The following is a 72089-nucleotide window of genomic DNA, read 5'->3' on the forward strand; positions in this document are numbered from 1 at the left end:
ATTCAAATGCATTAGACTTGAAAATTTGATCTGTAATGTCGGTGTGTTTCATGTTTGTTTGATTCCGTGTAGCTCTGGTACATTCTCTGCTAGCACCGCACTGTTATCGTTTCCTATTTTTCTCCAACGATGTGTAATCACCTGAAAAAAACTTTTTAGAGCAACCTTGTTTCTTGTGTCTGTGAGTATACCATTTTAGTTTTTTCAGCTTTTAACATGAGAGCCATGTTTAACACATGCAATCTGGTTAAAGTGGAGAATGCTGATGGATTAAGTATTATGAGCCTCCTAGTATGACTTTAAATAATCATAGTTTTATTAAATCTACGAGAAGTTTTTCACAACGAGACGTGTTTTTTACTGAATAATTTAGAGAGCAGATTAAATGGCTTCATCTCTGTTGATGAATTTGTTATTCTACAAAGTGTAACGCATGAAAACAACTTCCGCCTTCAGCAGTGGAGGAAAGAGAAATTCTGTAATTTTCAAGAGTTGTTTCATTGAACATCTAATAAATATAGGTGACCTTTGACCTTATTGTCCCAGTACTTGTAAGTGTCACTTCCTGTGTTGAACCAGTTTGCAGCTACAATCATTACACTCTCACAGATGTACAAAACATAGTTTGTCTTATCATAGCCATTAAAAATACTTTACAAACATTTCACTGTTCACTCCTGTGGAGCGTCCAGTAAACTGTTTTGTATGAACGTGTGTGTGTGTGTGTGTGTGTGTGTGTGTGTGTGTGTTATTTACATGGAGTATTCAGTTAGGTATAACAGTAAGGGGAGCATATGAGTTTATGTGTGTCTCGACTGTTCCCTGCATGCCATATACAGAGTGTGTATTGCTGTGCCTTTATGTGATGTGTGTATGTCCCTTTTGTGTGTAAATTCCATGTGTGGTTCTTCTGTGTGTCACTGTCGTGTTGTGTGTTACCATTTCATTTCATGTGTTACCTTTTCAAGAGTCTTGGCAGTTCAGTGTGTGCATGTGACTGCATGCATGTTTCATTCTTTATTTCTTTGTGACACACGAGTCACTCCTATTAATGGGAGTGTGTGTGTGTGTGTGTGTGTTTATGAGGACATGCCGTTGACCAGGCTCCTCAGCTGTTTGACCACAGTCTCTATCAGCTTCTGTTTGTCTCTGTCGTTCTTCCGGAACTGAGAGAAGATGTTGTTTTTCTTACTGGTGTCCTTCATCCTGGAAAACAAGGAGACACAAAAGTTACACAAACACTCAAAATTTCTTTAGATTATTAGTGTCCAGGTTTAGTTTGTCGCTAAATGCTTTTCAGTCATATCAGACACTGAAACATCAGGATTAAGCTTGAGCTGGCAGAATAAATAAATAAACGTTTTATCAACTACAAGGGGCAAATTTTCACCTTCAGTTACTTCAGTTACACCAGTTCAAAAGCAAGATCATTTGTGTTTATTTTTGGCCCTTCCAAATATCACAGACTTGGGTAAAAACATACTTTAGCCTGTATACAAAATCTAAACAACGTCAACAATCTGTTGATCTTGAACTTCTAAGAAAGCCATTGTCCAATGTAAGAGAGAGCTTGGGCGAGAAGTTTAAAATGTGTTTCAATCGCCTGTTATTTAATATGTCTTAGTTTACACTATACTGCTGGTTCTACACATGTCAGAGTGTGCATGTAAAAGACCAAAGAAAAGCAGTGAGAAAGCTGCACCTACCCTCTGTAGACTCTGAGCAGCAGCAGAAAAGATAGAGGAGATTTAGAGGAGCGAAAGAATTGAAACCAAAACAGACACAGCAGCAACATTCACATCTGCGGTTGTCATAAGATCTATGCAATAACTAAAGTACAAACATGTTATTACGATGATAAAATGTCAAATTGGGAAATAAACTAAAATATTTTTCTTACATTAAACATTAAAATTACTTTCTCTTTTTAATGCACATTTCAATCAGGGCAATTTGGCACATGACAATTTGTGCTACATTTGAAAGAAATCCCTGCTGTCTCAGTATGGAGAGATCTTTATTCAACAGAGAAGTTTTTCAGTTTAAGAGCATAACTTATTGATTTTATTCAAGTTTTTGTAATGCTTTCTGCCCTTGCGCTTAAAGTGTTAATCTTGAATATTTCAGTTTCGTTCTCTTTGGCGGCACCTATGGCGATAAACGGTTATTATGGGAGCACACTTCCCAGCTATCCAGACAGTGTTGCATGTGTGACGTCCAGTTGGCTCCGGTTGTAACTCTTGATTTTCCTGGCTGACGGTCGCTTTCCTTTTCAGACTGTTTGCTTCATCTGAGCGTCGAGTTTGTTTCTTTTTCTTTGGATTTTCACTTATTTTTGAAGTTGTATCTGTAGTCATCCATCTTTTCTTTGTTTGTTCAGCCATAGTAGATTACTGTTTACTCGCAACACTTGCAGAGACCGGAAAAGCAGCTGCTTAGCTCCGCCTACTCTCTCTGGCAGACCAACCACTGCTGGATGATGAAAAACGCGTCACTAACTGGGCGCCGCTTGTGATTTTTTCTGTGAAAGTTGCACCAGACACCCAGTCTGTAATACTGCAAATGCAAAGGCTTTTAGGCTCAATCACCATTGTGTTACCTCATTCGGTCATAGACAGTGACTTAACAGAGATTTACCTAAATGAAAATCTTTGAGATTATTATTTTAAATAGTCCCTTAGAATTGCACTCACTTATACTGTAGAGATATTCTGCGTAGAATTCTGAATTCTGTGCTGACTCTGTCAGCTGGAAGCACATGATGTCGGATTTTGTCTAATCCTAAACTCATAGAAATCCAGGTGTAATGTTGATCGATTAAATGATCTCTGCTTTGATGCAGGTGGGGATTCATTTACAGAGCTCATCCACTACCGCCCTCCATATCCTTAGAATATGTACTTTCCTTTTGCCTTGCTTTCTTTAGATATCTTTGCAAGAAAGAATACATCTACTCACATGAATACAATTTAAGAAAAAGCTGAGCAAATTTAAGCGCAACTATCTGAGTGCAGGGGTGGGGGGAAAGCATTACAATCTGAATGTAAAATCAATGTCATGCTCTTAATAGGAAAGGCCAACCTGAATATAGAAAGGAGAGTCTACACGTATTGAAGTAAAATACCCTTGCATTAGTACTTAGTATTAGTACCTCTGAAAAATGTGAGCTGTCAATGCTACCTGGCCTTTAAAAAGTGTTGAAGTACAGTATTATACACAGCCGTGTGAACCTTGCAGATGCACTTACTTCTCCAGAAGAGCCAGGGCCGTGGCTGGATTCACTCTCAGGTATTTGGAGGTTGGCTGGCCGTAGTCTGCCAGGTAGGTCGACCAATCCCACACCATGAACAGGTCAAGGAGCTACAAAACACAGAGATACCAAATTCATAAAGACTTGGTGGCTGAGAGGACAGAGGTCACCCTCATTATCTCCAAGGTTACAGTAATCTTCAAAACTATGCAGCAGATACACTGAGCCAGTGAGTGAGAGCCGTGTTAAAGCCAGGTCAGAGTCAGGGTCAGGTCATGAGATGATTGTAAACACGTGTGTATCTTGGGTCACTGTGTTACTCTGAGATGCAGAGGGAAGACAGAAGAGTGAGGGAGGAAGAGAGAAGAAGGGAGAGAGGGAGGGGGTTTTGCTGCTACGTGACGAGTGTTGAGTGTGAACAGGAACATTAAAATGACCCCCCCACGACCCCTGCTTAACCTGATGGAGATGACCCCCCTACCCCACCACACACACAGTGTATGCTAATGTCATAGGGTGAAACAGCTGGGTGTTTGGGTCATGTTGAGGAGCAGTGAAAGAACAGCTTAGTGATAATAGCATTATTCAGCTAACTGAGACTCCGACACACAGAGAGGCTTAGCAACAATGCCATTATTCTCACCTGGAGCTAAGTGATGAGCCACATCTTACTCTGACACCCACTGAACTCTCCACAACTCACAACATCAACAGCATTTTATTCCTTAAAGGAAAAGTGTATTTCAAGTTAAATCTTGTTTTCATATATTTGACTGTTGTTTTTATAGATTGTGATAATGTTGCTATGTTTATTTGGATAGGTGGGACTTTGGACCACTCAAAGGAAGTTACCTTAGTTATATCTTTAGATTGTCAAGTTTGCAGATCTAAAAAACTATGGCTAAAGTTCTACGGCCTGCTGTGGTCTGCCATATTAAATAAAACTACACAGGTGCAAAGACTAAACTACTAAGCTAAACTAAACAACTTCTTCAATATCCCAACCCAACCAGGGGAATATTAAGTCCTTTTTACATTACGATTCCGCCACAGCGCCGTAATGAAGCTCTGTTGTTACGCCGCCTTTGCCATTTTACATTGGACCAAGCAGCGCCGCAGTGTGTGTTTTTACGTTGCAGTCCAGCGTTGCAGAAGCAAAAGGCATGAAACATGTAAACAAACAGTGCGAGCTTCACATACACACACAGCGCTGTTCCGCCCCGCCAACTCCCTTGTTTACACTCATACCGTTTTGCTACTGTTACGCCTCTGTTACTACCTCTGATGCCAGCTCAGAGCAGAATGACTTCCGCCCACCATTTTGTTTCTGTGCGTTTTACACTAAGGACGAGGTGTTTTCTGGGGTTTACCAAAGGACTCTCCTGACAGAGACTTGGCTCGGAAGACTCCTCAATTCTCCCTTCACACATTCAAACAGCTCTTTTGATAGCATGGTATTAGCAAAAAAACATTATTCTCAAAGACTGGAAGACACCAACTCTACCATGCTTCAGAAACTGGTTGCACAAACTGGTTTAGGTTATTCATAAGTAGAAATAGCAAAGTAATAATTTAAAATAACTTAACTTAAATGGGAACAATCTTGGGGCCCCTTTAACACTTGGATTCTTTCTGACAGCATTTATATATTGACTGTCCCTTTTCTCTGTTGTGTTTTTGCACATTCCCACTTTGGACAGCTTGCAATGATATGTATGCTTTTGTGTCCTTGACACATTGTTTAGACAAATCTCTGTTGTTTATTTGTACCCCTCTTGGTGAAGTGTGTGTGTGAGTGTGCGAGTGTAGGTGTGTGTATTTTTAGGTTGCGTTATGGGTTTTGATTTTTGTTTGGAGGTGTAACAGTCCCGGCTTGAATGTAAAAGGGGCTTTGGTCACACAACCATCACATGAACCTGACAGATGACCCTAAATGCAGTGAAGACAACAATCAGGACAACAATCAGTGTAATCTTGGAGCATTCTGCTGGACAAGCTGAGTCCTGTCATCATAAGAGTGAAATAGTAAACACTTATGGTAAGTATTCAGCTTTTGGCATCAAGAAGAAAAGTTGACTTGTCCTGGAAAAGATCTAATGGGAGTCATAATGTTGAATGTTTGCTCCAAATTCTAACAGCTCTTCTCTTTGGAAATATCTGCAATGAGATTTGGATAGTTGTTGGGAGAATAGGATTGCTGATACAATTGGGCTTACTTGTTTAAAAGAGGGCTAGGCTCAGGGTGAGAAGTGTGCTGCCACTGCAACCTGGAAGTGGAAAACCAGCAGAGAAGCACACATAGCACAAAGTCTAATTTAAAAGTCTATTCTAAATCTAAAAAAAACTTGAGCCAAAGTTTTACAGCCTGCTCTGGTCTGCCGTATTAATAATCATCATTTATATAAAGTAGCATAAACAAGTGTATGTAGTTCTTATTAGTTAGTATGTAGTTAGCCAGTAACCAGTTTTTTTGGTTTCAGATTAAATCCACATTAATGTTAGAAAATCTGTTTATGTTTAAAATGCAATCCTTGCAAATCGGATTTCATGAACGTTTGGAGTTGGATTTGAATTGTGAATTGTGGACCTCAGTGCGACACAACGACTTCATGATGCTTCAGAGCTGGAAAGCATCTTCACCAGCGTATGCAGTAACTGACACCTACGTCATTAGCACAGAAAACTATGAAGATAGATCGGTGATGTGTGGACAAACAAATCACATCTGATCTATTGCAAACAACAGCGCAGACAGTCTATCTTAAAGATCTGGTGAGAGAAACTAATCTGATTGGCCTCCAGTCTTAACGAAGTCCGAGACACAGGCTGTCTCTTGCCTCTAAGGAGCCTGAAGGGTTTTTTGGTGATTACAATATTTATATGCTCAAGTGACAGAGCGAGAAGTTCCCCATCAGACTATGTTGGCACATGAGAAAGTTGTTCCTGAGTTATGCCATTTTTAAAGCATGATTCTTCTTTTCAAGTTCTGGTTACTTTTAAAGTTATATCTTAGAAAAGACGGCAGCTGTGGCATGTCAGGGGATGCTGAAGTTCATCTTCACCAGGCATTGGCATGAACTTTACACTTGTAGCTATATTTTGTCCATTTACAAAAACTTTTCATATGGTGAATTTAATTACTTATGAAAAAATGTACTTATTAGGGAATTGTGGAACCTTCTTAAATCAAGATTGGTTTTAAGTCAGTACTTTAACATAAACAGAACAACAAACATTGTGCACAAATATCTCTAAGTTGACAAAAGAACCTTAAAAATGTGTATTTGCAATCATTTCTCTCTCCTAATGCGTCATTGAAATGGTCCTAAATATTGACTTTTAATCTCTCCAAATGGTTACAGGATAAAGATCCAAAAGCACATATAGCTACGAAATTAGCAGCCATAAGATAAAGGAGAAGTAATAGTAAAAGGATGACCTCTGTGTAACCTCGGCCTGTAGTTGACTCCCAAACCCTTTACCTAAGGCTAGGATTAACATGTCGTCCTTGCAGCCTGTATAAAAAGGGAGTATGGTCACATCTTGTGTGTAATGAGCTGCATTGCAGGAAACTAAGCTCTCCTGAAAAAAAAGGGTTCAACAACAAATACTTAGAATGAAAAATTCCAGAGAACTTTTTAAGAAATTAGTTTTCAAATTTGGCAACTTTTAGGAAAGAAAATAAATAGATCAATTAATATTTAGCATTTCTCAACCTTCAATTCACATTATTTTTAATTTCTGTTGTGGGTTCTGAAAAGATTTTTGTATTCCTTGTAAAAAAGAAAGTATTAAAGACCAGCTCCAGTCATGTTTTAGAACATATAAAATGCTCTGCTTGAAATAATAAATTGTGTCTGATAGGGTTTTTTTTCTGCGAAATACGTTTAATTACCGTGTAAAAATCGTCCCAAGGCATCTCCTCCTTCTCCCTCATTAAAAATTCAAAAATCTGCATAGTCCCCGCCCACTATGCAAATGTTCAACCGCCCCCTCTACTGGAAAACAGAACTCGTCTCTGCCATCGCTAAGAGGCAACTTGTTGAAACTTAGATAGCTTGAAATGTAGTAATTAGTAGTAGCAACGTTAACGTTACTCGTAGTCAGTTGTGAGTTTGTTAAAATTACGATGACGGTTACAGCTGGCTCGCGCATCACCGAAGTGGTTGTCATAAGTTGCACATAATGATATGCATAGCGTCACCCCGTCCATTAACGGGGTTGGCTCCTTAGCTTTGTGACGTCTCAAACCTGCCAATCTGAAAACGTGTTGTTCAGCCTGTCCTTGGTACACTGCAGTTTAAAAGCAGACAGGCCCAGCTATGGAGATGACTGCTGATGTTGTCCCTGATATGTCTTGTAGCACATGGAGATGTTTACACGGTTAAACACTTGATTTTCACTGGAAATCAGAATCAGAATCAACCCATTTAGGTTTGTTTTAGATAGATTTGTTCAGTAAAAAAATCCATATAATTAAAACATTTCAGAGTAGGCTTTTTTTTGATGGGGTACACAACCTCAGTACTTCTTCTTTTTTCAAGATTATTTTCCTGGCCATTTTTGAGAGAGGGAGAAGGGGGGAGAAGAGAGTGGGACTGACATGCAGTGAGGGATCGAGGGCAGGAGTGGAGTCTGTGGCCGCTGTGTTGAGGACTGTAGCCTCTGTATATAAGGCGCCTGCTCTACCGACTGAGCTAAACCATCGCCCCTAACCTCAGTACTTCTTAACTACTGGCTTAATGCCTGGGGCCACAACAGAATCCTACTAATAGCACTTCATTATGTGAATGCAAACTATGCATCTGTCCATACCCAGGAATTCTTGGGTATTGAAAACATTTCATCATCAAAATAAAATGACATTACACATATGGCCTGTTAGAAGTCCATGTAAGGGAGGAATGTCATATAGAGCTGGATTTAGTCTCATCCTTGTGTGCTTGATATCTGTTTCTGTGCCTCTGCTGTCTCGTCTGTTGAGGCACCAGTTTGAGCTTCACTTTGGCTGATGCACGGAGACTGAGTCGTCTTTCTATATTCACATGCCTGTCCTCTAACTCTGCATTTCCATGTTGTGAGTTAGATTAAAAACTGATAAAAGGAGCAGGAAAATATATCACCTAGTGTTGACTGGGGGAGGTTAGTTTAGCTCCTTAGCTACTGTAAAATATGTTTTCAGTTTCTGGTCTTTTTTCAACCAACTCTCTAAGTGTAGTGCTGTGACCTGGACTGGGGGCAGAGCCAAGCCTCCCTCAGGCTCAGATTAACCGGTCAACACAGAAACAAGTTAATGAGACCCAGCAACACTTTACATACCACTGGTGTTTACAACAGAAAGGGAGGCAGACGGTTTGTGCTTGTGTGTGTTGAAATAGGAATGTTCTTGAGCAGGTGAACTACAGGACAAATGAAAGTTGAAAAGGTCACACACAACATGCCAGTGAAGCATAATACTGCTGGATGTGATGGTAGTGGTACAGTTTTGGGTGCTCTTTATTTGACATCAGGATTGTCTCAATATTCAATAAAAAACACCTGGCATAAGAATAAATAAATTGAACCTAGTTATTCAGTACATTCAGTGAATCTAACTAAGCTCTCCTACACTGTGCTGGCGAGTCTGCGCACACAGGTAAGGTCATTTCTTCTGAGCAGCTTAGTGAGACAGTTTACCTGTCGAAGGTCGATGAAAGCCAGCTGGAGTGTGTCTCCTTGAAAGCCAGGGACCGGCTCTGAACTGGCAAACACTGAATAGAAGTAAAAACACCAGCAGACAACAATCACTTCACAGACTTCTGAACACATAGGTACATTTTTCTTATATATACAGAGACAGTGGGGAGTTTGGAGGCGTACAGTTGTTCATAGAGCATTAAAACACAACTTAATACAAAATAACAATCAGACTTTCACTTTCATTTGATCTACTAAAAAAAGACTATGGCATGGCGTCATGATTTCTAAGGCATATTTTTGAAGTTTAGGTACAGCTGGTTATTGGCCAACATACATGCCAATACGGATACAGATATATCTGCAATAAGAAAATATTGGTGGATAAATTGGGCTGGCCATCGTATTCATAAGGCCCCGTGTCCACATAGCGCCTTTTTCTGAGCGCCAGCATCTTTTTCCAATTGTTTCCAGTGAGGACCACACAAGCGCTTCAAACCAGGGCTCCACAGCGCCCAGCAAGTGCTTTTCTGCCAGAAAAGGGCGCGATGGACACGGGGCCTTAGGCTCAACTAGCCACTCAACAAAGTTATTGAGAGTTAAGTTTCTAGTTTCTTTTATTTTTTTTGTTTTATGAATCTGATACTAAATATACCAACATTCCTAAACTTGACGCGGAAGTTATCAACATGTAAGTTAGTAATCATGGAGAGTTTTATTTTGTTTTGGAAACTCTCATCAAGACCTTATGACAACAGAAAACAACAGTTCTGTCTGTGATCAAATTAAACAGACTTTGCAGTCCTGCTGACTACACTTAGTTATAAAATCCTTGAAAAAAGACTTCACATTTATTTGTACTTACATTCACACTGAATGACATCTAAGTTGAACTGCTGAATGGCCCCCATGCTGATCTGTTTGAGTTCTGTGTCCAGCAGCATCTGCATCAGTGATGTGGACAGATGCTTGCAGGCTGACATACAAGCTGTCTGGGCCACTTTACCCTGCAGAGAGAAGGACAGTGAGAAGGAGAAGGGGGAACAAGGGAGGATGCAAAAGAGGAAGGAAAGATGGAAGGGTGTGGGAAAGATTAAGATGGGAAAGTGAAAGGCAACAAAAGAGTACGAGAAGGCAGGGAGAAAGGTGGTAGGAGGTCATTGGATGGGTAAACATAAAAAGGTGGATTGGGGTATAAGAAAGTGTGTAGAAGGGTTAGGTGATGAAAAGGAGGAGCATAAAGAGGTATGAAAGAGGTTTTGCAAAACAAACAGGAAGAGAGGAATGATTTTGGGGATGTGGATATAGAAGCAAAAACAGATTTGGGGGATAAAAAGCAAGAAGGCCAAAAGATAAACTGTTAGCTCCACCTTGAAGTTTGGATAAACAGAGATACACGTGTAAAGTTACAGTAACAGGCACTTGCCACAATCCGCCATCTATCCAAGGAGTCAGGAAACTATGTTTTGTGAGCAATAAAGCTTCTGACCTTTAAAGGGAAAAGGACAGAGATGGAACCCAAAACAGAGGGAGCTAAAACACTTTCACTTTCAGATTGTGTTTGTACTAAACACATGGCGCGTTTTATGTCCTGCATGTAACTGCTGTAATCGATGCTTTTGCCTGTTGATGAAGACCATACAAAGGGAAAGAGAAAAGATGATTACCAACAATGTATGTCTACAACCAGAGCGAACCAAATGTGAGTCTCTGCTGTAATAAACTACGAGACCCATCAGCCTCAGCAGGACAAGACTGAAGACGGGCAAGGCATCTCTCACTGCTTACACAGTCTACTTTCTCTGCACCCGGTTAGAGTTGCACAGATCCAATACAGACTCAAAAAGCTGAATAGGGTATCGAAACAATCAGGCCAATCCTATCTATTAAATTTTGGAAGTGTATGTTTATTAATTAAATTGGCAGATGGCTACGTGGTCGCTGACTGTCAGCTTTCAGCGATGGAACATGGCAGTCGTCAGTGGGCCCAACCCTACTCTCTTTCAGGAATCCTAATGTTTACATCAGTGCAGACAGAGGGGTGCATGAAGCTTTCACAGCAGTGGTTTGTATCAATGCAGAGTGTTGATACTAACTGCCATGGTAACAATCAATCACAGTGATGATGAACTGAACATTGATGGTGCTTTAAATTTGCCATCATGTGCAAAACATCACACTCAAATCAAAAACCACAGATAGCCCAATGCATGCAGGTAAGGCACAACATGGCTCAGTCAATAATGAACACATGGAACACTCCAAAAATGTTTACAATAATGAGAATTAGTGAATGTTTCTACTACTAAAGGTTGCTTTTGTGAGGAGGTATGTTTTAACTTATAATCCACATTGAAACAGGTGGAATTGCTTTAAGTTAAATGTTCAGAATGCTTACAGTAATTTGAATGGATGTGAAAATCATAGTTCATGTTTTTGGTTAACAGGAACTGAAGAGAAGATCAACACAATCCATTCTCACAGATACTCATGCAAGACACCTCTCAAACCCAGGGATGATGTGGCGACCCCCCAAGAATAACTCAGTCATATTGATTTACATAAGGAGATACCCCAATTTAAAACACTAAAAAAAAATCAGTGATGGCAACTTGCAAAAAAACATTTGTAACCATGGAAAGCCACAGAGGTTTGGTACAAGAAAGTCTATCCAGCAGGGAAAAACGTATATATATACAAATATGTTTGTATGTATATATCTATGTTTGAGGTCCACAACATCCCTTTAAACACCCATCATGCTGACATTTGACCGGCACACGGCAGTGATACATGATGTTGCAGGATTAAGTGCTGTCCATTCAGTGAGCTGGTATTACATCTCAGCCTGATGGCTGCAAATGTTTCATCACACAAACTGTTGGTCCTGCACAGACTGGTAGCCAACATGGGGACTTTTCACACACAAATACGCATGCCACAAAGTAAAGGGCTTCTGTCTGTTGATGCCCACACTGAGAAGTGCCTTCTCACACTCAAAGTGCGTCGACACAAAGATGGCTGAATTAAAAATGTTTAAAGAAACTGTTATTTTAAATTGCCACTTTGACGCTTGAAAATGAACTTTTAGAAAATGGTAAAAAAAGTTGAAGATGAAGCTTTAAAATAAACAACGATCTCTGGTTGGGGGCTGTAAACTAGATTGAATGAATTGTCGTCTGATCTGAAAAGGCAAAAGCAGGGTTTAGCATAAACCATGACCCGCCAAACAGGATAATAACTTGTTCCCACAAGATAATTACTTCCTCCCACAAGATAATTAACTTGTGCGCACGAGATAATAACTTGTTACCACAAGATAATTAACTTGTGCGCACAAGATAATAACTTTTTTTATTTTCTAACTTTTGGGACTTCAGGGGCTCCGTACTTTCTAGTTTTTAGTAGTAAAAAAAAATATTAAGATACAATAAATTGTACATCTTTTGTCTTAAGGCATTCATGGTGTTGCACGTGGTTGAACACATGAGGAGTTACAGAAGCAGCTGTATGACAAAGACAGCCGTATGAAGAATAAAATCACTGTGTAAAATGTGCATTTCTTTCACAGAGCATGAGAATAATTTGGACCCAGCCACTCTTACCGCCATCAGAACAGGGAGCTTCAGCCGACCGCATTTCTGATTCTGACGGACAAACACTTCTCGAAGCGATTCAATTAAGAGATCTTTGCTTTCACGTTAAATTGAAAAGAAGTGACGCTCTCACATCAAACATTAAAGCAGGGCGACTGGATGATCTTTGAAAATGTGACCGGTTATATAAAGCTTCTCTAGAATACCGAGGCTCATTCAGATTTCCCATCATGCAGCTGGAGAAACTTACAGGCTTGTTTTTAAATGGTAAACATGTTATTCCAACTTGTGCAAAAACAAAAAGTGTGTACAGTGTTTAAGAGAGCGGTTGATGTGAACAAGCTTTCTTGGCCACCATCTAGTGGCTCTTTTAAGTCGCCCTGGATGAAAAACCCCATCCTGCTCAATCCTCAGTAAGTATTAAAACAGGTGCCAGAAGAACCAACAGGCCTGCAGAAGTAGAGCTTCCACAGTCAAACATCAGCATGCTTTTCATCTCCACTCTGCCTGTAGAATGGCAGTATAGTATTATAACAGCCAGGCAGGTATACTCACCGACATCGATGCATGGTCATTGTTGTTATTCTGAGCAGAGACACCCCCAAACCAACCAAAAATGGAAGACGGGGAGGGAAAGAGGGAAAGGAAAGGAAAAGAAATGTGCCAACAATAAATGGACAGGAGGAGGTAAATTCAACTAGAGATATCTTGCATGCTAGACAAGTCAAATTAATGAAGGAGTTAAACTGCTAGTAAAAGAAATTAGTTACAGCGCTGTTAATTACAGGGGGTGTGGATGGGGAGACCAGACATTCTTAAAAACAAAATACAAAATAAACTGGTAGTCATTCAAGGCACGATAAGAGATTTTAAAAGGAAGAGCAGGCAGGTGGCCCACTGAGGGAGGATGAGAACGGGCTGAAGCTGTCTGCTATGAGGGCCGAAACACCCTGACCACGTCCTTCACACTGTGATATCACCAAGTGTGTCATGTTGAAGATTATTTCCGTATGTGCAAACGCTGTCTACTGCTGAGTAACAGCACGGTTACCATGCATATGGACGGACCACCAATGCATCACACATTCAGTTCAACATTAAAACTGTAACTAGACTTTCAGATAGTACGCACACTTTAATAGGGATGTGATGAAGAGGTAGCACAACAACAGAAAAAATCGGGAGGAGTTAGGGATAAAGGAAAGAAAATATAATAAAATGGATTCATCACATCCCCATTACCAACAAAAAACAATCAGCACAACCACATACAATTTAAAACAAGCACAAAGGAGTCTAAAAACAAGGAAGACGGTGTTCCACAGGAGGAAGGCGGCTGGTTCGATGGGTAAGAGGTTGGAAGGTAAGACTTACCGGGAGGTGTGTGAAGACCTGGAAAGTGGAACGCAGGAAGTTGATCAGGTCCATGAGGTATCCAGAGGCACGACCGTCTGACTCAGACATGCCCCATTCATAGTCTGCAAGCTGGATAAACTCATCAATCTTCTGGTTGAGTTTGGTGTATATCTCTCCCTCTGCAGCGTGACGAGCATCCTGAAAAATATGGTTGAGAAGCTGCTTTGACAAGTCGTAATAGGATTAACACAATCTACAGCCAACCTACAATCATGTAGGGATAGACACTCCAATTTATAATACGCAAGTCTGGGAACTCTAACGCTAGCCAATATGCTAGCATGGTCAGATCATCGCCCCATTCACCATATTCACAAGACATTTTTATCTGATGTCACACTCAATATTTATATAATGCTGTACTGCTGTTTCCCAGCTTTGCAAAATGTATAAACGCAAGCGACCTGCTAAACGGTCATCATTTCAAATACAAACCGTATAATTTACCTTGAATGTGGATAAGCCGTAGAGCCTCGTGGTGTGTACTGTTTCGGGGGAGACATTGGTGATGTTTGTTATAAACTCCTCCAGATACCTGCAGGCCTGCTCCAGGTGCGTGGTGTTTATGATGATCTGCACCAGCTACATAAAGAAAGTAACAAGTTTAGACCTATTGTTGGTTTACATGATGTGTGTGATTGGTAACGGCTGTGTTTTTCATACCTCAGTCAGTCCTATGTGAGGTTTCTTGATGAGGTTCTGCAGACAGCTGCTGAGCGTTCTTGTCAGCAGAAGGTTGGTTGATTTTCGCAACATGTCGTCGATCTCTGTTGAACTGGACAGACAAGGGTACAATAAGGAGTCTAGATATTTCAGCTGCACAACAAAGAGACAAAAATTCAGGGAAAAGGCCAAAGGCCCACCTATGGTACAGATAGTAACATTCAGTGTGACCAACCTGCGGTGTAGTGACTCAGAGAACTTGAGGCTGGCGTAAATGAACTCTTTGACCTGTGTGTAGATTTGAGGGACGGACTGAGACATCGGTAGCTTCTTTGGAAAGTCCTGCTGCTTGCACATGTGCACAGATACAAAACAAAGAGAACAATCAATTCACATGACCAACTTGTCCAATAGCCCACAGGTTACTAAGGGAAGGGGCTTCGCCTATCACTAAGCATGCATAATAAAGTACTCAATACTAGAATGACAATGTGGAGTTATACTGTATGTTTTAACTCTCTGGTATTAGAACTTGTTACCTTCTCTATCTCAGCATCGTGGAACGGAAAGCGACTGACCACCACTTTGTACTCCTCCTCCGTCTCCACTGGGATGGGACTGTAGTTGTCCAACTCAAAGATCTCCCTGTGAAAAAAAAAAAAGTGTGATTCGAGCAAACTCGTGGTCCAAGTGTGTGTCTTTTTCTTTTACACAAATGTTTTTCAAGTTAAGCTTCTTCAGTTAACTTCATTTGATTAAATCCAAAAATGAGAACATGCTGCAGTTGTATTTGTACTTATCACAAAGCACATTCACTCTAAAATTCAGAATAATGGTCACAATCGCCTAAGACAGTAATATATGTTGTAAGACGACAATTGTACATGAAAAGTAAACATATAGAAAAGACATTAAAGCTACAGAAGCAACATTATTTTAGAATTTGGCTCAAATAACACATTTTGTTCATTGCGTCACTAACATTATTAAATTGCAATGACGTTGATGTCTGACCTGTGACTGTGAGCGTATTTTTGTATTTAGTTTGTTAAAAAATGTGTCCGGTGTGAATCAAACAACAATCAGAATTAGCTTTTCACGTAACTAGCCAATCACAGCGACTGTACAAACTAGCGTCATCTGGCTTCTTCGTGACTTGTGTCAGCAGCGCGCATGCAGAAGTTGTGTCAGGAGCTAAGGCAACTTGCGGTCAATTTTCTGTACCTCCTTTGCCGACAACAGCATATACTGTTAAAGAAGCAAAAAGAAGGAAGACTATGGAGGAGAAAAAAGTTACAAAGAGAGCCTTAAATAAAAAGAGGGATCAGACGAGTGGGAGTGTAAGGGGCTGAAGAGCGAAGCATTGCAGAGGTTGCCCTGTTCCTTCTTGACAGGAAACGGTAGCTCTTACGGTAACAGCTAACGGTAGCACTAAGCTCCAACACCTAGAGGTAAAAAGGTAGTCTACACCAAGAGTTATAACTATAATGATATCTTTAGTAGAATTTGAACATTTTGACAGCAATAAAGTGTACTTATTGGAATAAACAGCATCTCTCCTCTCTCTCTCCTTGCCTCGGTGCTGCAGAGAGACAACGGCTACGCGGCACACACCAGTTACAAAATGCGCATGTATATTTGGTGTAGCGGAGTAATACAAAGAGTTGGAATGTTTTTTACATTCAAATGTTCATGTTGCTTACTGCCACTTTAATGTATTTTCAAGCTACAATGTTGATTTTTAGTTTACAAATGAAAATAAGACTATTTCCTGTTGCTTTTATTCACCTTTCTCTTGTGATAAGGAGTGTAACATTATTCTCTTACACGTCAAAAAGGTTGAGAAATGTCGAAACGTTAAACAGGAATATATTTCATTGGCCAAATGTTCATTTCTCTGAGGGTAAAAACTCAACCATCGGTCTCACAATAGAGTTGTTCATAACTGAAGATGTGTTGTTGGAGTTTTGGATTTGTGCGAATATCTCACAAATAAATGCAATTACAGTCAAAGAGCTACACGTCAGCAGAGCTCACCTGAAAACAAGTGCCCACTTCTTCAACAGAGTTTCATTGTACTGGTCTCTGACCTCAAACAGCAGGTCAAACAGCCGGTTCACTGGGAAACCATAACCCTGTAGACACACAGGAAACAGGTGTCAGAATATCAGCAGTTCTTTAATCTTCTGAGTCACATAAAGCACAGCTCTGAACCCACCTGTAGTGTGTCAGCGAAGATGACTATGAGGTTCTTCAGTTCCAGGACCAGGTCTGGGTCATCACAGTATGACTAGGACAATAAACATCATAATCAGCAAGATACTAGGCAGCAACACCAACAAAAACATTTAAGAAATGGTCATGATGGTCAATGGTTGTGTCCTCTAAAATAATTATTTCCAAGTAAATGAAAAAAAGATCTCCATGGCATCTACATGACTTGATGCATCACGTTTGATGTTAAAAATAAAGCTGTAAGATTGTACACCTATGAGTGATGGCGCAGAAGCTACTGATTCAATGTCCTACTCACTGTAAAGATTCAATGTCCAAATTAAAGAGAAAATCTTACACAGATGTGTTTGTAAACTATGTAAATGAAGAGCTAGGATAGAAAGCCTGACAGGCGGAGCTATAGTGACTATGGGACTTGGGTTGTGGGGGGGGGGTCTTAGCCAAGGGTCAATCAACACCAAGAAGGTCCCTCCATTTTTCTGAGTGCAGAGTGATTTATGACCCTGAAAGCAACACAGTTGAGTCCTTAACACTGACACAAGGAGCCTGCCAAACAGGAGTGTGTAAATCAACAGAGTAAATGAACACAGCCAGAGATTTGACGTAAAGCAGCGGCTGCCTGCCTCTCTGTTTACTCAGACACACACATACACACACCAACAAGCAGCTGGAGACTGAACTAAACAATGTCCCTCACGTTAAGACAGTTTTATTAGCCTGTTCCTGACATGCTCTAATCGTTGTTGTATGTGACATGTTTATGTCATGCAGCGTGTACTGTCACAAATGTATTCATTGATTTGTTGTTTTTAACAATGAGATGTTAATTGAGGAATTTGTGTGTTTAAATACATGAGGTTGTAACAGTAGCCTTTTTTACACTGCAATTCCGCCTCAGCAGCGTAATGAAGCTCCGTCCTCATGCCACCTTTGTCATTCTACATTGGACCAAGCAACGCCGGTCTAAAGCAGCACCAGTGTGTATTTTTAAATAGCGTTCAGGCTAAATTGTTGCCTTTTTTAAAAACTGAATTAGAAGTGGAGCTGCTCATGGACAGGTCTGTGAAAAAGATTTCTCCCTGTGGGCTGCCCATGCAGTGGTTGTAAGAGCAGGACCCCTGGCAGTGTGGAGCTGCCTGTGTCATGGCCCAGCAGAGGGGCTGGAGGCCAGGGGGGGACACCAGGGCCTTTGTTAATGTTCTCACCCCAAGCTGTGCGGCCCATTCTCTGGCCTGTTAGCATAATCCTCTGGGTCATTTACAACTGAGTGCAGCCCAGCGGTCAGGAATATGCCTCCTTAATCTGCTGTTATTGTTGCAATCTGTCTCTCATTAAGGCCCCAATGACCTCCTCTTTGGCCGCATGCGTATGTGTGTTTTGACCTCTTCTCTTGAGAGTGACATCATTAGTGTGTTTGTGGGTGCGCTGACCTCTGCAGTGTTGTGTGTGTGTGTGTTTGTGTGTATCAACCAGTGAATGAAGCTTCTTCCAGGATAAATAGATCCACAGCAGGCTCTATTATCTCTATTAACTTTCAACAGTCACCTTCTCATTCACAGTGCCCTCCCTGCTGGCTGTGTGTGTGTGTTCATGCATGTGTGTCTTTCAGTGTGTGTGTGTGTGTTAGTGTTTGTGAGCCTACAGAGTGTGTGCGAAGCACAGCGATGATCTTGGACAGTGCCATGTTCCACAGTTCATCCGTGTAAGCTCTGGTCACAAGGCCCCGCGTTGCATGAAGGATGTGGTCCTCAACAACAAAGAAACTGAAAACACACACACAGATAACTCACATCTCAATACTTGTATTTATGGTCACAGAGAAGGAGCACATTGTGTGCCCGAAAGTGAAGCCAAGGGTTTAAAATGCTTTTTTTTTTTGCCTTAATCCACCTTTGTTTTCATAAAGCCTCAGTTTTTCTGTTTGAATGCTTGTAAAAACTTAGTTATTGTTTTTTTAATCTGTTGGTAGAGCGTCCCATCACACACCAGCTTTTAGACGTTTATCTGTCAAAATCCAGACTGTGACAATGAAGTTAAAATGGGGGAAACATCTTACCCTACAATCTGATTGAAGTATCTTCTGTACCCCTCGACTGTCTCATGCTGGAATTACAAAGACAAATGTTTAGACACACAAGAACGCATAATATAAACTAACTACTAAGTGATGAGGTCCTTAAATTTCATCATTTTGTTTTTCTTATAGTGCTTCTAAATCAACTATTGGCTGTACTGCTATCAGAGCCTATTTGTGTGTTGCTCACCATGTTAGCCTGTGGCTGCAGGACTAGCCGGGCCTGTTTCTTCCTCTGCTTTCTGTAGTAGTTCTCAAATGTTTCCCGGTCACCCTGCAGACACAGAGAAATACAACAGACTTCATTTACTTCTCCAAAAGTTACTGTCAATGACATGAAAACATGACACAAAGATTTTTGAAATGAGTTAACGCATGGCCCAGCATAGGAGAGCAACTCCTCAGGTCAGGACTCAGCTGTCCACCTACATCTAAAGAACAAAGGACACTCCTTTGATGACAGCAAGGTTCACATCCTGGCCAGAGAAGACCGTAGGTTTGAAAGAGGTGTAAAGGAAGCCATCTATGTTAACCATCCCTCAACAGAGGTGGTGGCCTAAAACACCACCTATCAGCCCCTTACAATGCAGTGTTGAATTCTCTGCCCAAAGAGCTGAGATCACACTCAGGATCATGTGAGCTTAACGACCCATCAACACCAGTGGGTACTAACGACTCTTAGTGATACTGGGTTCACAGCTCCGGCTAACGACTCACCCCTGATTACACATCTATTAGCATACTAATGACCTACAGAGGCTGATATTTGTAGCTCTGTCCACCAGTCAGTTAGAACTGAAGAAGCCGAGTGGGAGGTGAAACGTCTTCAAGATCTTCAACCAAAGTCCAGTTCCCTTTTGGATTAAGCTTAGAATTACCATCACCTGGATGACTGTGAACCTTCACAGACATCAGTAAAGAGCAAAGGTCATAAAAAGGGTCAGTAAAAGGGTTATTTATTCATATTGTATAATGAATGCTTCTCCACCACATTGTTGCTATGATCCCTTGTATGGACAAGTGTGTGTGTGTGAGACAGAGACACCTACCAGCACTGTGTAAATGTGTAAACACCTGTAGACAGGCGAGAAGTCCACCAGGTCCTGAGCTGTAAGTACCTGAAAGACAAGGATGATTACACTCATTCAGCAGCAATGGAAAAAACAACCAATGAAAACATATTATACTTATAATATAGTCCTTCTGGGTGTATGTTTGCAAGGGAGCTCTCAGTTATTAATTATGCAGCTGACTTTTTCATCAGGACTCAAACAATTCAGCAGCAACCACGTAAGACCTAAACGCTCTGTAGGCTCAGGACACAAATAAACCTAGTTTAGAAAAAACAAATTATTTCATTAAGACCACTTCCTGTCACAGTGAACTTCACACAGTGCTTCCTCACTTCTTCATCACCCTCCTCCTCTTCTCCTGAGTCGTCCTCCATCATGAGGCCGTTGTGATGGTGAGTGTGTGTTCGTCCGTTGAGGGAGTACACAGGCTTGGTGTAGTGGCCCGTACTGGCCTGCTTGGCTACTGCACTATTAAAGGTCCTGTGCTGCTGTGCCTAAAGGGACAAACAACACATACGCACTGATCAATGAGCTGATCAACACCTTCTCACATCTGATTTGATAAAAAATGGAACCCTCATACCTGTCTCATGGCCGTCTCTCCAACCTTGTCGGAGTGTTTTCTGATGCTTTCCAGGAAGTCCTTGAGGTCTGACATAGAGATCTCCTTGATCTCCTCTCTGAGTCGGGGCAGGTTTTCAGCCATGATTTGACAGAACCTGTACTGACTTACCCTGCAGGAGACACAGCAGCAACAGTCAAGATATGACCAAAAATCCAACCAGCAATTCAATCCATTCAGCATAAGTGAAATGTATGTATGAAATAAGAATGCAGTGCAACAGCTGACAAATGAACTAAAACCAATATTGATGCTATCTACTATCTGTTTCATGCTACCCACACCCCAGAAAACATAACTTTCCAGTAAACAATTTTCGTAATATTTCCAGCATGACTTAAAGATATAATCTCAAAGATTGTCATTTAAATAAATGTCTTTTAAGTCACTATCTATCACCGATGAGGTAACACAATGGTGATTGAGCCTATGGTCCACTGATGAAAGCCTTTGCATTTGCAGTATTACAGACTGGGTGTCTGTGGCGACTTTCGCAGAAAAAATCTCAAGTGGCGCCCAGTTAGTGACGCGTTTTCCGTCACCCAGCAGTGGTTGGTCTGCCAGAGAGGGTAGGTGGAGCTAAGCGGCTCTGCAGGTCTCTACAAGTGTTGCGAGTACAGTAATCTACTATGGCTGAACAAACAAAGAAAAGATGGATGACTACAGATACAACTTCAAAAATAAGTGAAAATCCTAAGAAAAAGAAACAAACTCGACACTCAGATGAAGGCAAACAGTCTGAAAAGGAAAGCGACCGTCAGCGAGGAAAATCAAGAGTTACAACCGGAGCCAACCGTGGACGTCACACATGCAACACTGTCTGGATATCTGGGAAGTGTGCTCCAATTAACGTTTATCACTATAGGGGCCGCCAAAGAGAATGAAACTGAAATCTTCGAGATTACCACTTTAAGTTCAAACCAATGTTACATAGAGACTGGAGATTTGATTTTAGGGGTCAAGTAATACTGCATTGTTAAAAAATCTAGGTGATTCAGACTTTTTGGTTGTGTCTTGTAGTGTGCATGAAGTCATCCTCAACATTTAAGAAAAATCCCAACAATAAAATCTGATTTTGGAATTTAGAATGAAGTTTCATATTGATTAACAACAAGCAACACCACAAGAGTTAAATAAACCTTTGGTGGGAATCAAACTTGCACAGAAAATAAATCTCGATTTTGAAAACTTGTGTCTGGTGGTCAAATTTTTAAAATAAACATTATTTCTGATTTATTGGTTGCAGTGACTGTTTAACAAACCGAGCATCGACAGTACATAAATGCATTAAGCAACAGGTATCGTTCAGTAGTTTTTGTGAACATTTTTTCCATTTCAATGAGTCCCTGCTGAAATATATTAAAACTACTGTGAGTCTAAGCTGTCTGGTGCCATGCTACAAACTCATCTCGTCTTTGGAAAATTCTTTAATGAACCTAGATGGTAAATCATACCTGGGAATGTAGACCTTTTCCAGCTGCTCCATGGTTTTTAGCGCAGCATAATATCTGCAGAGAAAATATAGCTCTTGTTAGGATGCAGTCACAATTATGCTTATTTAATAACAACCAATAAAGGATACTTTAACAATTTTTTCAGCCTTAATTGATCAGAAAAAATCTGTAAATCTTCGAAGACAGGAAAAAAGAGCTGGTGTAGAACAGACTTTATAAGGGAGCATTGTTAGACATCAATATAACAGTCCAACACACTCTGATGGCAGTGGATCATCAGAAAAGTAACAGCTGGCAATGTGCATAACTAAAGCGTCCGGGGCTGATGCCCATATTTAATTTGAATCCTTTTTCATCCAAGATGGATGACATGCCAATATCATTGTGCATCTCCAGATGAGTGTGACAGCGTGAAAAATCAATGGATGACTCTTTTAAAGGACAGTTTAACGGTTTCAAAGTACATTCGAGGTACCTGGCAATAATTGTCTCTAACTTTTCTTCTGTATATGAGTGACTGAGCAGTATGCTGCCTGGTTAAATATGAACCAGGGCTTGTTCAAAATATAGGAGACAAAATAACAGTGTCAAAATCAAGTATAAAAAAAAATTAGACCAAGATGATGTTTTGTAGGAACTTAACAGATTAAGAAAAATAATTTATTAAATTGTAAGAAGTGTGTTCCAAAAATTGTGGGCAGTGCTGTCTCCTTCAAATCCCTACTGATTGACCAATTGCTTACGTTTTAAGGCTTAACAGGGCAATTAAAGAGCAACACATATGTCTAATGCATTGCATGCAGTACAGTCAGATATCATATTCTCAGTGCCCATTCAGCCACCTGAGTTAGAAAGACTTGAGGCCTTTCATAGTGTGCTCACGTCACCAGGGTTCAGCCTGGGGTCAGTGTGCTGAGCTCCCATCATTAGGCTAATAGGCAGGCTGTGAAGGGATCTAATTGGTCGGTCAGTGAGTGTAAAATGTGTTGTATACACATGAACAGAAGACAGCCTCATGAACTGTACAGTGAAAAGGTTTGTCAGAGTGCAGAGCAACAGGATGGACGACACAAAGGCTGCAAGTGGCAGGACACTGAAGAGAATGTGACCTGGGCACCAGCACGTACAGTACAGATAAAAATGTGCATATGTGCCACACAAATCCATCCTAATTTATAGAAAGTGTATGGGCTATGTCATTAGTCAGCATGGTCTAATTGCCTTGGATTGGCTGTGGGCTGTGAAGAGCTGCAGAGAGGCGGCCTTGTTGTGAACAAGGGCACACTGAGGGTCAATTGTCCTGCCAGTGAATGGCCGCTTCCTTTGGTACACAGTAATGAACAAGAAAGGGTCATTATTTTCCTGTTCAAAGTGAACCCCCCTCTCCACTTCATACAGACAGGCATGTCATTTACTGCCAAACATGAAGTTCATGGGGTAAAAATGAAGTTCAATCTAACCCGCAAAGCAGAGGATGAGCTGAAGAGGGACAAACACAGCATCATGAATATTGGCTGATTTTGCAGATGGGTTTTGTTAGGACATATAAATGTAAAAGTCCCATGTCCAATGTTTTAGTAACTTACATTTACAAAAGAGTAACTGGATTACAACTGACTGCAAAGGAGCCTTTCACTGACTACTGTAGTCCAAAATGTCACATCTGGCTGCAGCCAAGATCATGTGTTTTTACTGACATGAACTGATACATGTAGGTTTGGTTTTTCGTGGTCATGTTTATACTTCTAAGGATCAGTGCATAATACTTCCATCATTTTCAGTTGTAAAACCTTTCTGCAAATCTGTGCACATACTGTAAATGTACAGTAGTTCTTCAGCACCACACTACATCAAAGCTGGATGTTGTCTGGTGTATTTAGATATAGAATGGCAAATACAACAGGGTAGGGGGAAAGTACATAGCGGGCAAGCAAGATTACAAGATTGAATGAGTGACTTAAAAAATCCGGGAACCTTCTTTAATATTTTTAATATGAGTCATACATTAGGCTTATTACTATGAAACTAATACCTTTTGGATTCCAGTTGCTCCTTTAGTTTGCTGTACATTTCTAGCACTGCAAAGGAATAGAAGACAGGAAACATGATCAGTACCAGGGTTTGTTACTTTAAGCATTTACACTCAGATTTCACTTTATCAGATCAACTGTACTGTGTTCTGTACAAAGATACATGGGTATGTAAAATAAACTTTCAGGAATATAACCCCCACATATTTTGGGTTACCAGTCAACTTGGGTAGGTTGCAGACCTCTACTCTGTGACTCAGTATCTGTAGCATTATTGCTGCAATATATAGGCGCTTGTCGACCAAAAGTACCAGGGACTTTCAGTTCCAGGAACTTCTCTTCAAGGAACTAAATGGTTCCTGTGGCCCATTGTTGTCTGCTTTTCCACAGCAGCCTAACTCCTTGGGAGGATTATGCAAATCAGGCCAATGACGTATGGAGAAGCAGAATCTTAGCGTACACTTTCTCGTTGCGGGTCGTCGTTTCCAATTCCAGCCATATGACAATAAACTTCTTGAATCTTGAATCTTGAATACAGTGAGCTTCAGCTGCACTCTTTTAAACATGGTGGGTGAAATAAAACGCTGCAAGTACTCAACCAATCAGAAACGATCAGCACTGAAAGTTCCTGGAACTATGGAAAGTACTACTCCCCAAGCAGGGACTTTTCAGGGGGTAAATTGATTACCCCGGAACTAAATTCAGACCCTGGTTCCTGCTATCAAAACGTACAGTTCCTCAAAAGGTTCCTAGTTCCTGGGGAGAGTTCCTGCTGTCGAAAAGCACCTTATGGTGCCTTAAGTAACACTAACTAACACTAACACAGCTTTCCTTAACATCGTTTCAATGTTCAACATCAACGTTTTATGGCCACTACCTAAATACTTCTCAGTCATACCCCATGATTTTCTCCAAGGTGTTGGACATAATGGTCAGAATATAGATAAACATACATGTTTATTGTCTCCAAAACACTACAATTAAGGTGCCTATCGCAGCAGTGGTACCTGGTATACAGAGCTGGAGCTTCTCCACAGTGGTGGCCATGTTCCTCTGCTGGATGCGACAGCGGATCACCTCCTCTGTCTGAGCTGTCACCTGAGGGAACAAACATACAATAGAATGAGACAATGAGAGACCAGTTAGGTCTATTGCAATTGATGAGAATGCACATGTCCTGACCTGGTCTTCTGCACATTGCATGCATGCATACATGACTTACCTCCCGTCCAGCCTCTTGTAGTCTTCGATTAGTGTCTGTCACCTGACCCTACAAAAGAAACAGAGACATCAGTTAAACTACACAGCCTCAGTATCTCTCCTTTTATTATCTTCAACCAATGTTTTCATCGCATGTGTTTTCTTTCTCTGTGCCACAGACCTATTCAAGAACTCTTAAAGACCTATTAATGAACCACACTGTTGCACGGGGTAACATGTTATAGTGCTAAATATAGTGCACAAAATATGGATTAACCCACCATCTAAGACTGTCGCTAAAGAATCAAACAAATTGTTGGATTTGCTGACAAACTTAGAAAAATATAATAAAAACCTAAGTGCCCAATCTCTAAAGCTGCGCTGGGAACTGCTGTATGTCAAAGACACAAACTAGAAGCAAGGCCCGGGTTTGAAATTTGAGGCCTTAAATAATGCACATTTTTGACATCTATAAATGAAGGTCTTTCTCTTAGTGTGGTGAAAATCTTTACCTATAATGTTACTGACACGTTTAAGTTTCTGTCCCAAATGTGGTTTTATTCCCTTACTTTCTCTAAAGACGTTATTGAAGTTATGGATGTTTTGGAATACCTTGGTCTTGATTAAGCAAACATGCTGTCACATGTCTATCCGTCCCTCTCCTCTCTGACTGCTCCCCCTCTTCTTGCCCTCTCTTTTCCCTCTCTACCTCCCTTGCTGCAGCTGCTCAGCCTTGAAATCAGCTCATTGTCCATGAGGGGGCAAGGACAAAGGCAGGCAAATTCAGATTAACCAGGCAGCAGGGACCTGAACCCGTCATTGGTGCCGTGGGCCTTTCATAGGGTTTAATGGCTTGTGACAGGCTCTTTCTCACAGATTCAGTGACAAACTTCTCGATTCTGGATGAGGATTTTTGAACTCTCGGCTCTTGTCACACAGCTGAGAGCCATGACCCAAATGACCAGTCGGCTTTTAGATGACAATCCTTTCAACAGGGAAGCTTCTAAACAAGCCGGACCGACTACATAATCACTGTCTCTTTTTTCATTAAGCACGGGTGCAGCCCCACAGCGTGACTGCTTGAAAGCAAAGACAGTGACGTTGATGGGCCCAGTGCCTGTGAGGGTGTTCAGACCTGGTATCAACATGTGGTTTTTGTGATCGGATCACAAGTGGGCAGCCTTAATAACAGGTTTGAACTCACCCAGAACGTAATGAAGACACATTCAGATCAGATCACTCAGGCCACATACGAAGGTGGTCTGGACGCATTTATCCACATATGTCTGGTAGTGTGAACGCACATGCGTCCTTGGCCACATTAAGTACCGCATCCACGGCAACATTCACATGGATACGGGAGATCACTCACCTCTCTTTCCTGTCCGATATCATTTCTCCGCTGTGTCTACTGAAAATCCTATTTTTATTCATTTCTTGTGTCACTCCAGCACGTGTAAACGTAGTTTATGCATTAAAGCATAAAATGTGTGCACGGAAGTACAGACAGATCGTGTCTGTATTCATTCATTGAGAGAATTTAATTTTTTAATACGGGACGATCCCGTATGACGAGGGGGGGAGGCGGCATGGGTCAGAGATGTGATCCAGAAGCAGTTTATCACAACTTAAAAATCAAGTGATCCACATGAGGTTGATCAGAGTTTTTAATCATGCAGCGCGGTGAAGAGGACACAGTGTGTGTGTTTCTCATGTTCTGCTCCAGGCTTAATAGCAGTCGCTATCGGTGTATTTTCACGCACAGTTACCATAAAGTATAAACTAAATCTTCTCATCACATGCAGTGAATGACACGAGCAGGAGCTATAACCCGCATGCAGCTCATCATAGTTTATAATATCGCAGCACGGGGAGGAGACCAATGCTTGAAAACGTGACGTCTGTCTGTCACTGTTTATAGAGACTCCAGTCTGCTGTATATCATGTATATGATAAACACAGAGATGTAGAGAAAAATCAGGCTTCATGATCAAACAAAGTTTGATATCACGTTGTCACTCTAGTCTGCGATCACCCACTCTCTTCCCTCTGTGCTCATACGCAGCAGCTCTCCCCCTCTCTGTGCTGCAAGTCTGCATCACACTGTCTTTCATTACATGATGTTTTATATCATTATAAGTCTAATGAAGGAGACTGAGCCTCCGGGTTTATTTGCATACAGAGCGGGAAAGTGAGATCCGATCACAAGTGGTTACTGAAGACGCATTCAAGGGGCTTGTTAATGCTAGATGTGAACTGCAGGGCTTAGAGCTGACCACTTGTGATCGCATCACCCAGGACAGATGCGTAATGCCAAATGTGAACAGGGCCTGTTTCTGACTAAAACCACAAGGATGCAGTACACTCACAAGAGATGCATCAAAGGGATGTATGGCATTTTTTCCTTGATAATGAAATAATGAAATGATAATGGTTCTGTTGCTTCGTTTTACCATCAGTTTCTCTGCATCAGCACGGACTTTGAGGAGCTCTGTGATGGCGTCCACAAAGCCTTGGTGGTGAAAATTGCACATCTTCTCGATCTCTCGGTCATGGTTCCTTATCCTGGCGTCCAACTTTTCCATGAAGCGCTTGTGGGCATTGGGCTGGTCATCGTAAATAGACCTGAGACAAACAAACATAGTGAAGAAACAGAAGAAGAGGGTAAGCTGTCAAAAACAGAATGAAAATGATTTGCCCATAAGTCACTTTGCATTAGTTCATGTGAAACCTGTTGGAGGTTCCACCACATCTGCACCAACAGCTTTGGGAAGCTAATGCAGCAGTTCTGCAGGGGTTACTGCTGTGTCCGAGGTAATGGTTGACTGTTGGTCCTAAACAATTGACCAGGATAGAAAATGTACACATAAAATCTTTGACCTGTATATTCTACAAACAGCTCTGCAAAAATACTGAAAACCAACATGACTGTGCTAGTGGTGAGGCAGCAGGGGCCAGCTGTTTGCACATCACTGCAAAGAGTCCTGCCATCAATCACTATCCCCTCTATGTCCTATCCTGACTGTCCTGGCCTAACTTCAACAAGCACAGATGGCTGTGTATATATACTGTATGTATTTGAGTTTGCGAGTGTGTGTGCGAGAGAGTGAGTGAGTGAGTTACTGAGAGTGAGTAGCCCTTTTTACAGAGATTCCAAAACGAGCTCCGCCGTTCCACGTCTTTGTACTTTTACACTGAACCACACAACAGCATAATATTAGAGTCACAGTGTGTGTTTTTACATTGCGTTGCTGAAGCAAAAGGCGTGCAACGTTTAAACAAACAGCACAAGCTTCACATACATGCACAGCGCTGTTCCGGCCGGCTAAGCCCTTTACACAGACCCAATTTTGGTTCTGTTTCTACCTCTGATGCCGGCTCAGCACTGGAATAACTTCGCCCTACCATTCCCCCTCCATGACTTTTACACCGACCGCAATGCGTAACAGAGGCTTAACAGTTCTGTTTTGAACAGGTCGTGTAAAAGGGGCAAGTAAGTGAGTTAGTGACTGAGAGAGAGTGTGTGAGAGAGAGAGACGGACATACAGATAGACAGACAGACATAGAAAGAGACTGAAAGAAATAATTGTGATTCCTGGTGTATTTTATGAGGAAATGTGAGAGTCTGTATAAAATGTGTGCACTTATTTTTAGACAGCTGGCATTACCATGACCATACCGTTACCATAACATAACCACAACCTCTACACCTATCAAGGGGGCCCAAGGTTTCAACCTGAAACACCTGAAAAAAATCCTTCCCACATCATCTCAAGTTCTAATCCAATCCAAATGTTCCTTCCTCCAGTAAAAAAAATGGTCTTAGCTACAAGTTGGCAAGAGAGGGAGGCTCTAGTACGTGGTGCAGCTCATTGAGTGCTCCGGCTCAGCTATTAGCAGGAAAGCTAACAGTATGCAAGGTTAAAAGTCAATAACATTGTGCATGGTTGATGTAAAATGAATATAATTTGACAGCATGTTTAACAACAAGACTAGCTCACTGCCTAGCCGTGTCATTGTCCCCAAAACAAGATTTTCACAAACATATGTCATGAGTACTGTTTAAAACAGCCTTAAGGAGCAAGTTGAAAAGCTAATGGCAGATGAGATGATCCCTTATGTGATCCACAGTATCTGTTAGTTCAGAGGGGCAGTGTACTTTAGCAGTTTGTGTGTCACAGGCGCCATCCTGTGGTGTTTAGAGGATGAGGCACTAAAGGAGTCCAGTTAGTGCTGTAAATAACAAAAGTGTTGCCCTCTTCCCCTCTCAGTTTTTTTTCTCTTGAGCTGCATCAAGTCATCTATCTTCCGGCGCCGACGCTAGTGGCAGCCTCTCCAGAAGCTCCGTCTGTTTCGTCCTATATTACCCTCGGGATCAAGTAAATCTTAAAGTATCTATCTATCTGTCTATCTGTCTGTCTGTCTATCTATCTATCTATCTATCAAAGTTGTCATATGTTCCAGACAGGTTAAAACAAATGTTTGTCTCTTTTAACTTAACTACCTATAAATACTTTCCCTTTTCGTTCTTTTACATGCATAAATGTTATTGTACAGTTTGGAATCATTCATTGTTTCATTGAAGGTTTGATAGATGTGAGTAACGCAGGTAGCAGGAACAGTGTGTGAGAATCATCCAGCAGGTATATTTACAGTGTTGACAACAGAATCGCTGCAGCCTACTATGTAAACAGACCACGAAAGGTCACAGCGGCTCATTCTGAAGCCATCAGACGCACTTATGAGCAATTACCTGAAATAGAAAAATGACATAAGTTGCCTTGTAAGTTAAATATGATCCTGGAAATGATTAATGTGGATCCCTGACTGGAACACGATGAGCCCATAGCGCTCACCACCAAGAGCTGCTGTTTATTTCAGCTGGAGTAACAGCTCCATCCAGTGACACTGTTGTGTAATGCTATTTAAATAAAATGTTATACTGATTGCTGAAACAGGGTTTTTTTAATTTAATTTTGAACATCACAGGCATTAATTGCAATTCTGTACGACCTAAAATATCCCATTTTAGGGAACTGAACCACAAATTAGGTTTGCTTTGACTTTGAATTTGTCATCACCACTCCTTCCATTCATGGCGAGGCATTTTTCTTTTGCAGAAAGAATTTCAAAAAAACAAATTTTAAACAATAAAATTCTATGGAGATAGAAATAATGAATCAAAAAGTTATTGCAAGGGACACGTTACAATTATATAACCTTTTAAAAAACAGTTTCCATACCCGTGAACCCTAACCTCAGACCAACACAAAGAAGCTGTTCTGCTGTTAAACACGCCGGCGAGCGAGATTTTTGCTGTTCTTTCGGTAAGTCAAGTGTGTGTTTTGGTTAGCGGAAGTGGCTATGGCGCACCACCCGCCAATCTCTACTGCGCAGACTCTGGCTCCAAGTGACGTCACCATCGCAAGATGGCAGCGCCTATCACGGGGGCTAATTCGGCATCACTTTCTAACAATGGGAGCAGATGGAGACGCGTCGTCCATCTATATATACAGTCATTGACGAAAATCAAGATTGGATGGTTATGAAAAAGTACATGGGACAAAAGAAAATATTTCTCAAAGATATGGCTCTGCCATTGGCAAATCAAAACACATACACACCTATGATAGTAATGTACCTTAATTAAGCATTTTGACTTCATAAATTCACACAGTGTGTTGAATGAATACGTAAACTATCTGAGGCTCTGTAAAGGCAATTAAAGTTTGATTTATTTCTGCTAATATTGTTGGTTGTGACAAAGCCAGATCATCACTGTTGCAAGACTTGATTTTATGTCAAAAATGGCAAAGCTAAACTTGGAGGCCATCAGCTATCTTCTGACGGTGATTCAGCCTCACGTGGTGCCATGGAGTTGTCAGTGACAACAGAACAATACAGACGGAGCTCCTGTATCACGTTTTCTTCAGGAAGTATTGTGAAAAGTATGAATCAACTATTGGTATACACCCTATATCAGAACCAGAATCAGCTTTATTGGCCAGGTATGTACACGTACAAAGAATTTGACTCCGGTTTATACGTGATTTGCTGTAAAAAAAGTGACAGTAACAAAGTTCCATTGAGCAACACCAGACTTGCTGTCAGAGAAATTCACTGTGCTCAATTGTGAAGTTCAACAGCCACACTTTAGCCTACAATACTGAGCCTAACTGATATCTTGCATTTTGCTCAAACCCTTTTCTTTCCTTACTGACTATTTTTCTGCATGCAGCCAAAGCCCTCTCATACACTATTGGCAATACAACTTGGGAGACCAGAACCAGCACCAAAACTTCTGTCTAGGGCTGCAGCAACTAATCGATTAAATCGATTAAAATCAATGAATAAAATAGTTGGCAATTAGTTGGGTCTTTGTCATCATGCACGGCATGCGCTGTGAAAACGTCCCTGGGTGCAGCCAGCCAATGCCGCAGCTTGTGTAGCTCTGATGAATTACAGGAAGTTAAAACATATCCGATCTTCTTTGAGATAAACATGAATTATTTTTCAATGAGTAGTATCCATTAGTCGTGCAGTGCTGATGATGTGCATCCATTTAAAAACAAACGTCATGGACTGAAACTGTCCATTTTCTCTCCTCTCTGTTTTGTAATGGGCCCATAGCCGGGTCGCTGATAAAACAGCAGAGGACATTATACCGTGGTAGTAAAGCTGTTAGTAAGCTAACACCACTGGTAAAGCTAAAGCTAATGCCCAGCTTCATTTAACATCACAACATGGAGAGAAAACGGAACGTATTTCTATCTGTCACATTGTGATTAAATTAACTTGTAATCGTGTGCCTGTCCGTCAGAACGGACACATATCTGTCGCTAATTAGCTGAAATTCGGTCAGAGAGACACTGGAGTGTAACATAACGTTATGGAGTTTTTAAATACTTGATGCCAATAGTCAGAGACAGACTAAAGTGAATCTTTTATTAATTCACAACAGAAACTTTAGCAATATCAGATTAAATATATTTTGGTTAGTTACATTTCCCTTTTATATTCAGTTCATGGCTGCATCCCGATGTTTTTTTATTGATTGATTAATTAATTTTTATATTAGCATTGTATTGTACAAGAAAACAAGATATAATATTTGATTTTAATGCTAATACTAAAATTCATTTTTTTTTCTTTATATCCGATTAAAATCGATTAATCGAAGAAATAATCGACAGATTAATCGATTATCAAAATAGTTGTTAGTTGCAGCCCTACTTCTGTCCCTCATCTCGGCCTATATTCTGCAGTCATTTACAGGTTTTTGTTTTTAGAGATTTTCAAAACTCTATGGGGAAAAAAAATACAAATGTAAAGTTCATAACAGGTCATTTCATTTTTTAATTAAGAGAAATTCAGGTGTTGCAGCAACACGAAGACTAAATAATAGATAAAATAAATTAAAATACAATAAGAGGTATATATAATTCTAGCAGTTATCATTGCAAAATGTGTCTCTATTTCAAAATGTGACTGCCATTTTATGCAACGCCACGTTTCCTCACAATCACTATACAAACAGGTATTTCATGCTGCCACACTTAAACCACCTACACCCAAAACAAAAGATAACAAATCACACTTATCAAACTGTCAAAGCTGGTGGGTGCCTTTTGAGGTTAATCCAATCAAGTGAAACATAATTATTTCTCGTCAGAAAATCTTGGTCATTGCTGATAAATTCCATGGAAATCTGCAAGAACACAGGTGCAGAGAGCTCCAGTTCAGTTTATTTACATATGTGTTACCCAACCAGGTGCACGAAAATAAGTTAAAGTGGCCTAAAGCTAAAATTGTAATGACCATAGAGTAAGCAGTAGAGTCTACTAACCTTGTAAAGCTGTATAATATTTAACAATTATATTATTGACAATATAGACATCTGCTTCACAAACATCTGCACAAAAGCAGCTCAGAATCTATACAGTCACCATAGTTTTAAGGTGGTCAAAATATACACAGACAACATAAACACAAACCATATTCTACATTTTCATAGCATACTCCACAAACTGGCAGCATCATCAAATTCCAACTTAATAAAATAAAAGGACTGGGGCGGACAGAGGAATTAACAGACATAGAAAATCCTATTTCTTGCTTTTTCAAGCAAGATGAACAGGGATATATTAAACTCCTAAACCTCTTTGTTCTGACAAACACGATCACATTGAACAATCCCTGCACAAAAATATATTACCTCTGTGGAGCTACTGTTCAACAGTTGGAAAGATTTTTGTTAAACAAATTAGATGCTGCCTCACCTTAACAGAAGCTCACTCTTACTTTTACATAATATACACAAGCGATTGGAGGCAGCTCAATTGCCTGGGGACAAGCCAATATCATGATATCTGATACGCAGTGAAATTTCTGTATGACAAGTTCCTAGATAGCAAAATAATGAACATGTATAAGCGCTGCAAGGGAAGGAGCTTTCTTTCATTTTCTATTAGGGCTGTCACTTTTACAAAAAATCAAGTTCCAATGAATTCAACGTTATATGGAATTCATTAGAATTATATCAAACAATAACGTTGTTTTATGTTTGAATACATTTACCTGTCACAGCACAGCTGTCGCAGCGCTGAATGTCCGTTCTAAGGTAACCGAATTATTTTATTTTGGTGTAGGAAGCCTATGTTGATCTTTTAAAAGGCATGTTTATGTATAAATAAATATCTGCAATTAAGTTTGGGCTATATCTCGTTGTATTGGTATGTCCTCTTGTGGACATATTGCGCAAAAATAGATAATCGAATAATTTGAACCAATGTGTTTTTTAAAAAAAAAGAATAATCAAACATCATTTTTGGCCAAATTTGACAGCACTAGTGTGCACGAGTTACGTGATGTGTCGGGGACCGGAGCAGCGGAAGAGCAGAGAAAAGCGTGAGTGGTAGCTAAGGCTGAATGATTTTGAAAGAATATGTAATTGCGATTATTTGATGATTTGCTATATAAAAGGAAATTATAATTTTAATCATCAATATTCTAATTTTCATTGAAAAACAGTAAAATGGTTATGGTGTGATTTTTGCAGGGCTTTGTACCAAACAAAGATATTTGATACTTCTGTGTATGTTGTGTCGGCCAGAACAGGTCTGCAGCACAATGTTTACTTTAAAATGGCAGTCTGACACCGATTTTTCCTTTAACAAATATTGCGCCTCCAGCGATTTGAAAATTGCAGAAGGCCAGATTGCGATTTCGATAAAATTTCCATTAGGCTAGTTGTTCAGCCCTAGTGGTAGCTGTATAAACAACAGAGCAATGTATCGTTTAGGCTGTGTTTGTGTATATTAAAGCCTATGACTCCTCAAGACTCACGCCGCGCTCCTGTGTCTTGCTTGCTGCATGCAGCCGGCATATTAAAGTGACGAGAGTTAGCCCCGAAGCTAAGCTACAGCTTTGGCCCTGGAACAGAACAACAATAACTCTCCCCTGTGCTTTCTGACTACGGTCGGGGCGCTGAAGCAGGAAAGGTAACAGCGGCTTGGCTCGTTAGTTTCCTCCATTGGTTTGTAGCAGGCAGCATATTATCGCCATCTGTTGGAATACAAGGCACGCTACTTTAAACGTGATAGCATTCTGGGACTCTGGAAAGCAGATTATTAATTTGTTCGTGGGCGTTCCCAGCTGTGCTACTATTAATATTTCACCAGGTTCGAACGATATATCGAATTTCGATTGGAAAGGGACAGCCTTACTCTCTATACCTTTTGTTGCTGAAAAAATGGGCTTCCTTGAATCATTGATGAATCCATGAATGAAGCCAAGGAAGGGACAAAATAGCTTGCTTGAATTGGTTTCAACAGTACAATAAACCCAAGAGTGTTCAATTTATTCAGAAATGACAGAAATTCAGCTAATCATTACAACTGAAAGCTGGCACTGGCTAATTTTCGGAGGACTCTCCCTAGGCTTGGCATAATGACAGAATAGCAAATGCCAACTGGACATGTGCACACCCATGCAGCACAAAAATCAACTGCCTTTATGGCACCATGTGAGGTTCCTCTTTCCATGTTATCAATAATTGAAACCAGGTGGTAATGCTAAAACAAATCGGTCGCTGCGATATGGAAAAACTCCTATATCCCGATATAGCAGTTTTCATATCTCAATAACGACATATATCACTAAATATAGCCCTAGCATTCAACATGAAAATGTAATGTATTGATCTCTGACAGCAATATTAACATCTCTTCCTGTAGAGGATGTCAACGGCATGGTAAGTAACATGGAAAGTAACACTTCCGGTGTGATTTTTCAAAGTAAAAGTCCGATGACGCATTCTGACTCCTGAGCTGTTTAGTTGATTTTTTATTTCCTTTATTATTTACATTTCTAGGAAGTTTTTTGCCAGACAAAGTCACGAAGCTACCCCTGGATATGGCAAACAGCCAGGTAAAGTGAAGTGAGTGCTGAACGTATCCCATTTTATTTACATGTATTTATTCACAGTTGAGCAGACACCTCTTCATTCTTTCCTGTATATAATAAATCTAGATTACATTTATAAAGCAAATTCAAATTCAAAATATAATTGTTTATGCTGAGAATTTTGTAAACCATGATGTTATAGCACATTCTACTCGAAAATATATATGATGACACCATTTCTAAACCTCCCAGAGCACTCAATAAATTCAGTGAAAATGTATTGATATTGTTGCACATTAGAAAGCACATACAGTGATAGATATACTTGTGATAGGCCCATATCGGCCCAACAATATTGCTGAACCAAAATATCAGTCAGGCTGGGGTCTTGAAACAGTTCACAGTGTTGTCAGATGAGGGTTGCCAGTAACTTTAACAGACAGTATCTCTAACAACGTCAACCCAAATATCCTACTATTGATAAAGCCATTAGATCTGTGGTCTGGAAATTATCCTGGTGCTATCTAGAATGGCTGACTATTCAGCTGACTCCGCTGTCAGCAGCCAATCAGGAGAGTTTTATCACAGTACTATGACCCCAATGAAACTTTTATTTCTCTGTGTGTGTGTAACTGTTGTGTTTTTTCATTACAAATGAACAAAGACTTTAAAACTGTATCTTTTAGTAGAAAATTACTGGACAAATATAGGCTGGTTTAGGAGTTATATATGGGGCAGCTCTGTAGGTCCGAAATGGACTGCATTATCACTTTGAGGATGCACACGAACAATATATTTTTAATAATGTAGTGCATTGAATAAATAACTTCAATTTTAATGTTGAGAATCTAAAACAATTTAAAAAATATATTTAATTTATAGTATTTGGTTTAATGACATGACTGGATAGTAGGGATGCACGATATTATCGGCCAACATGCCGATATCCGCCAATATAATTAACCAATAAAATAATGGGCTGCTGCATAATTGATTAAATGCCCGACTTCAGCGCAATGTCCCCGGCGCGAAGAAGACCTGCGCGGCGCAGCATGATGACGTCACGTGTGTCTACCTGCAGCATGAGAGAGTTAGAAGCCAAAATGTTTTTCAAAGTGTCTGAAATAGATAGCAAAACTGCTATTTGCAATGACTGCTCAGCTTCGGTGATGCGAGGAGGAGCCAAGGCAAAGTCTTTCAACACTACAAACTTGATTAACCATCTCAAGACCCGTCACCCCGACCGTTGTAACAAATGTGATAAGAGTATCAGCATTATAACCATTATACTGTACGCTAATTCCAATACAGAAGAGAGTTGATGATCTCTGCAATTAGGTGTGCGGGAAAAAAATATCGGTATCAGTAATCGGCTAAATGAGTTTTAAAATATCGGCAATACGGATATCGGGAAAAAATCCAATATCGTGCATCCCTACTGGATAGTTGAAATAAGGAAATATAGCATTGTTAGGCTACTCATACCTATAATAACATTATAGTCAATTAATCTTGAATACTATAAACAAAGGTATTTAAAGTAAAGTGGTTCAAAGATTTAAAAGTCCATATACCACAAAGAATGCTAGAGTTAGTTGACCTTCTTTTGTGATGGACATTCAAGGTATGTCAGTAGCATTAATCATGTTTATTATGGCACAGGATAAATAGTGGTTATTTGTAAGATTGAACATCAAAGCATATTTTAAATAACTGTGTTTTGCATGTTAACATCAAAACTTGGTCAAAAAAGCTACGATTAGAACCGATCCTTGTTTTGGACATCCATCAAAGAGGCTGTTTACACGAGACCACATTTGATCCTGTCCTACATGCAAATAAACATTAACATCTAATATAGCCCTGATAAAAATTTCAACTGACAAAAAATAAACTGGGGTGCAGACTTGCAGCAGAGAAAGAGAAGTACGCTAATGTGGACATGGGAGGTTCAGGGAGAAGGTGAATATGGTATAATTTTTTCCCTTACAGTTTTGTGGTTTATTAGCAAATTGTAAGACCTTCACTTCACTGGAGTCTCTGTTAACAGATCAGCATTATATACGCTTGTATCCCCTACGTCTGTATTCTCACCGCCCACCTTTATTAAAAACTATTATGAACTGCTCCTTGGTCAAGTCTCTCACCTGCGTCCAGGTATTGTCTCGCCAAACAAGCTATCTTCCTCTGTACAGGGGTGTCTCACATTTAAAAATTGAATGCACTCTACCTTTCTGAATATATATGGGGCATGATTTGTTCCTTTATTTTCGTGCACAGCCAACTATAATATTTAGGCTACAACCAGTTTTAACTGGCTGGAAATGGCAAAAATATATATAGGCCTATATAAATAGTAATCACGTGACACAGAAGATCACAAGAGGCATGTTAACATCAGGTGTAAACAGGCCCATAATCATGTTGAGGGACATGAGTAACCAGGTTCCTCATTTCCCATGCAATCATATCCGGAACAAGACCAGGATAAGGTTCAAATTGGCATACTAATAAGCAAGTAAACACACTTATTGATTAATGCTGCCAAATAACTGACTAATTGCTGTCATCATATTAATAAAACCAGTCAGACAGTCAGTCATACCAGCCAGCCCTATACATACAGTGGTTTCACAAAGTATTCACACCTATCTAGTAGCTTTTAACCATATTAATGATGTGTCTGTCTATGCACACATTTTGAATGAAAAGTTGAAGACTGTTGTTCCCAAGGTAAAGGCGATGACTGTCAATTTTCAACAAGTACAACACCATAAAATAACCACGACGTTGATAACATCATATGAAAAACCCGGAAGACGAAACTGATGTTGTCCTCAGGGCATACATTCACTTGTTTCCTTAGGTATGCTGCAAGAAAACCACCGCCTTCAGGCATGTCTACGGGACAGGTGTGTGAGAGAGGTGGAGGCATTTAGCTGAGGCTAGGTACAAACTAACTACTGTAGCGTGTCATAGTAATGCCATTCGTTATGGCCTTGAAAACTAGCTACTGAACGTTACCAATGCAGTGAGCAAGAGAAGGTTAGCTTGAGCAATCCCACTTCCTATTTAACTGCAATAAAGCTCTTTGGCAACGACCAGACCACACCGGGGGGTCAACATGACGCATCAAACCGTGGTATAACCGTATGTCAGTAGCGCTAATTTTCACATATCCGTTGCTTAACAACTACCCGAAAATGCTAGCAACGTTAGCTAGCATCAGCTGCATAATAACAAGATGTGGGGTCCCACAGCCACACCCACAGATGATGTTTAGGTTACATTTGACAGGTCATCAGCCGCCCATCAAAACACTGAGCCAGGAAACCCCCACAACCACGGCTGTATAAACGCTGCATTTAATTGACTGACACAGTGCTTTATGTTGGCCTGTTAGCTAGCCACACAGCTAGGCTCATGCTTCATTTCAACACCATATAGCCTGTTGGCTGATGTTGCTAATGTTAGCTTACCGGTGGCTCGGTAGCTAAGCTAGCTCGTGAACAAAAGGTCTGATAACGGAGGAAATGCAAACAAAAACACAGACATTGTGGTTGGTAAGAGCTTTCAAAGAAGGTATATATTCTTACCGAAGAGTGGGACCAACACAAGCCGTGTCGGTGCTCTCTATTTCTTGTAGAATCCGCTCGTGCTCCGTTATACACTCCAGGGTTTCATTCTCCGCCATGATTGTTATGTGTGTGTATTATGGCTGTGACTGCAGCTACAGCAGAATACAGGTCAGTGCGAGGTCTGGCCTATGGGGGGCGCACTACAGTTATAATACATTCAATGTCAGCAGCTTTGTTTCCACTTTTGACTGTATCTACAGTCTATCTATGGTTTCAACATATGCTGCACATTCCTGTAACCACCAAATAACAGTGTTGCGAACATGAAAATTGCTAATGTTTCCAAATGCAATCCAACCCCTTTGTGCAATACGCACTGATTCTTGTTTTTATATTTGTATATTTCATGCCTCCACCTTAAATGTATATTAATGTATATATTTAGCTCTAAATGTACATTTTTATATCCCTATTTTATTTTTAGTACTGCTTCTTTTATATTGTTATAAATTTTATTTTATATTTAATATTTACCCTTTTTTAAATGGAGCCTCCCAGATTAAGAATTTCACAGGATTGTACTTGTATAACCGGAGTAAACATCTTGACTCTTGAAATCGTTGGCTGTTGTCTCCATTGCTGAACTTTAGAATATCAACCTTGAAGTAGTGTTATAATAACAGTGGTTATTGTTTTTTCCATCATAGCAGAGAATCAGAAATGCTGCATTAATTTCGTCTTATTTAATTTCCCCTACTTAAACCAACACTTAAGGGAATGCTGTAATTGCCCATCGTCAACTGTAAAATCAACACATAAATGTAAATACTACTTTAAATCAGAGCAAAGCTGCTCATATAGGTGCTTCCTTTAGCTATTTGGTGTTTTTTTTTAATTAAATTGGAATAAAATTGCATTTACACCTTTGACATTTTAACCTTTTTTTATCTTGGTTGTTGACATTTCTTGATTTGCATATACAGATGAATCAGCATTTTATTTGAGTCTGTAAGAAATAAGGCTACTCTCAATTGTGACCGGCAGATGACATGTCAATAGTCCTCCTGAAGTCCCATATATTGCACAAGTTTACCTTAAGGTGGTTCCCAGAGGAAGGTCAACAGATTCCAACTCTGCAAAGATATTCCCAAAAGTCTTCTCTTCGTCTTTGTTCTCTTCTTCATTGTGACTGGGAGGGTCAGGTAAAGCAGCATGGACCCTGTCACTGGCCATGTCTCCTTTCAGACTCTAACTAGAGGGTGAAATCTCTGCATATGTGACAGAGAAGGAAACCAAGTCGTGTATGTGTGTGTGTGTGTGTGTGTGTGTGTGTGTGTGTGTATTTCTGTATAGTGAAAACCCAGGGCACCTGCTAAGGTCAGCAGAAAAAGAGGGAGCAACAGGAAAATGAGACCTTGTGATTCAGCGGACTTTGTAGCCAACAAAACTAACTTGAGCTGCTCTCTGTGAATACATTTACTGTATGTCAGTGGTGCTGTAAATGATGAAGAAACACCAGGAAAAACCACTGTTTCAATGAATAAATTAATTAATGAATAACAACCAAGAGAGGTCCTATGTGGTGAAATTCAAATGATTAAAAGTTGTAATTTAAATAATATTCCACATCTGCTTAGCCAAAATAATGACATTATACAACCCTGGTATTCCCTGTGATTAATAAACTTTTATGTGTCCATACTTTTTTGGATGCCAGAAAAAGATTTAGTATGTCCCAGTACTTGTATGTCAAATGCAGTGTGCACAGAAATACCAGGATGCCCTACTAAATCCTGTTGCGTTTTGCAGGATGCAAACCCACACACTTGCTTTGGCTATTCTGACCCAAAACCCTCTGTGCAAGAAAAAACACTTCAGCACATCAGCTGAACCACTGTGAGAGCACAGATAGATGTGCTACAGTTTTTGACATATGTATGTTTAGTATGCATTCAAAAGAAAATGGTAAGATGATAAATGGACTGTACTTTTATAGCGCTCAAGACTGCTTTTACACTACTTCACACACTTCATTCATTCACACACGGATGGCAAAGGCCTAAGTGCCAATCTCCAATCAGTATCTATACACCTTGGCCTGGAAATGTTTCTTTCTCCAAAGGGGGGCTTGACAGAAAAAGTTTGAGAACCACTGCACTAGAGAAACTGTATGTCGTATGAATAATGTATGCATACTTTAAAAGTGCAGCTGAAGTACTCCTGAGGTAGTCCTGTCCTTACTTCATCAGCCCAACATGCTGTATATACTGAAACATTTCTCTTATGTGGCGGTCTTCCCTTGAGTGTTTTGCTTTTGAGGTCCTTCACCTGACCAGGCCTTCCTGACAGTTGTCTTCATACTGCCTGTTTATCTGCCTGCTTGTCTGTTCATCCATCAATATCTATATCTATCACCCAATGTAACACTACCTGCTTATTGTTTGCCCCACAGGGGGCTTGAGCTTAGGTCACATTTGGCACCTTAAACAGCTTTACATTTCAGTTTTGAAAATACTCCCAAAAAAACATCACCTCAGCGTCATCAACGCCACCTCACAGCGAGAGGGTTCTTGGTTGAAATCCCAGTTCGGACGTAGGGGGCCTTTCTGTGTGGAGTTTGCATGTTCTCCCCGTGCATGCGTGGGTTCCCTCCGGGTACTCCGGCTTCCTCCCACAGTCCAAAGACATGCTCGTTAATTGGTTAATTGGGACTCTAGAACTGCCCGTAGGTGTGGGTGTGAGCGTGAAAGGTTGTCAGTCTCCAAGTGTCAGCCTTGTGATTGATTGGCGATCAGTCCAGGGTGTACACCACCTCTCGCCCAATGACAATTTGGCTCCAGCCCCTCCATAACCCTGAATGGAATAAGCGGTGTAGATAATGGATGGATGGAATTGAGGGATATCTGGCTAGACCTGGTATTAACCTGAGGTCTCTTTTTTGCATCAGTGAGTCATCTTGCACCGTGTCAGAAAAGATACAATACTTAAATTCAGCTGAGTGTAAGTAAGGAGTACATTTACAGTACCATATGTCATTAGATACCTTCCACACTTAGAGGGTTTCAGACATATACTGTAAAGGTTAACTATTATTACATTATGTGTCCATGGTTGTGTGTGTGTGTGTGTGTGTGTGTGTGTGTGTGTCATTATTTAAAGCCCTTATCTTACCAACATTTATCTGTTCGATCACACAAATGGACACATCTGCCCAATGATGTCATTGTGTAAGTGAGCCACTTGAGGAGTGTGGATAAAAATAAATGGTACCACAGAAAGGTTACCGTATTTTGTGAAACTGCCTCGAGCAGCTTACACAACCACTTTCTATTTCCTGCTATTCTTCTCCAAATGGATTGGCCGATTAGGAGTGTGGACGTTGTGGTTAACAATAAGCTCTTTACAAAAGCCCTGACTATGAGTTTCCTTATTACCCCACCAAAAACAAGAAGTGGGTTACACACATGTATACACACACAGACACACACACACACCAGAAGTTTAGGAAATGTGTCAGAGTTGCAGGAACAGACACACAGATGGCTCGATGCTGCACAATGGGGGAAAGAGAGGCAGGAATGTATGCAAAGATATAAGATGACAGATAGATGAATGGAAAATGCTTATAAATCTCTCCTTCTCTCTCTCCCTCACTCACATGCACACACACACACACACACACACACACACACATTGCTGTATCACTGGACATAAATTGTCTGGTGTTGAAATTACATGTACACGAATGATTTCTCACAGGGTTATGGCTTACAGTCTGTATTTTGAGCAAAGATTCATGAATATTAAAGTAAAAATCTATTAGAAGTACGAGTTGGGAAAGTCTACGAGCACTTGATGATTTGGGAGGAAACTTGCAGAAATACATAACCGAACATTAATCAGAATAAAACATATGAAAAATTAAACTGATTTACTCAACTTATATAATTTTAGAAACATGATGTTTTTTCCATTTATTTGAGTCATGAGACTGAGAACTGAGTGCATCCTCTGTCTCTTTCATATACACAAAAACATGCACACACTATGAAGGAAATGTCCTGGTTGGGTGGTTTAAAGGCTGCAACAGTAATTTAGCAGATGACAAGTAGTAACATAAATCAACTTACTGTGAGTAAAAAACACAACAGTAAACTGACAATAGAACCTGGCAGTTGTACTTGTGGTGAGGGATTTGGATCTGGCTATTCTGTTGTTGATTAGATGCAGAATCTGATAATCTACAGTAGATAATAAGAGCTGTTTTGTGTCGCAGTCGTGTAAATGTGCTTTTTTGGAACACAGCAGTTGACCCAGTAACTGTCAAAATGAGTAGAGTTACACCAGAGTGAAAAGGAAGGAATTAAAAGGAGAGAGAAAACAGGAAGAGAGAGAGCGGATGAGTGTGAGCAGTGGTATCATATTCTGCTGTTGGCTTATTGAACATCCTTTCTTTAAATTATGCGGCTTATCCGATTTCCTGATGTGTTTTTTAGTGAATTTTTTAGTGAATAAATATGTCTTAAAGCGGAAGCTGAACATTTAGGATGATAAATATATTACCTTTTTTACATTGATATTATGTGTCTTAAGTAAACAGCGAGAGTCTTCACATAGTTAGCCTAGCTTAGCATAAAGACTGGAAGCAGTGCAGAGCAGCTAGCACTCCAGAGTTAAAGCTCAGTAATTATTATGCAAGACAGTTTCTCTTTTATTTAATCTGTACACTGACAGAAATGTAAGAGCTACAGTTTGTGGTTTTGTGATGCGTTACAGGTCATGTTGGAAATATTTGTTCACAAGCAAAATCTTGGTGCAATGACAGTACGCAGCTGTTGTCAAGTAGGATTAATGTTTCAACCACATTCAAGTTTATGACGTTTTCTTTTTTTTTATCTATATGTTTTATTTAGGGGCTCTAAAGTGCATCTCATAAGGACAATAACACTTTCAGTAAATGGTTTCATTCATTTTGATATGTGTAGAATTTGAGTCTTATATTCATGTGATAGATTGTGTCAGTGTAACACAGCTCAAACATCCTTTTCTTAAGCCATGTTGATTCCAATCTGTATGAGTGTCACTAAGCCTGAAATAGGCAACCCTCACAAATCTTCATCTGAACGCTCTCACTAAATGTTAGCAAAAAGGATGATTAAAAAATAATACCAAGCGATAATCCTGCGTGCATGTTTTCCTTTTGAAAGAGGATGTATGGATCACAGCGATGAGAGTCCACTGTGAACTGTCACCGCTCCTATTCTTCTGTCCATGTGCTCTTCCTCTGCACGCTCTGCCAGCTTCCTGTGTCTGTCCGGAGCACCGGCTGCTATACAAGTGCTGACCTCCATTGTAAGTTACACTCCAAACAAATAGCTCTGAAGGACATCCTGGAATTGGGACAGTTCACTGTTAGAGCCAGGTAGATTGTCCAGATGTTTCAGACAAAGCCAGTGACCTCTAGAACCTGTTTTAGTTCTCAGTTTGACATTTAGAGAAAGACATGTTTGTAATGACCAAATAAAAATCTGCCTGCTGGTTGTGTTTACCAAAGTTTTGCAACAAAGAATGGAAGCGGGGAAATATGCTTAGCTTATTTAGAAAAGATAATAATAATATCAGGCGGTAACATCAGGGGGCTGAAAATTGAAGCAAATGCAAAAGTACTAAAAACTGCAGATCCTTAAGTGCCCACTAGAGGCTGGCTCCAAAAGTGAGTCCATCACCATGACCCCCCATATTGAGTTGCCCAACTTAATGTTGGCAGGTATGCTTTACAGCAGAATCAAACATGTTTATAGCTTGCTACAACAGTAGCTATTCTTGTTCTTTGAGGCCCTGTGTCCATGCAGTGCCTTTTTCCGAGTGCCAGTGCTTTTTTCAGTTGATTCCAATGAGGACAGAGCGTATACGGCCACCAAGAGGAGAAGCGCTGCATCGAGTATCTTTTTTCAGAGCACTCCGCCTTTTTTGTGCGGCCCCTCCGAGCGCTTCGAGTTGAAAATCTCTGAACTTTGCAGATGAGGCGCCACTCGTCACCCTGGTTACCAACAATCACGAAGGAGCAACTTATTTTGGCTGTCTCTGTCTACCTGAGCTGTATATGACAAACAAACAGTATCAAAATAGAGACCAAAAAGCCCATTCATGGATGCAGAGTGGACGGACACTGTGTGTTGTTGGTAAGTGTTGTGCTTATATCGCCCTCGTGCCGACTTTCGCGGAAGAAATCACAAGCAGCGCCCAGTTGGTGACATGTTTTCCATCACCCAGCAGTGGTTGGTCTGCCAGAGAGGGTAGGCGGAGCTAAGTGGTTGCTTTTCTGGTCTCTGCAGGTGAAACACTAATCTATATGGCTGAACAAACAAAGAAAAGATCGATGACTACAGATACAACTTCTAAAATAAAATCCAAAGAAAAAGAAACAAAAAAAAGAAAAGCGACCGTCAGCGAGGAAGATCAAGAGTTACAACCGGACCCACTGTTTTGATATCTGGGAAGTGCGCTCCTGCAATTACCGTTTATTGCCATAGGTGCCGCCAAAAAAAACGAAACTGAGATCTTCGAGATTACAACTTTAAATTATATTAAGGCTTAAAGCTATGCATTGCGAAGAGCTGGGTCAATTTGATTGAGAGGCGGGAGCAGCTCGCGACAACATTTGTATGGTTGGTATCTTTTGATGATTTTATAACTCAAATATCAGACAAATAATATGTCTTGTTATGTGGTCTCTTGTATTCACAGGCAGCCAAGAAGTCTGCGCTCCAGCTTGAGCATCTTTAGTCTTTACAACTCTGCTCGGCTACCACCACATACAGAATCTCTGTGGTAAATCCTGTGGTTCATGAGCTAATGCAATATCCATAAACATAGATTGTATAGCTTTGATAACTTGGCTTTTGCCAACCTGTGACTTCTCTCCAGCCCTACCTTCTGGTTAGAATGTAGAATTATTCTTGGGCAAGATATTGAACTCCAGATTGCACAGGTGCATAACCTGTTATTAGACCAGTTGTTAATACTCTGAATGTACTTATCTGAAGCACTACATTTCTGTTCCCAAGAAGACATTAGTGATCTGGGCGGTTGATATTGTAACCATCCTCCATAAGAGGAAAAGCATGAGACATTATTCATGTATGTATGGTACCATTCAGTTTTACCTTTCTAACATAAAGGTCCCTTTTTTTATTCTCACCGTTGCAAGTTCTAAGTGTGTGTTGGTTACTTCTTTAACGTGGCAGTTTAACATAAGCGAACTCTGCAGATTGTTTTCCAGAGAAGCCAGACTGGTGGTCAGTGGTTTTGTAAGATATGATTATGGTATAATAAATGATGTGACTGTTGGCCTGTATAGTTATTGTATAACTTTATATATATTGTGATCTAAATTGTGGGAATCCCCACTAGTAACAGTCAAGTCTGTTATGACCCCATGACCACATTTGATTGTAGGTGAGCAGTTTTAGTCCCCGGCGAGGAACTCTGTAAACAAAGAGTGGAGTCGTTGGCTGAGAGAGACGAGAGACTGGGTTATCTCTCTGTTTGAAATGAATTCAGCCAGTGGACTCATTTCTGTTTCCCTTTCAGCAGCTAGATTAGATTAGTCTGACTGAAGTGCGTGTTTGTGTGTGTTTACTACACCTAACTCAGTAGAAGTAATTCATTCATTTAACCCCTGTTAAAGTATCAAGAAATTAAGAGCATTAACACAAACAATACAAACGCAAAAATAAAATAATAAGCAAGCTATCATGTACAACAAACAGATGGTAAATGGACTGTACTTATATCGCGCTTTTCTAGTCTTTGCGACCACTCAAAGCTGCTTATACACTACATGTCACATTCACCCATTCACACACACATTCATACAGAGGCTGCTACATAAAGTGCCCAAGTGTCAATCAGTTATCACATTCATACCCACCACCGGGAGCAATTTGGGGTTCAGTGTCTTGCCCAAGGACACTTCGACATGTAGACTGGGGATCGAACCTCCGACCTACCGATTGAAAGACGACCGAAAACCACTGAGCCACAGCCGCCCTATTTCTGCTGCAACAAGTATTATTGCAGAAATAAACCCAGATAAGGAAATCAATTATTTGACACAAAAACATTGATTCAAAATGATTTGATTCCTTCCGCCTGAAAAAGTAGTCCCTTGGACATCCACAGCAACTGTAAATGATGTAACCTTCCTAAAAATTGACCGACTGGGCCTCTATAAGTCACATTAAACTGAACAGTTTCAGTGATGAACAGGATCGCATGAATACGCAGCAGCACCACCAGCAGCATTTTGCTGCCTCATAACTTTTATAGCTTGCTGACATTTTTTCTCGAGCAGAAATCGTTTACTGTTTCCTTCATGTCTGTCTGTTTCAGATCTTTGAGCTGTTTTCTTGTCTTTTTTCTTTTCCTTTCCTTCTTGTAAAAGTTGCTGACATTGAATATACAGGACTACTTTCCAAGGATTGAAGTGATTGGACCACCAGAATCTATAATCTCAATACCATCCATATCGGCGGTCTGTCATTCGCTTTGCATTACAGAAATAACAGACTGTAGAAAGTGACTCATCAGACGAGAGTATCCAACAAATCCGTGTAACAACAAGAATAAAACAGAAAATGCAGAGCACTGTTAAAAACAGAAACATTGAACAGCAGAGTACTTTGTATTTATGATTTTCAATGTGATTACAGAAACAATACTGTTAAGATTTCAAGATTGGCGTTAAGTATTCTAAGTTTGAATGTTTGTGCTTGCGTGTCAGGATTCTGTGGAACTTAGCCACTGACTTTAACGAATCAGATAATATATAACGAAATATAACGAAAACTTGCCTGTAAGGGCTTTAAAATAATTACAAGCAAATGTCCAAGTAGATAAACTTTCTAACCAACAACGCTTGGCAGTAAGGAGTGTGGTAAGTAGATAAAACATTCTTATGCAAATTGTTAAATTGCAAATGACACATGGTTATCTCCTCCTGCTGCACGCAGATAAACTGATACGCAGTTCATACTTAATGTCAAACACATGGATGTAAACACCTTCAGCACTTATCTGAAGTTTCATGGTTGTATTTATTGTCCTTTTAACTGTTAATTTATGTTACTGCTGCAAAAGTTGAGACATATCACCAACGAAACAACATAATAAAAAAAACTTACGACAAACTTTTAAAAACAGAACACATATAAGCCTGAACATTTATAATCCATTTGAGATGTAATATTATTGAAGGGATATATTATGCAGTTTGTTACACTTGGTACATGGTATTTGTTTGTATATATTGTCTAAACTCCACCACCCTCATGCATCAGTGAAAGCCTCTGACTGTGAAGCAGCAGTGAGTTAATCTGACCTGCAGAGGGCGCCACAGAGAACACATGGCCTGATTATCCTCCTCTGTACTCACAGGATTCCTCCCCCCAAATGTCAGGTTTCTGTTCTCCCCACGCTGTAGAACAAATTACTTTCAGAGGATATTTGAGCACTGTTGACCCTCACACATACACAATCTCTATTTCTTTCTCCCACACTTTCATTTGCATTCTCTCTTGATACCTGTTTATTTATGGTTCCTCTCTGTCTTTATCTTTGTTGCTCTGTTGCACACAATCATATGACATGCTTTCATTTACATTTGCATCCACTTTCTCCACAACTGCTTTGAGAACAATCATACAGTCAATGTTTTATTGTTCATGTTAATCTGTTAGGGCTGCCTAAGATTGTTTGTTTACTTTTTTCATGTTTCATTCATTTGATATATAAAGTTGTTTTTAAAGTTTCAACAGAAATTCACAGAAATACTTACTGATGATTCACTATAACAATCCAACATGCAGAGGTATGGTGTGCAACCTGTTGCTTTATATGCTTATTCTTTTACACCTTAACTGTAAAAAACAATTCAAGAAGAGTATTTGATAAGACAATAAAGTATTTGCATGAAAAGCCCTCTAAATCTTTACTTTCACCAATAATACTCACTTTCACATGTGCTAACCTACATGTGTCTGCTGTCATGAACCATGAAAAGTTTATCAGCAAAGCAAAATTAACAGCCCCTGGCGCTGTCCGATGTTACATTAAAAATGCATGTGAGTCTCAACTGTAACAGATGCTTAGAGTTGTAACATGGCGTATAAACAGAATCAAACATGTAGTTTTCATGTTACATCAACATTATTTCAGACAAGTAACCGTTTTTTTGTTTACCTTGATAGTACCAAGGATGTGTTATCAGGTTATTAATTATGCATAACATAATGATATTACTTAAACTTACTGACCATACCAGAAAAAACATGTTACAAGTGTTATGTGTAATATAGCATGAAATATTAAGATGAAAACAGTGAATACTGCAGTACAAACTTAAAGATTTTCCAGAGCCTAGAAAAGATACATTTATATGATGACATCACCTTAATATTACAGAAGCCCTAAGCGGACATGCATCCATACATTTTATTACTCCGTTTTCCTGTGATAACGAGTTATTTAGTGATGAGTTATTTCTGGTTGTTTTCTCGAGATCCCGACTTATTTATCTTGCACCACCTTAACGTCAGATGGTCATAACTCGTATCCCCAGAGTTGCAAAAGCACAAAACAAACAGAAGCAGGCTTAACTAACCTCATTAGTGTGGACAATGGCAGCATGGCATGTCCTGCTCTGTAATATCACTGTGACCAGCCTGTTGTTTTGTTGACTAGATCACTGGAAAATGATCCCGTTACCACAAGAAAACAAACTTTGTTATCCCGAGATAATGGGCCAAATTAGTCCGTTATAATGGGAAAACCAGCTTTGTTATCCAGAGATTACGAAAAAAAAAGTTGAGATCTCAAGAAAACGATCACGGGAAAACGTAGTAAATAAAATGGATGCATGTCCACTTAGGGCTTCCGTATAATACAGAGTTTAAAGGAAAACATGAAGCATGTGCACAGAGGTTATCACAGAAAATGAGGACAAAGTGGAATCCTGTCAAGTTGCTAAAACTTTGAAAGCGTATAGCTTTGCAGGCTACTTTGTACTTCAATGATGAAATTGACAGTGTGATACGGAAATGACCAAAAAGGTCACATGATATCATAAAAAATAATAAATGCCATTCAATTCAGTTCTTTTAGTCAATACGTGACCCTTTGTTCATAAATCAAACAAAAAAATATAATACCCCACCAGTCAGTCATGATGTGCATCAGTCAGACACCTGCCATACAGACACTGGAGTACATTTGGGGGTGTTGATATTAGAAGGATAATTAGTTTGGTTGATCATCAACAACGCCTCTGAACATTTGTTTATGAGTTGCAGAAATCTATACTTATTATGAATGCATTGTCTCAGCATGCCTCCTCAGCGCACAGAATTATAAGTAAGTAAAGAAGCAATAGAAACTGAAAATCATTCCTTTCCTTTTATGGGAAAAAATGACCAAAAAAAGGTCATTTAACTACTTGAATCCATCCATTAGGATATCCTCATGTAAGGGTCACCGGGAGCTGAAGCTGAGCTGTCATTGGGCGAGAGGCGGGGCACACCCTGGACTGATCGCTGATCACAGGGTAGAAACATAGAGACAAATGTCAAAAGCAATGTTTTAGAGTCACAAATTAACCGAACAAGCATGTCTACGGTCATGTACATGGAGGGAGCCCACACAGACACGAGCAGAACATGCAAACTGCACACAGAAAGGCCCCAGCAGGCCGAACTGGGTTTCAAACCCGGAACCTTCCAGCTATGAGGCAACAGTGTCCACCACGGCACCACTGTGCCACCCACTACTTAAATCACTTTGAAAATTTGAATGTAGTTTACCAACTAGCAAGCTACTGCAAAATATAGTACAACTTCCTGTTTACTTGCATGAAGCTAAAAAGAGCAAAGGCTGAAGCTGCTGAAACTGTAGCTTGTTTGGTTCTCTATGGAAGCAGTCAGGAGGTTGATGCTTAGAGTAGATATACACGCTGCTGAACAGCTTACACATATTCATATGTTTTGAAAAGAGCTGATCGGTGTCTGTCGGAGGAAACGTCACGGGCCTGGTAAGGTGGATGTTTGTCTGTGTGAAGAGCTCTTGTGAGTGGGACAAAAAGCTCTGATGGGTCTTCAAGCATCTCTCTCAGTGTCTAGTTTACTCAGCCACAGTCACCACACACACACACACACACACACACACACACACACCGGTGTTATTGCTCAGCAGACATAAACCTCTCACAGGCTGTCTGCCCCGTCTCCTTCAAGTACACAGGAACCAGGAGGAATGTGAACATATGTACACACACCTCTTCCACCTTTATCCATCTCGCTCTCTCTGTGTCATTGTTTCTTTCCATCACACACTGCAAAAAACAACAAGCCTGGGAGTGATTGCTTCTGTTTATTCACATTGAGTTAGAGGATTGTACAGGCAGGTGATTTTTCTGTTTCCACAAAACTGTGTTCACTTCAAAGTTTCTACACTGACTTTTCTCGGTTACGATATATTTTAAAGAAGGACATGATTTTAGCAGCTTCTAAGTTCTAAGCATGCTGATTAATCTCAGTACCTGCAGACAGACTTGGCATTATTTGCAGTGTAGTCTCTCTCCGTCTACTGTGGACTCCTCTTCACCTCTGTCTCTCTGAATGAAGAGGTCAAGCTCTTCCTGCGGCGCACATTTATCAGTAAGAAGAGCGAGACAAACTGAGATAAGGTCTCACTCTGCCTTCTGTAGGCTCAGGACGGGGTCTGAAAGATTCTCAGCTTGTTCATGTTCAGACATTATTTTACAGATAGATCGAAATCACCATTCGTAAATGAGTAACTGGATTTATTTCTTTTTGAGAAAACCTTCTGTATCAGTGCCAGGTATGAGAAAAATAATAAAATAAGAGGAAGTCTTTTTTTATTTTGACTTTACTTTTCAACTTTGTTCAAAAATGCAAAAAAAGAAAATCTTCCTCCTCTTTCAGATTTTTTCTTACATCTGGCTCCAATTCTGCTCTGTGAAGTATTTTTGTAGTTGCAGTTACAGATGTAGTTATTTCACAAACACATATACAAACAAATCTAAGTAAAAAGAAACAATTGCGTGAATAAACCATCTCACCGTACAGTCCCCATGTGGTTCTGACACACCAACATATCACATGATTGGGGTGGCGGTGCCTCAGTTGCAGAGTCAGTCTTCCTTAAACTGCAAGGTCGGCGGTTCGATCCCCAGCTGCTGCAGTCTACATGTCGAAGCGTCCTTGGGCAAGACCTAGGATTGCTAACAAAGGCCTAGCCATCGTTGTGTGACTGTGCGTGAATGGTCAGATCCTGACTGGAGATTGGCATAGTGACCTCTGCCATCAGTGTATGACAAAGTGCTGAATGTGAAAATCGCTTTGAGTGGTCTAAGGACTAGAAAAGCGCTTTATCCAGTAAGTGCTGTCTATTTAGCATTTTCATCAGCCGATGATGTTGAGGTAACAGTATGAATGTGAGGAACTATTTTTCTCTTATTTTGATTTAATTGTTTTGTTGATTCTTAATGATTGTCCATGATGTGATGTTTGAATGCTGTGTTTGTGTTGTCATTCGCTCCGCCCGGCGTCTACTCGCGTCATTGCATTGACTTTGCATTGAGATTCGGGTCTATACAAGTTCAGTGTGAACGCACCGTTATGTTCAGACATAGGCCTTATTTTATATAATATCTACATATCTGTATGTGGCGTCTGCTCTACCAACTGAGCTCTACCAACCAACACCCCAATAAGCTGCACTTTTGCAGGTTTGGGTGTCAGGGCTTCTTTTTCTGTTGTAGTTTAGTTTAAACCAGCTTCAAAGAGCCCAGAAAAACTCAATGTAAAATCATCAATATTCTAATCCAGATTACGCATGAGGAACAGGGCCATGGCAACAATTTCCACATGTTTTTTTAGGACATTACTTGGACTAACATCTATTTCCTGTACACTCAGCATGACCACTACTTGCTTAAACAAACCTAACCACTGACCCAAAGACGGATTTTACCAAACTGGCGACATTGGCTTTTGTTCCTTATTGCGCAAGACATTTCCAACAAACTGGTGTGTAGCACGGGACACACTTTCCTCTCAAAAAGCTTTATGTCTTGTAATGATCTTAACCTCATCTGTGTGTGTGTGTGTGTGTGTGTGTGTGTGTGTGTGTGTGTGTTTGTGCGTCAATATGTGCATCCAACCAGTGTGTCCGTCGTGGTTGTGAAATTAGTTTCTTGTTCATTAAAAAGGGGGAAGTGAAAGAGCGGCAGAGATAAATACACGTAAATACACTCACACTCACAAACACTGTCATACACACACATTCAGGGTGTTCAGTAAAGCAGTGCAGTCATACGCCCCAGCAGACACATGTGTGGTCTTAGATAGCTTGTTGTTTTTGAACAGGAGAACATGTGCTGCCGCTGATAGGCAAATCCTCTGGGTGCCATCACGCCTTCAGACTGTGGAGAACAAGCTCCAACAAGACTCATCAGACACTCGCACAGGAAACACACAGAGAACATATTTTGTTATTTGATTGCAAAGAAATTAGATATATCTTTGTGTATATTAGTCATTTGTGTTATTATATTAACTTATGAACAGGTTGTTGGGGCTATTTGAAAAATGAAATAGAACACTTGCAGACTCTGCTCATGGTTGAAAATGCCTCTCTTATATTTTTCAGGTTTTTTATGTACAGTTAAACTGTCCTGAACTTACTGGGTATCATTAGAGGAAACTTAAAGTGATTTGAAGTAGAAATAAAAACTTAAAGATCCCCTCCAGTGAAAATCAAGTGTTTAACCTTGTAAACATCTCCATGTGGTGTATTTCATGTGCTACAAGACATATCAGGGATGACATAAGCATCTCCATGGCTGGGCCTGTCTGCTTTTAAACTGCAGTGTACCAAGGACAGGCTGAACAACACGTTTTCAGATTGGCAGGTTTGACACGTGACAGACCTAAGGAGCCAATCCCGTTAATGGACGGGGTGACGCTATGCATATCATTATGTGCAACCTATGGTGCGAGCCAGCTGTAACCGTCATGGTAATTTTTGCCGACTCACTACTGACTACTAACACTGACGTTACTACTACTAATTACTACATTTCAAGCTAGCTAAGTTTCAACGAGTTGCCACTAAACGATGGCAGAGACGTGTTTTGTTTTCACGACGGAGGGGGCGGTTGGAAATTTGCATAGTGGGCGGGGCCTATGCAGGAGGAGAGGCCTTGGAGAAGGAGAATGGCCCTCTTTTTTTCTGCAGCTGAGATGCCCAGTCGGTTGAGGACTTTGCTGAATGGGTGTCCTGCAAAGGTACCTCAGAGGTAATGATCATGTCTGGATGAAGAAAAAAAAAAAGATACTGCATAATTCATAACTGATAGATACCTTCCATCCATCCAAGAAACCATTCATTCACATCCTTACACTCATACAAGGCACTTGTCTCTCCAGCAACATTTTTCAGCTCCTTTCCAGCTCAGATTCACATGAGATAATCTTGCAAGCATGTCCCGGGTCTACCACAGGGTTTCCTACAAGTTGGACAAGCACAGAAAACCTGAAGGAAGATGCCCAGAAGACAACTTTTGATTCTGATTTTGAACCACCTAAACTGGCTTCTTTGATGCCAAGAACAACCAGTTCTACTCTGAACTCCCTCCAGATGTCGGAGCTCCTAAACTCCTTACAGATCATGACCAGATATGAGTGTTGGCCTGTAGAAATGAATGCTACCAAGAGGGGGAATGTGAGTAAATGGCTGAATTTTACATGTTGAATCTACTTGCCAACTTGTCATGGAACTTCCCCTTTATCCACTGAGTTCTTTATTTTCTCTCCACCTCCTTCTCTTTTCCTTCACTCACTGTGATGCAGTCCTAAACAAAGTGGGACTGGGAGGAAGTGATAAAACTGCACATCCTGTTGCCCTCATTGTCTCAGATAACATTTTCCATGGATAGAAGAATGCAAAAGGCTCCATAGAGAGGTGTGTTTCTGATATTAAAGCACCAGACTCACTCAAGTGCACATCAGTCTGGCTGAAAATACTTGAGTACCATGGTGGCTGACGTAATTGAGATGCATGTATACTTTCCATTAAAGCAAGTAATTTGTAGAGATCTTACAGTTTATAGGCCACTGCTCAAACTTAGGCCAGATGCTTTTTTCAACATTTCTAAAGAACTTGAAGGCTGAACCAAAGTGGCAAAGCAGTTTCCCTGCTTGGGCTGGCTGCCTGCTTCTTCCAACAAAATCACCAAACTCTGACTCTCCCCACCATCTCATCTTTGATGGTCCTAGCAAGAAGAAATTAAGGTCAATAAGATGACAGTAAAAGCCCATCGCACACAAGAATCTGTACAGAATCAAAGACAGGAAAGGTGCACATCCTCTCCAAACTCCAAACACAAACTCTCCCTACTTGAGATGTTCCCAAGTTGCAAAAGGCCTTTACATCTTCAGTGACGGCACTTATGCTGCTGCTGGTTTCAGAGCGCACACTAGAACCTGGAGAAACATCCATCTATTCATCCATAAATTTGCCACTTTTCTGAGGTCCACAATAGCAGCAGGCTAAGCAACCTAGTCCAGACGTCCCTTTCTCCAGCAACATGGTATAGCTCCTCCTTCCCAAATTCCAAGGTGTTCCCTAAAACCCAATATATAATCTTTCTGATGTCTTCTTGGATTAGATGTCCTACCAGTTGGACATGCCTGGTTATGCTCCAAAGGACTCTGACTCTGTGTGATTCAAAAGAGGGCCCTACTCATTATCTCCTCCAGATGTCATCCTAAAACGAACTCTAAGGGTGGGCCAAGCCACCCTGCAGAGGACAGTGTACCCCTGATATCATTCTTCTGATCAGCACCCAAAGCTCATGACCATAGGTGAGGGTAAGAATTTACATCAACTCGTAAATCAAAGATTTGCCTTCAGACTAAGCTCCCTCTTCACCACAACAGTTGGGAAACTTCCTACTAGGTTTTTGAGCAAAATCATTTAAGGAAGACAAAAATTAAAGAATATAAAACATCAGCCCCGACCCAGACCACATGACCAGTTTGGCACAACCAAATCTGAATCCATCTCTGCCTTAGAAGAAAGCACAGAGGTAAATGTGGTGGGATTGAACACCTGCCGTGGTCCTGGTCATGTGGATGTTTTCTGCCATGCATCATGTCGGGGTTAGGTGTTGGAATGGATGGCCTCCTTGTCTGCATCACTTTCCAGCAGTGTCTAATTGCTTCATTAGAGCTTGTCTTAATCCTCGAATACAGGACCTCCATGTAAGAGAGATGGGAGCTGTAATGTCCCTTGTGGGAGCACAACTTGGCTGTATGATTTGACAGAACGGAGGAAAAGGAAGAGGCCTCTGTATGGCCCGACTTGAACTGCTTACAGACCTGTTATCCTTAGGCTGCGCTCATTGTTGGAGTATAACTGAAAAAAATGAATGTCGATTGAATCTGACGACTGTATATAAATGGACGACACATTTCCATCTACTCTAATTGTACTTATTTTAAGCCAAAATATATTATATTCTGTTTCTGTGTCCAACCCTCCTTTGTGCTGGTCATTGCCCAGCATCCCCACCCCCATCCCTCAGCATTCCTTCATCTATTAATGTCCTTTCCTGTCTCTGTGGCCATCACTGTTTTTGCAGCCCTTTGCCGGAAACCAAACAAATTAACACTGCATTGTTCTGGCCGGTCGCATTATAGCTGGAAACATCAGCACAGCAATAGTTTCCTGAAACCACACATTAATAAGCAAAGGCCAGTGGTGATACGTGTGTGTGTGTGTGTGTGTGTGTGTGTGTGTGTGTGGGAGGACTTGAAGCTCAATCTCCATCTTTGATTCCCTCTTCCTTTTCTTTTCATTCACTGCAGCAAATCACACAGCAGAGTGCTACATTTTGTTGCTTGAGTCTTGCTGGCTAGCATAAACTAGCGTGATAGAGCAGGCTAGTTAGCTTGGTTACAAATCCCTGGTTAATCTACAGAAGTACAATTTTTCAAATAGTCCACTTTGATCCTGACTTCAGGATCTATTGATCTAAATATGTGTGTTTGTTTATTGGGACTCACGATCAACATTGTTTGCTTGTTACCATTACTACAAATTTCCCTAAAGGGACAATTCAGTGAATTGTATCGTACAATCTAGTCAACTAAATAGTTTCATTTTTATCCATAGACTCTATATAAGAAGTTGACAAATGTAAGCCACTGTGGTATCCCCAATTGGCTCTGGTGCTTACATTTTGAAGCCTTAGGTTTGGTAGTTTGGCCTTCGCCATTTTGTGTTTTTGGAGCCACATTTGGACAAAAGTAAAACAGTTAAGCCCAAAGCAAATGTATTAGCTGGCTAATAAGATAGGTAATCCCGAATTTCCCCTCTGGGGATCAATAAAGAATTATCTTAAATAGCTAACAAGCTAGGTATGGTAAGCGCAGACACTTATACCTGCTAATTAGTGCTAACATATATTTTAAAATAATTAAACAATATTCTAAATCGGAAAAAGGAGCTGAGACTTTTTGGCCTGTGTGTTTGTTAAATTAATCACACAGCAAGCCAAATTATTTGTGCATGAAAAAGCTTTAAGGGGCACAAACAGAAACACGGCCAGGATGTCAAGTTTAGCTGCGTGTAGCTGAGGTGATACCTGGCAGTCAGCTAGGAGCATCCATCTATCACTAAAAGAGGCCCTTAATTATTTAGGATGTTAAGCCTTGATATGATTAAAATGGGTGAGTTATACAAAAATGTAGCCCTCCGTTCAGTTGTTATGACTGTGGACATTAATCATAGAGAACAAAACTACAGTGTAAACAGGTTTATTTATGCTGTAAAGTAAAAGGCATTTTAACATGGGACTCTATGGGGATTAACTCACTTTTGGAGCCAACCTCAAGTGGCCAGTCAAGGAACTGCAGTTTTTGGCACTTCTGCATTGGCCTCATGTTTAAGCCCAGGAGGGATGTGGCTTGGTTTGTGTAAGAGATAACGCCAACCTATTTTATTTTCTAGCTATATATCTCTGGATTGAGATCTGCAGGAAGACTTACATGACAGAAGTTGTATGATAAAAGGATGTTTTATCTTAATACTCCAGTCAACTGTGTCAAATAGGACCAAAAAAATCAGGTGCAGGTAAAAGTATAGCTCTGGTTGCAGTCATAGAAAAAAGGCTTTGGTTCTATAACCACATCACATAACTGTTAACTGTTAACAACTGTTAAAGTGCAGCAACAGGCCCTCTAAGAGGAGCAGTTGAATGGACTTGACTGATTCAGTAAAGGTTTAAATAAACAGAGGAAAACATTTTAGAGTTGTTTGTCAAAGCTCCCATATGTCAGTAAAACGAGTAGCACATTATCTCTCATTGATCTGAGGTTATCACCATATCATTGAACCCAAACACACAATCACACACACACGCACGCACACACACACACACACACCCTGCCCAACATTGCTGTGGACAGATGCAGTTTTATAAGAGGGCCTGCTGATTACACAGGCAGTAAAAATCAGTGGTGTGGGAAAAACAGCACAAACAGATTATAAAACCACCGGCAGCAGATCGATGAAAGCTCATAACAGGATCATTTAGGTCTGTTTGTCTCTATGAGGGGATGATAAGAGCTGCTATTCAGCACTGTAAAACCAGACACAAACTGTGTTGATCCTATTAACACATACCTGTACGTGTATGTCTGTACACACCAAGGCTGTAAGTGAACACACGTACATTTATACAGGCTATGAATTACATCACAACTGGAGAAGTAATATTGCACAACTGTGCTGGCTGACATCTAAGCCCTATGGAGACATGAACCTGTGATGTCCGTGTGATGGCACTTTGATATGTCAGTGTAAATAACTGCCCGGCTCATTCTACAGTCTCAAAACATTAACACTAAATACTTATAAGGTTGGATGTTGTACCATTTCTTTAACACTTTTCCGGTCCACTGTTGTGAAGATGATGTCCCTATTTCAGATACAATGCCACGTCAATTTACGTCCAGTACCAACATTCAGTGCTAGTTCAGGAGACAGTTTCCTTTGTGTAGTGAGGTGAAACGTAAGGGTTTGTAAAGATACTACATTTTGTTTAAAACTGCATGTCCTTTCCTACACTTGTCCCCTGTAGTGCAGCGTTTTAAAGCTTCCACAACAGAGACTTTTGTAAGCGCTGTTTAGCATGGTTTAGTTTGAACCAATGACTGTATATATAGGTGGCGCAGCCGTAGCCACTTCCGCTAACCAAAACACACACTTGAATTACCAGAAAAAACAGCAAAGATTCTGCACGTTAGTGTATTTAACAGCAGAACAGCTTCTTTGTGTTTGTCTGAGGGTTAACGTTCACAGATATAGAAACTTCAAGGACTGTAGTGAGTTTAGTTACATCTCCTCTTGCCTCTCGTCCTCTTCTCTGCTAATCCGGAACAGATTGGCTGCAGGAGCCGTATTTGTAAACAGAGCTGTCAATCATCATTTTTACAGCATCAAATAACTAATTAAAAATAAACTTGTCAGAAAAACTTGGACATAAATCAGCATGATAAGAACTAACTATAATGACAGAAACCATGTTCGAAAAAGATGTATCGGGCGTGTATTTTGATTTTATAGTTTGACTCATGTCCCATCTGTTAACATGGAGGAGGCGGGCTTTATGACCTATACTGCAGCCAGTCAGCAGGGGACGCCTGAAATGTTTTGGCTTCGCTTTTAGGGAGCTGTCATGTCGTCCATCTTCTTATACAGTCTATGGTTTGAACACTCCCGGCCTGCGTTTCTGTTTGTCCTGTATTGCGTCCATATCATGTGACCCTTTTCTGCAAGAAAACAAACCTCATTAGTCTTGACTTTACTCAGTAACCACAGAAAACTAATTACCTTTGCTACTGATCAAGCTTTCTCTTAAAGTGCAGGAGTCGAGTGATTCTTGCATCCAGCAGCTTTATCAGATCTACATGGAGTGCTGCTGTTTTTGGTGAAGGAGCCTGTTTATACCAACACACACACACACACACACACACACACACACACAGTTTTTTTAATGGTCCTGTGATTTCAGCTTTATTACTATGGACTGTGATTCAATTCAATTAAAATCTTTGTTTAAGCCTCAAAAAATCATTGAGGTGTCCCTCATTAGTACAATTAAAACAAACCAAAAAGAACAAATCTCAGTGAAAATAATGGCACACTGACGTGAAGTGCTTTGAGATTATCGTCTTAATACAGTATGTCCAAGAGAAATTAGACTGTCGATCTTGAGAGTCAGTTGTAAATAATTCCACGTTTGGAGCACATGAACTATACGGTGGATTTTCAAGTTCAGGGTGAAGTCACTTATATTCTCAACTTGAATGTTTTTTTTCCAGAGCTGATGATGGAAATAAAAAACAGATGAGACGTTCCTTTCTTTTCATCTCTGTTGAGAGTTGCACATTCACATTGTAGAAATCTGAATCAGGTAGCGACAGGTTGCTAGCCTCTGCATGCTAGTTACCACCCTCAGATGCTAATGTTCAGCCAAGTCAGTAGCCTATTGGTTACCAGCAACAGCTTATTATTTGGGGCAAAAAAACAAAAAACATTATGTTTCCTCACTTAAAGGGCTCAATTCTCATTACGGGCCACTACAATCCATGTAAAATATTAAAGATTTATAGCAGAATTTAATGAACACAATCCTTTAGTTTAATCATGGGTGAGCTAAAGCTAACTGTCCTCTATATCTAGAGTCATGTTCCAAAACTGAGCACAAACCTGAACATTTGCTCTGTGTGATTTTAATAGCTGTTACTAAAGTTTCACTGTACAGCAATGACTGGGCCCCAGCTGATAAGACTTGAGTTCCACGTTTGATCCATTTCCTCATTGACATTCCACGCCTCAGACATCACAATGCTGGCTTTGTGTGTGCACAGACACACATGAGATTTATGATTTTTAGTTTCTGTAATTATTGTGAATTGAAGCCTTTTAAGGCAATTTTTTGTATCGTAACTTATGCAAGTCGTGCTTTTATTCAGTGGAGTGCAATACAAAGCTGATATTGAAATCTAACATTGACTTGATGAGGCAAGAGAAACACCGTCATTTGGAAACACACCCTTATGTGACTTATAAAACACACCCTAGTGCTGCCAACTGCTTGTTTGAAGCACCTGTGAGTGAGGTGTTGGGCCTGGGCAGGAAGGATCTACATACAGTATTGATTCAGGGTTTGCCATGCATTAGAACCTGATAATTACATGTTGTCTGAAAGATACAGTGTATAAGTGTTGGTGTACAGAAGCTCGGCCTGTGCACTCTTTAACCTGCTTTTTGACTGTGATATAAATGTCAAAGAACAGAGGGTGTAGCTGTAGTGATTTGATAATGTGGCAATCAAAATACAATATCATTTCTGGCAGATCCTGCAATATCACTTTTGGTCCGGCTGTGTCGAAAGCCAACCTTTAGCCACTCAGGCCTGTTTTTACATGACGAGCAAAGATGGCATGGAGTCTGATTTTTTCAATTTGGATTCAGGCCATATTTGGTGATATTAGGTTTGGGATTAAAAATGTGTTTCTGTCAAGCCATTTACATGGATCAGGTTTTGTATTGACTGAAGAAGTGGCAGCTATTGTTCACAAAAAGCCTAAATTAAAAATATCTTCTCTTTTTCTTCCTGCTTTTCACTGGTTTTAACAGACAGCTTAACATGGCTTCTCTCCATTAACTCCCCTCCCAGGTTTTATTTACAGTCGGTCGTCTCTTAATCGGAGGGTTGGAGGTTCTATCCCTGACAGTCACATGTCGAAGTGTCCTTGGGCAAGACATTGTACCATGAATTGCTCCTGGTGGCATAGCCAACGGGTATGAATGGGCATAGATCTGATTGAAGATTGGCACGTAGGCCTTTACCATCAATGTGTAAATGGGTGAATGAGACATGTAGTGTAAACGCAGCTTTGAGTGGTTGCAAAGACTAGAAAAGTGCTATATAAGTACAGCCCATTTACCATTTACATTACTGAGAATATTTAATAAATAAACCCATATATTTTAAATAAGGAAAATACTGCAGTTCCTGCTCTTCTGCTAAGGCTTTGATGTTTGACTGTTTTTTTAAATACTCCACGACTAGATTTAACTTGATGTCAGATAACAAACAAAACTACCCAGATTGTCTCCCATATTATCTGCAGTGTCTCCGTTGCTAGCTTCAGCTATATGATTGCATTGTTAGGCTGTTTGATTTAAAGGACGTTTCTTTTTTAATTACATATTTATATGACATAAAACAGTTTCTATATTATATGATAAAATCAGTGTCTCTTCTGCTCATGAATCCTTTAACTAGATGTGTGGTTACTGCAGTTTGGCTTTGTAGGGGAGTGAAGCCCACTTATTTCAAGTTAAATCTTCCTCTTCCCCTGCAGCTTTTCACCCTTAAATACAGTCATGGATAAATGTTACTTGGTATCAGAATGATATATGAGTATATAAACGATGCTTTGGATCCTGTTTTGCTTTGTGAAGGGAACAAAAACACCTCATTAAAACGCCTGCCTGGTTTCCATTTCCCAGCAGCCATCCATCTTACCTCATATCCTTTTATATTGTTCCTAAAATGTCACTTGTGCACTAATAGCAGCTTCATTCAGTCGGATGTTTGCATCATTTGGCTATAACTATTTATTATCCGTGTGTGTGCTCTGCCGGGGCAGCTTGTTTGAGCAGTTAATCGTTTAGATGGACTCTGTCTAAATTGGATGGTGAGGCAGAAAATCCTGTACTCTTTTAACTAGCATGTGAATACTTTTAAAACCTCCCTATCTCCCATTTGGATATGGCCTAATTGAAAGGCAAATAGTACACTTGAGTGCACCCATGAATCGGTGAGTGATATCTCCTTAGCTGCCGGAGGAATGAATCTCTCCTGTCCTGACCCCCCCGTCCCTTCTCCTGTTTTCCATTGCTTCAAATGGCTTTCCTCACGCATTATCCGTTGGATTATAGTTTTGGGGATTAATGTCTCGATGTGGATCCTTTTCACACACACAGTAAGTGGTTCCTTGGACAGCTCGAGGCCTCACTGTTGACTCACCAGATGGGACACAGAACAAAGACGGGCTGTGACACTCAAAGTCAACGTGCAAGGTGGATGTGGGGGGGATTTTTCAAACTGAGACAACAACTGATGATCACAAAGATGATGATAGAAACGTTACTGAAGAGTTGCTTTTTATATGTTGTGAATTTGAATGGGTGGAAAATGTGTTTGGACAGTTTAATTGGAAATGTTCTTTCTCCTTTATAGCTCATACCGCCAATTTACTTGTTCTAGTGATAGGACCATTTAGAGTACAAATGTTCAACTCTGATATCATAATGTTGTGACAAAACATGACATTGCAGGCTTAACACCACAAAGTAAACAGTATTCAACACCAAGAAGTAATGCTTTAAACATCCAGGCAGGTATGCTTGTTGATGGTTACAGCTGCCATGTTTTTTACTCGCCTTGAGCATGAAAAGGACGGATGTATGTCAATAACATTAAACATTCTGATCCCATAAAATCAAGATAGATGTGTAAGTTTTCTTATCACTTATGTCTGAGCTTACAATATTATCACCTACACTGATCAGCCATAATATTATGACCTAATATTGTCTAGGGCCCCCCTTTTGCCTGAAATAACCAATGGGGTGACTGGCAACGACTCAAATGCACCACTCAGCACAGTGGTTAAAAGCAGGCCAGAGTATTTAATAATCAGTCCAAGGTTCGGTTCACTGTAATAAATCCAAAAAAGGCAAACAAATCCAAAGGAGTAGGCAGAGGCAGAATCAATGAACAGGCTAAGGTCGATAGACTAAAAAAACTCACGATCACTGGGGAAAAGGTGACACAGAGGAACACCCAACAAACTGGCAACGAGAGCAAAGACACACGGGGTATATATGCACCGGTAATCAAAGGGTAACAAGACACAGGTGGTACTTATTAGGGCGGGGTTGACACATGACGCAGGAGACACAGGGAGCAGGGATCTGAGACGAAGGTAAGTTTAAAAATAAAACAGGAAATAGCAACATAAATGTGGTGAAAAACAAAAACATAACTAATGAGGTTGAAGGAGTGTGTCATTGTCACCAAAACAGCCCTGACCCGTCGAGGCATGGACTCCCCTAGACCTGTGAAGGTGTGCTGAGGTATCTGACAGCAAGACGTAAGCAGCAGATCCTTTCAGTCCTGTAAGTTGGGAGGTAGGGCCTCCGTGGATCGGACTTGTTTGTCCAGCACATCCCACAGATGCTTGAGTGGACTGAGATCTGGAGAATTTGGAGGCAACACCTTGAACTCGTCGTGTTCCTCAAACCATTCCTGAACCATTTTTGCAGCGTGGCAGGCCACTGCCATTAGAGAATACGGTTTCCATGAAGGGGTGCACTTGGTCTGCAACAATGTTAGGTAGATGGTACGTGTCAAAGTAACATCCACATGAAGGGCCGGACCCAAGGTTTCCCAGCAGAACATTGCCCAAAGCATCACACTGCCTCCAGCGGCTTGCCTTCTTCCCATAGTGCATCATGGATCCGGCCATCCACATGATGTCAAATGAAACATGATTCATCAGACCAGGCCGCCTTCCATCGCTCTGGGGTCCAATTCTGATGCTCATGGGCTCATTGTAGGTGCTTCCTGCGGTGGACAGGGGTCAGCATGGGCACCCTGACCAGTCTGCAGCTACAGAACAAACGGCTAAGCACTGTGTGTTCTGACACCTTTCTATCAGAACCAGCATTAACTTTTTCAGTAATTTCAGCTACTGCAGCTCTTCTGGAACGGACCACATGGGCCAATCTTTTCTCCCCATGCGTCTCAGTGAGCCTTGGCCACCCATGACCCTGTCGCTGATTCACCGGTTTTCCTTCCTTGGAACACTGCAGACCGGGAACACCCCACAAGAGCTGCAGTGTTTGGAGATGCTCAGACCCAGTCGTCTAGCAAATTTGGCCCTTGTCAAAGTTGCTCACATCCTTAGCTTGCCCATTTTCTGCTTTCTGCTTCCAACACATCAACTTCGAGTACAAAAACTTCACTTGCTGCCTAACATATCCCATCCACTGACAGGTGCTGTTGTAACAAAATAGTCAATTTTATTCACTCGACTTGTCAGTGGTCATAATGTTATAACCAATCTGTGTATATAACAGTGTTTAGTCAAACAGTGATGTGGATATTCCTAATTGTATTTGAGCATTTGTCATCTGAATAAAAACGGTCTTAAATGTTATGTCCATTCACTATGACACACTGGCCCTATGAGCTATCGAGCATTTATGGGTCATCAGTGTGTTTGTGTTTGAATGTTGTAAAATTCAGCACTTTTGGCTGATGTAAACAACAGAATATATCCACAACGTTCCTCCCTAAATCTTTTTCCATTTTATGCAAACTTTGAAGTGCACTTAAGTGTCCATCTCGGCTTATTAACTGAAATTTTGGACACAACACACGACACACGACAAAAACTTAAGGGATTGTACTCACAAGTTTCTGCCGTCCTATGGAAAATGTAATACTTCTCCTCAAAGACTTCTTTAAAGACATTCAGAACTTTGAACAAATTCTGCAAATTCAAGCTTTTCATGAGTACAATATTTACTCAGCACAAGTCATAAGGCTTTCAAAGATAATGTTTCTTTCAAATAATATCGAAGAGAGTTAATCTACTGAACTGCAGTGTACAACTTAACCTGGAGTACGTGTACTTAAAATTTGTGCAACAATATTTTCAACTTTGAGATTTCACAAAGTCTAACAGACACACACATACTCAAATAGTTTTTACATCTCAAAAACTGTTTACACATTTGCAAATCTTACTAGCTACTGGCATGCATTTTTCAAGCTCAAAATCTTTTTGACTTTTTTTTTCTTCTCCATATCACTGTTCCACTCTGATGCAGAGACAATTGTTTTTATGTTCAGTCACGCTCCACTTCCATTTGCAGAATGGCATAAAACGTTTAGAATATTCAGGGCCGCTCCAAAGCTGGAGTTGAGCGAAGCCGACAGTAAAACCTTTGAACAGCAGGCCTTCTCTAAAACGATGGCCATTTATTACAGTCAGCTTTACAGCCTCTGCGTTTATCTGGATTTGTAAGGAGTTTGCCATGGGCTTCTACCCTGCTGACATGCACATTATTGTTTTCTTTGGGGCACACACCAGTTTCACTTCTTTGTTTTTTGCACTGGTGTTGGCAGTGTCTCACTTGACACTTGTCTGTCCACTCAGCTTGCTATGTAAAACTGAGGACAGTAAAGGTCTGCCTCCTCATGTTGTGCCTTGGATTGGATTGGAAAATCTTTATTGTCCCCAAAGGGCAATTTGGTTTGCAACAGTAGCACACAGAAGCAATACACATGATAAAAGACATGGACAGGAGACATAAATACATACATAACTCCCATGGATGTCATCATGATAGATACCAAGCCAACAGTTCTTGGTATAAGTGCAATGGCAACAGTACTTACAGCTTGTTTAAAAACCCAAAAGTTGAACCCAGGGCCGCCGCATCATGGACTATAGCCTCTGTATATGGTCACCGAGCCGACAATATTTTGGCAAAGTTTAACAATATTTCCCAGCCTGTTTTTGTTAACAATGCTGAGGTTGAAGTTAAGATTGACTCAATAAAAGATGAATAAAATATTGCATATATATACTGTCAATATTAAAACCTCTTTCTCAAGAACAACAGCCTCTGATTGGCCTTTTTGCAGATGGCATCAGTGTTAGCATCAAATGTCAGTTTGTCATCAAGGATGACGCCCAAGTATTTGACTCACTGTCTCTACAGCTGTGCCATTGATGAAAGTTGGAGTTGCGACAGGTGGGTTTCTATGAAAATCAGTCAGCATCTGTTTTGTCTCAGAAACATTGAGTTGCAAATATGAGTCATTGCACCATTTAATAAAATTGTCCAGAACTGGGCCGTGGCCCATCTCATGGTCCCGTTAGAGGCTGACTATCACAGAATCATCAGCAAATGTGATTATGAACCTTGACTCAAACTTACTCTGGCATTTGTGTAGAGCAGAAATAACAAGGGTGACAAAACGTACCCCTGGGGTGTGCCTTAAAAGAGAAGTCCACCAGCTTGGCACATACATGAAATTTAGTATATTTTGAGTATTGTTTGAGTATTGTTTATGGAGCGTACTACTCACCGTGTGAATTAGTTGTACAGTATTTCTGTGATGTCGTCAGGATTATTTCACTTTGGGCTTGTAAACTGAATATTTACATCACAAAAAACATGGTTCAAACTGGAGGCATTGAGTTTAAAAGATATTGGTATTTACAAGGGAGTGTCTTTCAATAATATGCTGTTGTTGCATTATGGGAAATGTAGGCTCCTGCATGTGTAGAACTTAAACAATATTGACCCATGATGCTTTTTTTCCTTTGATGAGAGCCATTCTGTTTTAAACTTAGACCGTCTCTTCTCTGTAAGGACCATGGCATGGGTCATCTTCTCATTCATTTTGCTATCAGAGGCTCAATCGTTTCTGTGTTCTCTTCTAGAAAGCTCTTTTCTACCAAAGATGAGTAAAACGACGCCATGATGAGACTGATTGGTTGCACTTTTGGCCTGTCCTCAAAGTACAGAAATCTTTTATCTTGAGATAAAGGAACATAATGAGACATTTATCAATGATTGTTTCCTTCAGATAATAATGATACTGAATAATCACCTCAGGATAACTGGCTTTAGTCAATATAAGCCTCACTTGTTTTTGTTGGTTTTTTAGATAGGTAAGTTAAAGTTAAGTTGAGATAATAATGAAGTGGTGATCTGGAGGTAGTAGTTAAGAAAGTCAGATAAAGGCCTGCATTGTACACAGTCAGTAGTGTTGGATGAACCTCTGGTAAGTTGTCGAAACCTGTAGCTCTACTGTAGCTCCTTTCTGGATTTGAAGAACAGCCAGTCTAGGACTGTTTAATGGGGGTCCATTTAGAGGCTGTTGGGGCCAATACAAAACCCAGAAGAGAGAGCTATATAAGTACAGACCATTTACCTCGATCTCCAGGGGCACTGGGCATCAGCTGGCTCTGTTCATGGGTTACCTTTAATGCTATGTTTTGGTGTATAGAGTATTCCCGGAGAGCCATCTCCATGGATCTAAGTTTCTGAGCATGTCGGTAGATATAACTGGTGTCAGAATGTATAAGCCCTTGCCTTACTTCCTCAGATTTGGTGGTGTGACTTCATAAAAGTTTGCTCTTAAACAACTGTCGGCACAAAAATCAATTAAGCACAAGTAAACTCAAGCAAACTGTGCTAATAAAGTTAAACGACTCCACAACCTTCAGGCAGGGATCAAAACCAGGCAGGCGAACAAGTAGCAAACTCTCCTAATGGCAGGTTAATGGTAGGGGAAGCTTTAATGTGCATCACACTGTCCTCATGGTTTAACCCTGAAGCATACGGCCCTGCGTGTCACTCAGAAGAGCACATGAGCCTCTGTTTGTTCTCTTTCAACACAAATCACTTCAAGGCCAATTTAATTCCTAGATCCTCTGCACTAAGCGGAGAAGACATGACTTAATGGTCCGAGGGGGCAAAATTAATTCAGTAAACTTCAGTGTTATAGCTGGGTCCTGTTTGTGTGTGCATGTGTGCACTTATATTCATGATGTTTTGGGGGGAAAAACATGTGCCCACATGGGTGCTGTTGCCGATGTCAACTGTTTAATTGTGGTAACAATTATGTTTAGTTCAATTGTTCTTTGATTTTTTAGAGTTGCTTTGTTGTACCAGTTTTACAGCCTGCAGGAGTTCAGTGGTTAACCTTAAAAGGCAAAAGTCTTTTAAGCTGCTGAAACTGCTTCATCCTTTGATGAGGATATGTACTATTCTAATAATCTGATATTTGCGTCTCCCTGATTCCTCATCTCCCTGTCTCCCCCTCCTCCCTCTGTCTCCCTCTCTCTCTCTGTGTCTCCGTGGCTGCTGGCGACACCAGTATCGATGTGAGCAGTGTTTTCTCTCATTAATTTATCAGCTCGCCGAGGAGGGGGGCGTCAGTAGGGGGGGAGATAATGGCTTCCATTTGGCCAAGGTCAACAGTCAACACATTCCTCAGTCGTTCAAATATAATGACACACTAACTTATGTCCACCAATACCACAAGGACACACGCACGCACAGCTAATAGATTGTTAGTGAGCTGTGGTGATACTGTCCTGCCTGTCTATAAGGGTTTCATCCTATTAAAGAGGCGATACAAAGCCTCTGATGCCTGGTCAGAATATCGACGCCACGTCAGAATGGTTAACTTCTGATAGCAGCTACAGAGAAATAAAGTACGCTGCCCAAACAAATGACATCTAATATCAACATGTGTAGCTGAAGAGTTCTGTTTTGGTTTTTGGTATTTGCTCATATTTTTTGGTTTGATTTGGGTTCAAAAGTAATTTTGGCTAAGGATTCAGTCATTGTTTGGCTTCATTTAATTAAGTTAATGCCCTAGTTAAAGCAATGTTGTTATAATTTTATAAAGACAATAATTAATAAGTGGACAAACATCAATTTGCCACATTTCAGCAACACGTTCTTTCATTAGCATGAACGCACACAATGTACTTTATTTTGACTCAATCCCACATACAAATGTGGAGCCTTTTTTAAACATGAATATATATATATACATATATATGTATATATATATATATGTGTATATATATAGCTTGGTGCTGAGAGCCACAGAAAGGAATTAAAAGGTACTGAGAGACTGACACTTTGTGGGTTTGGTCTTTCCATTTGATGTGCTGACAAACAGAAGGATACAGAATAACAACAGACTATTTTCTGCTTCACAGAGGTCAGATATTCGCTCATGTTGTCATTGACAATATCTAGAAACATGAAAATACTTTGACTTGGAGCAACCATGTGCCCTGAAAAAACAACTGAATGGTTATGTCATTTAGGGAAGTGAGTCAGTGATGATGTTTGCTAACATTGTTTTCCAGCTTTGAGTTGCATGATAGCAATTATATAAAATGCTCCAAATGAACGGAAGCCCCGGTACTTTTTAATTAATACCCAATTTTTGTCCTTATAGGTTTTAAAACATTCAACAGTATACGCAACAAATTGTTGAAAACAGTATGTACGCTGATGGAGGTGTGTGTGTGTGTGTTCGTGTGTGTGTGTGTGTGTGTGTGTGTGTGTGTGTGAATTGACTAGATCAGACGGGCACTTTGGAGTCAACCAGCTATCTGCTGAACATTTTACCCACCAACAGTGTGTGCTATTCCTCTGAATGTTGACTTTTTCCTGCACAATTTGTGAACCATTACACAATAGAGAGGCTGAGATCAATGTGCATACTGTTGGTTTTGGACCGTCTTCTTGTGTGTTTGAGGCCGTTGAACCTCAGTAATGAAACTCAAACAAGCTTATGAAACAATGAGCTTTAATCCTTCAAGATGTCACACGTTACTCCCGCAGTAGAGCGTCAATTTACCTGTCGATCCGAACACCTGTAATGGTCTCTTCTATTAAAAAACTACTGTGAAAATAATGTGTGATAATCAATCAGTGTGCTGCTATCTCGCTGCTGTCCCTGCTGTTCAGAGGGTTCACTCAATCATTAACTTAATCTACTTACTGAAAAACTCCCACTCACAGTGTTTGCATGAGAGCTCAATGATAAGCTATTTGAAGTTGAATGTGGTGATGGGACGACCATTGACATGCACTAAACTGTTTACTAATCTGTGGCTGCCTTTGATTTCTCAGCAGAGTGAAGAGCTATTGTCGGGTTTGCATCTTTGCTTCAGACCAAAACCAACATTTATCATCCTCATATGTTTCCCTCTCCCCCGCCTATCCATATATGCATCCAAAGGAAAAGGGAAACACTTCAAAGAGGACACAGGGCTTACCGGTAGCTTTTTTAGACACCACGGTCACTGCCCAAGTCTGAGATGAAAGAGAAACAGAATATCTACAATCCTGTTGTATCCTGTAAACTAGCCTTTGGCTAATTTGAGCATATTGCATACAGTAATGTTGAGAAAAAGCACTGTCCCTAAGTTAATTGAAAAATAAAGACTTGTTTAGTGACTTAATACTGACATGTATATAACAGTAATGGAACAAAGGGGCGCTGGTTTAGCTCAGTTGCTGGAGGCGATACTCTGAGTTCAACTCCAACAATCGGCCCTTTGCTGCGTGTCATCCCAACTCTCTCCTCCAATATCTCCTGTCTCTCTTAAGCTGTAGCTTAGGCCTTCAAATAAAGGCAAAATGGTCGATAAAATCTGCAGTCTTATTTTTAAAATAGTAATAATAGTGGAAAATAACTGTGCAATGAAATGTATTTAATATTGTATCTGTCCATTTGTAGAAAAATCTACAAAGTTCACTGTAAGGTCACCCTTAGTTTCACTGCTATTCTCCTAAAGGAAGTTCTGCAAAGCACTCTGGCTTCACATGGAGAGCTTCTTGTACAAGATGAGGCCTGTGGTGGCAAGGATTAAGGGCACCGTCCACTAAACCAAAAATGTAAAAAAGAAAACCAAAAAAAATAACAATAAATATAATGATAATAATAATATAAGAAATTAAAAACATTTAGTTGTAACGTCTATAAATCAAAATGTCACCATATCTAAAGGGAATCCTCTTCACAGTAGAGGAGGAGCAT

The 72089-nt window shown here is 40.4% G+C and overlaps 1 protein-coding gene across 2 annotated transcripts; it reads right to left on the bottom strand.

The window, feature by feature from the left end:
* Positions 1-717: 717 nt before the first annotated feature.
* exoc6 (exocyst complex component 6) lies at positions 718-39387 on the bottom strand. Of its 2 annotated transcripts, XM_069664260.1 has the most exons (25): positions 39290-39387; positions 27743-27914; positions 25312-25359; positions 25097-25187; positions 24092-24137; positions 22060-22113; positions 20567-20717; positions 20316-20477; positions 19960-20028; positions 19101-19184; positions 18893-18939; positions 18479-18599; positions 16820-16891; positions 16639-16736; positions 15141-15246; positions 14837-14946; positions 14602-14713; positions 14386-14520; positions 13897-14076; positions 13078-13107; positions 9792-9933; positions 8927-9000; positions 3248-3360; positions 1707-1718; positions 718-1206 (listed from the first exon to the last, which is right to left on the bottom strand). In XM_069664260.1, exons 1-25 carry the CDS (start codon positions 39385-39387, stop codon positions 1080-1082), a joined length of 2454 nt encoding a protein of 817 aa, XP_069520361.1. In that variant the 3' UTR covers positions 718-1079. The 2 variants fall into 2 exon arrangements, with proteins under 2 accessions (XP_069520361.1, XP_069520362.1); XM_069664261.1 differs by lacking the exons at positions 1707-1718; positions 13078-13107.
* Positions 39388-72089: the final 32702 nt, after the last annotated feature.

Source organism: Semicossyphus pulcher, unplaced genomic scaffold (genome assembly GCF_022749685.1).
Source record: "Semicossyphus pulcher isolate SPU_LCO1_2020_fin unplaced genomic scaffold, fSemPul1.0.p SCAF_16, whole genome shotgun sequence".
Classification (NCBI taxonomy): Eukaryota; Metazoa; Chordata; class Actinopteri; order Labriformes; family Labridae; genus Semicossyphus; species Semicossyphus pulcher.

What these genes read in the sequence shown, in the direction of transcription:
- exoc6 (XM_069664260.1), bottom strand. Translation starts at nt 39,387, where the DNA reads ATGGCGGAGAATGAAACCCTGGAGTGTATAACGGAGCACGAGCGGATT. An exon ending in CTCACATAGGACTGACTGAG is followed by an intron (nt 14,521 to 14,601) that starts GTATGAAAAACA and finishes TTCTTTATGTAG; the next exon opens with CTGGTGCAGATCATCATAAA. An exon ending in ATGACCATGCATCGATGTCG is followed by an intron (nt 9,934 to 13,077) that starts GTGAGTATACCT and finishes TTCTCTCTGCAG; the next exon opens with GGTAAAGTGGCCCAGACAGC.